This window comes from Molossus molossus, unplaced genomic scaffold (assembly GCF_014108415.1).
Source record: "Molossus molossus isolate mMolMol1 unplaced genomic scaffold, mMolMol1.p scaffold_m16_p_8, whole genome shotgun sequence".
In the NCBI taxonomy this organism is placed as follows: Eukaryota; Metazoa; Chordata; class Mammalia; order Chiroptera; family Molossidae; genus Molossus; species Molossus molossus.
This window is the reverse complement of record NW_023425402.1, coordinates 7,851,418-7,902,457: the sequence shown is the minus strand read 5'-3', so window position 1 is coordinate 7,902,457 and position 51,040 is coordinate 7,851,418. Positions and strand designations below refer to the sequence as shown.

Genomic DNA, 51,040 nt, shown 5'->3' with positions numbered 1-51,040 from the left:
CTTAAGGGCTCTTAATACACCAAGGTACAAGTCATTGCTTACTCTGCCTCATCTCTGTATCACCCTGTCCACTTCCCTGATGACAATAAGCAGTTGAGCTGACTGGGGTACCTCCTCCCCTTGTACTTATGGATCCAAAACGAGTATTCATCTTTCACAATTTGGTTCATGGTTCACCTCTAGAATTCTCTTGTGACCTCTAACCCTCACAGTAAAAACTAGCTACTCCACCCTTTTGGGGTTCCTCTGTGACCTGGACTGTTTATAGATGTCTTCTCCATGTGATCATAAAAGCCCCTCAATGGGAGGAACTATGCCCTAGTCAGTGAGGGCTAGTGTTCCTGTGGCCAAGCAGTACTTGGCACAGAACAGACCCAAAGGCCATGTCTTCAGAGCATGCACTTAACCTCTGAGCTGACCGAGGCAGGCCTGCTTCAGCACCCCTTGAAGTTGCTTCACCAGTACGCTCCCAGGCTCAGTGAGCTGAGGGGGCTCAGACACCAGCCCAGAGTAGGGCCAGTCAGATACCGAAGGAAGAAGGCTCTAAGCAGTGTCTCAAAGGGACCCCTGCCCTCCGCTCCACCCTCACCTGCCTTTCACTGCTGCATGGTTCCCCGCTTGGTATAAACCCAAACCGGGACATTGGAGTTTGAGTCCTAGTATCTTTCAAACTTACATTTGACTTTGTCGGGTCCTACCTAGTTGGATTTGAGGGTTCAAGGGGTCTTGAATGCAAGTTAACCAGAAGTAGAGAAGGGAGACCATTAGGGCTCTGGAACCTAAAGGTAAAAGGAACAGCAGGGTGGGAGACACCAGCTTGAGGCAAGCCCGCGGCTGCTATGGGAAAGGAGACTGGGCAGGTCAGTGCTGCTCTTCAGTCCCTTTTCAAGTCGTGACTTACTTTGTGCCAAAAGAACAACACAGACACAAACAATAATATTTTATTATTTAAAAAAAGCATCCCAAATATAGAATTTCGTAAACACTGGTAGGTAAACATGTGCAACTTTAAATACAAAGTAAAGAGGCAAAACTAAAGGCATTTTGCCTTTAAGATAAAACGTTCTGCAGCGGTGGTCCCACCCAGAGCACGAGTGTGGCTCCATCTCCCATGAAGGCATTGGGTTTGCATTCTGAACTCACTATGCCCACTTTAACAATTTTTAAATGATGGCAAGAAGTGGCATTGAATAGATTACTCAAACCCCTTCTTAACTTTCTATTTTCACTTGATAAAAGAGGCTCCATATCACACTTTGACAGTTTGAATTAAAGCCTGTGTTCTGATTGTTTTTACTTACACAAGGACCTGTGGACCACTATTTGCAAATATAGCTACCCTTCCTGGGCTTATTCCACAGTCTTTTCAGAGACCTGTCTACATTAAATATCACATCATGCTCTTGGATTTTAGTTGAAATATTGGTTATGCATATTGTGTGCAGTAAATCCAGCTACTTTCTAGCTGCTTTAGCTTTTACTGTCATTCTTTCAGTACTTTTCTTCCTCTTTAGAGAAATCCTTAACATTACCAGACATATTTTAACACTGTCTCCTTGCCCACTACTCTCCAAGTCCTCAATGGCAAATGTTTCCTACTCAGCTATACATAGGATATAGACCCGGATTCTAAACCTCAAATTCAGGTTCACCTTGGCTTGTTGATATCTCTGAGTAAGAGAGTCTGGGTAAAACCATTTCCTTATGAAAATGTTTATGCATAAATCACCTGGCTTACTTATTTAGGCACTTAGAAAAAACACCAAACCTGAGTCCCACCTTTGTATTAGAAACACCTCTTGCCCAGGTGGTCAACTGATTCTGAAGGGAATGACCACAACCCAGCCCTGTCAAGGCTGAGAGGTCCTGCCATGGCAGGATGTCCTGGTCCTGGGAACAGGGCAGATATGACTGAGGGGAGCCACCAAATTATAGTGATGCTAAGCTCCAGGCTGGGAGGGCATGGGGTGCAGGAGAAACCTCCCTCTCCAGCAGGAGCCTGAGGGCCCAGCTTTTTCCTGTCACCACCATCTGGTGACACTGGCAGATTTACCTCCACAGTTTTCCATGGGGCCAAAAGCACATTAACCCAATTTGGGGAAAAGAAATCTAGTTCTTGAAAGCCAGAGTAAATAATCATTTACATAGAAAAAAGTATTAAGTACATGCCATACCTTCACACCTGGCTTTCCACCTAAGCAAGGACTAATGAGTATTAGCTGCAGCGTGTCAACACTTACTAAACGTTAACAACACATCAGCTGTATAACAGAAGTTCTACGTACATCACAGACTACACAGTCAATGCAAATTTCCCTTGTGATGACATGGAATTCAATGGAAAAGTGTAAACGAAGCACCATTAAATGACCATTAAATGACGACTGGGCTGACTACGAGTAGGCATGGATGTACACTAGTAAGGTCACCGCCAAACCTGACCTCAAATGTGAGCCAAGTTTCACAGAAATAAAACTACCCACTGGCTACAAAAGAACCCTAACCCTAACCCTTAACCCTGACCATCAGCCTTACAAATGGATGCCAATGGTAACTCTATAGGTGGGGGTGGTTCAGTGTAACCCCTACTACTTTTTCAGAGTAAGGAACAGCATTGATTTCCACTGCGATGCTGACCACACACACAGAGAACACAATTCTTTAGACACTTGTTCTTCAAGCCTGGAAAGAGCAGCTTTCTACATCCATCTGTCTTCAACTTTGGAGGACTGTGACTAGCGCAGTCAAAACAATCAAGCAGTTTGCCTTAGAGCATTTTATGGGAACAGAATTTAAGAAAACAGGTCATGCTCTTAACTTCAAGAAAACTATGTGCCTCTTTATAATTTGTGATGAGTAAATGCTCCGGGTAGGTGATTGGAAGGCCAGCCTGTACCACAGTGGGAGCTAACCCCATGACACATCTGGCTCCAGCCATGGGGACATCGGGGAAGGTGGTCCAGTGCTGGGGAGAGGGACCTGGCTGTCACACACTGTGCATTAACATGTAGCTAACAGAGCAAACACAATTACTAGGTCTAATTTCAACTCATCCTTCCTTTGGGGATGACATTAGTATGGTTTCTTACTTAGTGTGAGCAGCTGGTAGGCTATTTCAAAATTAAAATATCTACTATCCAAAAAAATTCCCTAAGTATGAAAAGAATATACAAAGAAAAATCCTGTACTGGGACAAAGTCTGGGCAGGTGATGTGTCCCCACCCAGCTTCACCCCAAATGTGCCCTCACTGGAGCTCTATACGTCTTCCTATTGAGAAACTGAGCCTTTGTAAGAAATTTTTGTCCACATCTTGAAAGCCATTAAGTCATATCTAAGGTCTCCCAGCCACGCCCACAGCAACATGTTATTCCTGGGCGAAGACCTCCGGCTGCTCCTCACCAGATTCTAAGCCAGGACCACCCAGGTGGCTTGATCTGGAGAGGTTCTACTTGAGTTGTGCGTTTCCTTCTAAATGAATAATCTATTTAGGCTCAAACACCATGATGCTAAGGTTTCATAAACACCATTATGCCATTTTCCTTCCTGTAATGGAATCTGTGTGATTCTGGTATGTTCATTGCATTAATGACAAAACTATATTTAAGTGCCTAAGAATTTCCTTTTAGACATTTTGAGTGAGAGCCTAGTTCTTCCCTGATGCAATCTGAGCACAGATGCCACCAGGAAGGGCATCTTTACTGATTTCTAATGAGTATGCCATTAGTGCCTATTTTTAGAAGATAGAGATTGTCTCCTTTTAAGTTTGGTCCCTTTGCTGCTAAGTAATGTGCCTGGTATAAAACAAAACACACACAAGTCAAGACACAGCATAAAGGATGAGAAGGGTTTTGCTGAATATGAGGCAACAGGAGTCCGACTTCCTTTCCTGCTTTTGCAGTTGTGCAAAGGCTCAGTGAACAGCACCAGACCTAAAATTTCAAGTTACCAGGGCTGCAAATAGCTGGTAGCCTAATCACCAAGAAGTGCTTTTACATCTCCACGGAGGTGCAGATATACTGAAAAGGACGAACATTAGTTATGGGAGAAAGAGAAAGGATGGGGAGAAGCATGTCCGTACTCATGGGGAGGACTGGCTTTGGCAGCCCAGACAGAGACAAGCTTCGCAGAGGGGTGGACCATAGCTGGCCTTAATCCTGAAAGTCGTTAGAAGCCATCTGAGAAAGTGGGGCATTTAGCCGGTCAAGTTCATCCACTTGGGGCGGGTGATGCATTAATATCTCCTGGTCCTCCAAGACGTCTTCTCCAGCAGCTACTAGATTAGTGAGGGATTTGCTCCGAACACACTGGAAATCCACATGGCGACTCTTTCCTTCTTCCTTTTCCCATGACATCTGGATAAACGGGCGCTGCACATAATTATAGATTACTTCAGATCGGCCACCAGGTCTTCTCTTAATTTTTTCTTTACAGGTAGGGTAACCTGAAACAGAAAAAGACCATTCTCATTACTTCAGCAAATGCTCACTCTGGCTTCCATACTTCCTCACCACATCAATTTCCTCCCAAATCCAAAGACTATGCATGAAAATTATGGGGGAAGCAAACAGCCTCTGACCATGTCTTCCCAGCCCCAATCAGCTACATGTTCAATTAGTTGGTCTTATCTCTAGAAGGGAAGTAACAAAAATTCTATTCCTTCTAATGGAAGGGGAAGAGAAGCCTCTTACTAATTTCAGAAGCCTTTCGTTACTGGCAACAATACTATAGAACAGTCCTGCTAGGGCATGGCCACGCCAGTCTTCTAATTGTGTTGCTCACAGGGCACACTGTATAAGGACTAGTTAAGGGAATGTGGAATGTTTAGCCTAAAGAAAAAACGTGGATGCTGCCTAAAATATCTGAAAGGCTGTCACATGGAAACGGGAAAAATTTAGAGTAGCTTTAGAGTCTAGACCAGCGGTTCTCAACCTATGGGTCACGACCCCTTTGGGGATTGAATAACCCTCAGAGGTCGCCTAAGACAACAGTAGAAAAATTACAGTTATGAAGTAGCAATGAAAATAATTTTATGGTTGGGGGTCACCACAACATGAGGAACTAACTATATTAAAGGGTCGCAGCATTAGGAAGGTTGAGAACCACTGATTTAAAGCAATTCTGTCAATACGTCCAGGCATTTCTCAAAGGTATGTAACTGAATAAACTTAAATTTTGTGTCTCCAAGCTAGTTTTCAGAAGGACCCTTCCAGATCCCAGAAAGATCCTCACCAAGACTGTTGGCAGAACAGCCCTCCCGCTTGGTGAGCCCACGAGACCTGCTCCATTTACCCACCAGAGCCTTAGCCCTCACCGCTCTCTCTCTATCCCAAGGCAGGAAATTGGAACTTATTCCTGCAGCTGCTTTAAAACATTTTCAACTGGAAATAAAATGAAAAGGAAATGTAAGGGAAAACAAAAACAAAAATAAAGGTCCTTAAAACTTGGGTAGAAATGTAGTTTTCATGTGTGTCCATTGTTTAGGTGCTCTGGAAACTAAGTTTTAAGGACAGTTCCAACCTACTCCATAAGCAATGCAAGCTGAATACTGACTGGGATGTTTTTACCTTCAATTCCAATGCGAATGTTTTTCAGGCCACGTTCCTTTAACACTGTTTTAGCAACATCCCGATTCTCGATGTATTTGAAGAATCTGTAGAGCTTGGAGCTATAAAGAACTGGGATTAAAAAAAAAAAAAGTCTGGGGTTACTTATGGAGCAGTCTTCTCCATAAACGGAAGATGAGTTAACAGAATCAGACTAATGAAAGTAGTATTTCTTTTGGCCCCAATGCCAATAAAATCCAGATGAATCACAGATTAAATGTTAAATAATAAATTAACCATAAGAAATCATACAATCCCTGGCCAGCTTTCTCAGTGGTTAGAGCATCGGCTCTTGGACCAGAGGGGTCGAGGGTTCAATTCCCAGTCAAGGGCGGCAGGTACCTGGATTACAGGTTCGATCCCTAGCCCCAGTTGGGGTTGTTTGGGAGGCAATTAATTGATGTGTCTCACATCACTGTTTCTCTCCCTAAATCAATGGGAAAAAGTATCCTTGCGTGAGGATTAACAAACAAAATTAAAGATGTTCAATCTCCTTCAGAAATGAAGGATACACTAACTGAAATAAAGAATAATTTACAAAGAATTAGTAGCAGAGTAAGTGAAGCTGAGAAGCAAACCATTGATTTGTTATATAAAGAAGCAGAAACCACCCAATCAGAACAGAAAAAAGAAAAAAAAAAACAAATAAAGACAGTGTAAGGAGCATCTGGGACAATTCCATGCGCACCAACATTCGCATCATGGGGGTGCTGGAAAGAAGAGAGAGAACAAAAAATTGAAAACCTATTTGAAAAACTAATGACAGCCCTGGCAGGTTTAGCTCAGTGGTTAACAGCACTGGCCCGTGGAACAATGAGTAGTGGGCACGTGCCTTGGTTGCAGTTGATCAATGGCCCTGGTTGGGGTCATGCAGGAGGCAATCAGTCGATGTGTCTCTCTCAGAGCATCAGTGTTTCTCTCTCTCTCCCGGTCCCACCCTCCCTCACACTATATCTGATGATAAATGGAAAAAATATCCTCGGGTGAGGATTAAAAAAAAAACTTTCCTAACTTGGTGAAGGAAACAGACATATAAGTCCAGGAAGCACAGAGAGTCCCAAACAAGATGAACCCCAAGAGGCCCACACCAAGACACATCATCATCAAAATGCAAAAGGTTCAAGACAGAATCGTAAAAGCAGCAAGAGAAAAACAGTTAGTTACTTACAAGGGAGCTTCCCATAAGTCTGTCAGGTGATTTCTTAAAAGAGAGTGGCAAGAAACATTCAAAGTGATGAAAAGCAAGGACCTACAACCAAGATTACTCTATCCTGCAAAGCTATCATTTAGAATCAACGGACATATAAGGAGCTTCCCAGACAAGAAAAAGCTAAAGGAGTTCATCACCACCAAAACAGTATTATATGATAATGTTAAAGGGTCTTCTTGAAGAAGATAAAATATATGAACAATAAAGTGGAAATAAATACATTTCTATCAATAATTGAATCTACAAATAAAATGAGCAAATAGAACAGAAACAGACATAAATACAGAGAACTTTTTGTTGATTGCCACATGGGAAGGAGATGGAAGAGATGGGGGAAAAAGGTGAAGGGATTAATAAGTATGAACTGGCCCTGGCCTGTTTGGCTCAGCGGTTAGAGTGTCGGCCTGCAGACCAGAGAGACCTAGGTTCAGTTCCTGCTAAGGGCACGTACCTCGGTTGCAGTTTGTCCCCGACCCCGGTTGGGGTCGTGTGGGTGGCAACCAGTCAATGTGTCTCTCTCTCACATCAATGTTTCTCTCTCTCTCCCTCCTGCTCTGTCTGAAGATAAATACAAAAATTTCCTCGGGTGAGGATAAACAAAAAAAAGAAGTACAAATTGGAGAGAAAAATGGCGGCAGAGTGAATGGACGCTACACAAATTGTCTCCCAGTACCAAACTGGAATTAACAGCTAAAATAAAGACAAATCATTAGGAAAAAACAACTGAAAAGCAGCTGGAGAGAACCCTTAAAACCAAGGACATAAAGAGGACCCCAAATTGAGACTGGTAGGAGCTGCGGAGGCGTGAGAAGACTGGCTGGCTGTCCACAGGCAGCAGCTGAGGATGTTTTATATCTGTAAGCACTTCTCTCTGAGAAGTCATGGGTTAAAACCGGCTCCCCAGCAGAGTGGAAGAACAGAGAAAAGCGCCCACATAACATCTGGTTGAGAAAATCACCAAGAGTAGAGGTTTTTTCTAGCAGGGAGAGGCACAGGGAACAGCAGCACTTCCCTGAAGGGCCAGTGCACTAAATTACAGCTACACCCACTCACCATGGACTCCAGCAGAGGGAGAGCAGACTGAATTGGAATTGTATGAGGAGAGTCGGGGGTTTGTGGCACTAGGGAGAGAGCTGAGAAGGAGGCCATCAGGAACTCTATGCTGAATCACTCCCCCACAGAACACAGTGCCATTTCCCACAAAGAGCCTCACCCCAGACTGTAGCCTGGGAAAAAAGCAACTGCCCCTCCCTTGGAAATTTAACACCACCTGGCCTGGAAAAGTGCAACCTGAGGCTCATTAACAGACCACCTGCCAGCCAGTAGGCAGAGAAAAGCCTCTTAAAGCTTTGAGATTTGAACCTGGCTCTCAGTGTTGGGTCATGGCTCTGAGGACTGAGCTGTGAAGGCTGAGGCCTGCACCTCTGTGCTGAGCCAATAACCCATAGTGCAGAAACAACTTTCTTATCAAAGCAACTTTAACCCAGTGGAAAGCAATTGACCCACCTGCTGGAAATCCTGTTACCCTGTCCACCTGAGGCTCATTAAGTAACTGAAACTAATAGCTGCAGGCAAAAGCTCTAGGATAATTAAATCTTTGCTTGGTCTGCAACTCTATCCAGGAGAGTAAGAGCAGACATTGGTGTTTAGTGTGGTCCCTTAATACTCATCCAAACCCAGTAGAGGGAGCCACAATCAGCAGAACACAGACACCCACAGGGAAAATTTGGCAGGCTCCAAAACCCACTGAGAGTCAAAATGGCAAAACAAAGAAACAAATCCCAAATGAAAGAACAAGAAAATTCTACAGAAGGGATAAATGAACTGGAATTAAACATGTTATTAGAGGTAGAGTTCAGAGTAATGATTATTAGGAAGTTCAACAGCATGAGTACAGATATAGAAACAATGAAAATTAACCAATTGGAAATGAAAAACCACCAAGCGAAAATGAAAATGACACAGTAGAAATAACACACTGGAAGGAATAGAGGAAAACCAAGGACAGGATCAGTGAATTAGAAGACATGGTAGGGAAAAAAAAAAAATCACCCAATCAGAGAACCAAAAAGGAAAAACAAAGAAAAGGAGGACAGTTTAAGAGAGCCGTGGGACAATATGAAACGTAACAACATCTGCATCATAGGAGTTCCAGAAGAAGAAGAAAATGAGCAAGGGTTAGAGAATATATTTGAAGAAATAGTGGCAGAAAACTTCCCTAACTTGGTGAAGGAACAAGGCATATAAGTTCAGGAAGCACAGAAAGGCCCAAGTAAGGAGAACACAAAGAGGCCCACACCAAGACAAATCATAATTAAAATGCCAAAAGTTAAAAACAAAGAGAGAATCTTAAAGGCAGCAAGAGAAAAGCAACAGGTTACTTACAAAGGAGCCTCCATAAGACTATCAGCTGATTTCTCAAAAGATACACTACAGGCCAAAAGGGAATGGCCTTGTGTGGCAAGGTAATGAAACACAAAGATCTGAATCCAAGACTACTCTATCCAGCAAGGCTATCATTCAAAATAGAAGGTGAAGTAAAAGTTTCCCAAACAAAAATAAATACTAAGGGACTATATTAGTGCCAAACCAGCCCTGTTAGAAATGTTAAAAGGACTGCTGTAATAAGCAAAAGAAAAAGAGATAGAAACATAGCCATAATAAATTAAAATGGCAATAAATAAGTATAAATCAATAATAAACTTAAATGTAAATGGATTAAATGCTCCCAGCAAAAGACAAAGAGTAGCTGAATGGATAAGAAAGTATGACTCATTTATATATTGTTTACAAGATCCACCTCACAACAAAAGACTCACATAGGTTGAAAGCGAAGGGATGGAAAAAATTTTTCCAAGCAAATGGAAAGGAAAATAAAGCTGAGGTAACAATACTCATATCTGATGAAATAGACTTCAAAACAAATGCCATAACCAGAGACAAAGAAGGCCACTATATAACATTGAAAGTCTCTATCAAACAGGAGGATATAACCTCAGTAAACATATATGCACCCAATATAGGAACACCAAAATATAATTAAAAACTTCTGGAGAACTTAAAAGAAATCAACAACAATATAATCATAGCAGGGGAATTCAACATCCTGCTAACATCACTAAATAGATCCTCTAAACAAAAAATTAACAAGGAAACAGAGATGCTAAATGATGCACTAGTTCAAATGGATTTAACAGATATTTACAGAGAATTAAACCCCAAAACTGCAGAATTCACACTCTTCTCAATGTGCACATGGGACATTCTCAAAGACAGACCACATGTTAGGACACAAACTAAGTATGCACAAGTTTAAGAAGACTGAAATCATATCAAGCATCTTCTCAGATCACCATGGCATGAAACTAGAAATTAATTACAATAAAAACACTCAAAAACATTCAACACATGGAGACTAAATACATGTCATTAAACAATGAATGTGTTCCCAATGAGATCAAGGAAGAAATAAAAACCTTCCTGGAAATCAATGAAAATGAACACACAACACAAAATCTGTGGAGCACAGAGAAAGCAGTCCTGAGAGGGAAGTTCATAGCACTACAGGTCTACCTCAAGAAAAATTTGTATTAGACTATATATCCCTACAAGTTAAAGAACTAAAAAGAGCCCTGGCTGGTTTGGCTCAGCGGTTAGAGTGTTGGCCTGCGGTCCTGAGACCCGGGTTCGGTTCCCGCTAAGGGCGCGTACCTCGGTTGCAGTTTGTCCCCGGCCCTGGTCGGTTGTGCGGGTGGCAGCCACTCGATGTGATCCTTTCACATCGATGTTTCTCTCTCTCTCTCTGTTCCTCTCTCTCCCTCCCACTCTACCTGAACAAAAAATGGAAAAATGTCCTCAGGTGAGGATTAAAAAAAAAAACAAAAAACTAAAAAGAAAACAAAAATAAAAACCCAAAGCAAGTAAGTAGAAGGAAAGAAATAGTAAAGGTCAGAGCAGAAATAAATGACAGAGACTAAAAAAACAATTCAAAAGATCAATGAAGCAAAGAGCTGGTTCTCTAAAAAGATAAACAAGATTGATGAAACTTTAGCCAGACTCACCAAGAAACAAAGAGAGAGGACCCAAATAAACAAAATCAGAAATGAAAGAGGAGAAGTAACAACTGACACCACAGAAATACAAAGGAATGTTAACAAATACTATGAACAATTATACGCCAACAAATTGGACAATCTAGCCAAAACGGACAAATTTCTTAAATCACACAGACTCCCAGAACTGAACTGTGAAGAGACAGAAAACTTGAACAGACCAATAACAACTTAGGAAATTGAAGATGTAATAAAAAAAACTCCCAACAAACAAAAGCCCGGGCCTGGAGAACTTCACAGGGGAGTTTTACCGAACATTCAAAGAAGAACTAACACTCATTCTCCTCAAACTATTCCCAAAAATTCAAGAAGGAAAACTTCCAAACTCTTTTTATGAGGTCAGCATAATCATAATTCCAAAACAAGATAAAGACACTATAAAAAAAGAAAACTACAATATCCCTGATGAACATAGATGCCAAAATCCTTAACAAAATATTAGCAAATTTGATCCAGCAATACTTAAAAAAAATCATTCACCATGACCAAGTGGATTTCATCCCAGGGAGGCAAGGCTAGTACAATATTCACAAATCAATAATTGTGATACGCCACATAAATAAAACGAAAGATAAAAAACCATATGAATCATATCAATAGATGCTGAAAAAGCATTTGACAAAATACGACACCCATTTCTGATAAAAATGCTCAGCAAAGTGGGAATAGAGAGATCATATCTCAACATAATAAAGGCCATATATGAAAAACCTACAGCCAACATCATACTTAACGGACAAAAACTAAAAGCATTTCCCTTAAGAACTGGAACAAGACAGGGATGTCCACTTTACCACTCTTATTTAACATAGTACTGGAAGTCTTGGTCAAAGCAATTAGACAAGAAAAAATAAAAGGGATCCAAATCAAAGAGAAGGAAGTGAAACTGTCATTATAAGCAGATGACATGATACTGTACAGACAACCATAAAGACTCCATCAAAAATCTACTAGATTTAATAAACAAATTTGGCAAAGCAGCAGGATACAAAATTAACATCCAGAAATCAATGGCATTCTTATACACCAATAATTAACACTCAGAAAGGTAAACTAAAAAAACAATCCCATTTACCATGGCCACAACAAAAAAATACCTAGGAATAAACGTAATCAAGGAGGTAAAAGGCCTGTTCTCAGAAAAGTACAAGACATTGAAAATAGAAATAGAGGAAGATATAAAAAAGTGGAAACATGTACCATATTCATGGATTGGAAAAGTCATCATTAAAATGTCCACACTACTCAAAACAATCTAGAATCAATGTAATCCCTATTAAAGTACCAGCAGCATCTATTAGGTATTGTGAATACCTATTAAAGTATTAACAGATCTAAAACAAATACTCCAAAAGTTTATATGGAACTATCATACAAGACCCTGAATAGCCACAGCAATCTTGAAAAAGAACAACAGCCCTGGCCGGTTTGGCTCAGCGGTTAGAGCGTTGGCCTGTGGTCCTGAGAGACCCGGGTTCGGTTCCCGCTAGGGGCATGTACCTTGGTTGCAGTTTGTCCCCGGCTCTGGTCAGTCGTGCGGGTGGCAGCCACTCGATGTGTCCCTTTCACATCGATGTTTCTCTCTCTCTCTGTTCCTCTCTCCCCCTCCTACTCTACCTGAACAAAAAAGGGAAAAATGTCCTCGGGTGAGGATAATAAAAAAAAAGAAAAAGAAAAAGAACAACAAAGTGGGAGGGATCACAATACGAGATACCAAGTTATACTACAAAGCCATCATAATCAAAACAGCCTGGCACTGGCACAAGAACAGACATATAGATCAATGGAACAGACAGAGAACCCAAGACAGTCTCTTCAACAAATGGTGTTGGGAATATTGGACAGCTATATGCCAAAAAATGAAACTAGACTACCAACTTACAGTATACACAAGAACAAACTCAAAAGGGATAAGACTAAAATGTAACCCATGCAACCATAAAAATCTGAGAAGAAAATATAAGCAGAAAAATCTCAGACATCATACATAGTGGAATTTTCCCTGATACATCAGCCATCAGTAGATGAGTGGATAAAAAAGTTGTAGTACATTTTCACAATGGAATATTATGCAGCTATAAGAAAGAGAGATCTCTTACCCTTTGAGGTGAGATGGAGGGACCTGGAGAGTATTTTGCTAAGCGAAATAAGCCAGTCAGAGAAAGGCAGGTATCACATGATCTCACTTATTTGTGGAACATAATGAACAAAATAAGATGCTGACCAAAACAGATCCAGAATCATGGAAGTAGGGAACAGACTGACAAACGTCAGAGGGATGGAGGGGTGGGAAGAGATAAACCAAAGAACTTACAGGCATATACGCACAACCAATCAACACAGACATTAGGCTAAGGAAGGCAGGAGGGAGATAGGAGCAGGAAGGAGGTGGATCAATGGGGAATAAAGGGGGACATCTGTAATACTTTCAATAAAAAAATAATATTAATAAAGAATTGAGGGGAAAAAAGTACAAATTGGCTGTTAGACTGATGAACCTCCAAGGGAAGGGGGGAGGAGGGGTGGGAAGAGTTAAACCAAAGAACTTATATGCTTATATGCATAACAAACTAGCACAGATAATAGTGTGGGGAAGGCAGGACAGGGATGGGAGTGGGAAGAGGGGGTCAAAGGATAGAAGGGGTGACATATAATACTTTCAACAATAAAAATAAAATAAAATAAATGGTATAGAATAGTCTATAATATGGTATCATTTGAAAGAAAGGAAAACATGTAAGTGCTTTTGTATGTGCATTAAATACATCTAGAAGAAACTGAGGAGGAAAACTGGATAGATGAGGCGGGGTGGGAATAAGACTTTTCAATGTATATCCTTTTGTACTTTTTGAATTCTGAATTATTATCAATTTAGAAGGATTTAAAAATGAAAATTGTCACCACCATCTAAGGTGCTACCTTAGAATTGACATAGTATCAGACACCAGTTGTAGCATGAAGGTGTAACATTCACTATGCATAAAAGTTAGACCTGCATCACTAGACTGAACTGATCATCCAGGTCAGTGTGTTCATCACTAGCTCAACAGTGATATTCACATTGGTTCTAGGATTTAGTGCTACTCTTGGGTATCAAGTGTTCTGCTAAAAACATCTACACCATGCAGGTGGCTCCTACTTTGGGAATATTCCTCCCCCATGGGTGGGGGATGGTCTTCATCCCAGTCCACAGAATCCTCATCTGTCAGCACAACGATGTGGCACTCTCGCTCCCCTTTCTTGGCACAGCCCACCATAATGGGCAGGATCAGTTCTTCGAGGTAGTGATCAAACTGCTTGTGAGCACCGTCATTAGACAGTTCATGTAGTAAAGCACCTGGGGAGAGAAAATACAGATGAACGTCCTTTCTGCCCAAGTGCATATTTTACTGGAGTGAAAACGACTATCAACTGGGTAACAGCTGTTATCATTGATAAGGTCCAGAGAAGTGACTCATTTGAAGGCAGAGATTGTTTCCTGCTCCAAGGCGATAATTAAGCTGATTTTGTTAGATACTTCACATTCTACCATGCCTCTATTTGCTCATGTTTAATAATCCCTGAGCATTCTGATCAATGGAGGTTTTGTTGACCATATAGTGACATACCATAAACATTAATTCTACGAGAGAGAACCATCATTTGGGAATGTGTCTCTTTGTAGTACCTCTTCTAAAGATGCTCTGTACCCCAATTTAATGGAGTTAGAATACCACAGAAGAGGAATAATCTGAAGTTTGGAGACACCAAGGGACTTGCTCTAAGTATATACTAGACCCAGTAGACAAATCACAAGTCCAGAGAACTACATGGAATCTGCAGGGAATTGTATCATTAACTTCAAAGAACATAATTCCAGCAAGCCTAATAGGTAATGATAAAAGCATGGAGTTTGGAGTCAATCAATTCTAATGTTTTTAATTCTTAGGGTTCTGAACAAGCTAACTTCTCAGTCTCATTTGTTAAATGAGTTTATCACCCATCTTTCAGGGTTGTTTATAAGACTTAACACCACCCAGCCGGTGTGGCTCAGAGGTTGATCCATGCACCAAGAGGTTTGATTCCTGGTTAGGGCACATGCCCAGGTTGTGGGCCTGATCCCCAGTGGGGGGGCATGCAGGAGGTGGCCAATTGATGTTCTCTCTCACTGATGTTTCTTTCTCTCCCTCCTTTCCTCTCTCCCCCTTTTTTTTTGGATCCTCACCCAAGGATATTTTTACATTAATCTTCAGATAGAGCTAGAGGGAGAGAGAAACATCGATGTGGAGACACATCGACTGGTTACCACCTGCACAACCCCAACCAGGGCCAGGGATGAACCGCAACCGAGGTAGGTACCCTTGGTTGGAATTGAATCCCGGACTCTGGTCCGAGGACGATGCTCTTACTGCCAGGGACCCCCCTGCCCCTCTCTCTCAAATCAATAAAGAAAAAAAACCCCAAAACTCTGCATTAAAAAAAAACAAAAACACCAAGTTTACATCTATAAAGCCCTTAGCAAACACTAAGTTAATAATAATGATAAAAATAATTATAAAAACCCAGCCAATTTATGTTGTTTGACTTCACTAGTAAGACTTGCCACATATCTAAGAATCAGTACCCTTATTTGTTAAAAAATACCCTTATTTGTCAAGGTCCCAAGAGGGGAAGAAATTAGCTTGGTGACTAATGGGCCAAACTAGATTTAGAACCCACTACACGTTTTCTTTTGTTTACTGAACTTCCTCAAAATACTTTGAAGCAAGAGAGGGAACAGCATAGTAGCACATCTCTGCCTCTACAGATGATTTTCAACCTATACTTGAAACTCTTTCTGTTTAGTAATAAAAAATGCCAATCAATTCCAGGAAAACTAAGTTCAATTTCTCCTGTACTTACTCAGATCTTGACAACGGATAGTGTTGAAGTCAAAGTTAATGCAGAGATAATCACACGTATCTCTAAGGTCTGGGATAGAGATGCCATCAGGACAATTGATGATACCAGTTTTGTAATAATCCTATAAATAGATTAGGAAGAAATACAGGCAAAGAACAAGATGAAAAATTACCTCTTCAATACCTATTCATTGCCAGTTCTGTTAAAGTGACGGGTTACTAGCACTATCACCAAGTTAGTTGATTCATTAAATGGCAAAGTGGCTTCTGTCTATCCTGACAACTTGATACCTGATTGAGCTTATACAGCAAGGAGACTTAAGTAACAGGAATAAAAAATAAAGCGAGAAAGTCAGTAAATGGAAACTAAAGACCCTAAAGTCAGTAACACAGCCTGGTGGAACTCTCAGAGCTTCTGACCATGCGGGCCTGTGAACAGGATATAACAAAAAGACTACTACGCACCAGCACCGTTCGAAAGACGGTTGCACTGATTCCTTCAGCAATCTCATACTCTCCCTTCTCGTTGGGCCGTGTGAAGTTGTACTCTCTTCCTGGTCCAAACATCCTGAAAGACACCAGGCACCAATGTGACTTTCTCCAGCAGGATTCTCACTCCTTCCTAGTATAAATTAACACAGCACTGGGATCCAGCTCCCATGACATACTCAAATCTTAGGAAGTACCTTTCAGACTGAAAAAGAAGGCAGCAATTGCTTTTAGTGTTGGAGTATAAGGGGACATAAAGTTGCAAGTCCTCTAGGTTCACCTGTGGTGAGCTTGTGATAGCAGTAAAGCAGCATCTGCGGAGCTGGCCCTTGGAAAATGCCTGGAGTGTCACGGCTGCCTCCCCTGTGCTCCCCACTGCCCAGGAATCTGCCTGTATATACACCAGGCAGCTCAGGGAGACAGTGTCTTATGCTTCTGGCCCCTCCTATTCCTTTCCCTCTCTATCAATATTTACCTATTCAGTTTGCCAATTCTCAATATTCCTGAGTTCTGCTTTTCAACATCTTATCTGAAAGATGAATCTGTATTAGTAGGTACAGATATTTAATGCTTTCCCTTTCCTGGTCCATTTTAATGGTGGAGCTCTGGGGGTGGGGGGGGGGATGCTCTTCTTCAATCCACGGAGTAACTCTAACTGGAAATTTCTGGTCAAGTAGAAAAGGAGGGTAGGTATTAGGTGTATCAGCAGTCTGACATATTTCAGAGGGGAAGACCTGCTCTGGGCATAAGCTCAGAGGTCATGAGAGTGCAAGGATGAAGACTTGCTTTTGTTATTCATCTTTTCCCGTCCTTCCTCCTCCACTCAGATCCCCTCCAGTAAAAGTGGCCCCATGACTTCTATGGCATTGTGGAACAGGAAGCCAGCATGAAGGACAAGGCAGACAGCTACTATCTACAACCAGCCTAATTTGAGGTCCCAGTGGAGACTCACTGCCATTTCCTTCCTTAACCAGCTCAACTGTTCAAAGCTGTTCGCCTCCACTCTGAATTGGCTGCTTTTCAAAGATCTGAAAGACTCCATATCACATGCTTTCCAAATCACTAGACCATACATAAGAAATTCATCCTGATAAAAGCTGTTTTCAAAGAACGCTGACATTTTTCTGGAACATCGTGAGTCTAGCTGAGATGGCTATGAATCAAAATAGTGAACATGCCATAAATATGATCCCCCTTATTATCAGCAGGACTTCAACTCAGAGATAGTTCTCCAGAAGTAGCATGGATGTACATTAATCCATTCTCAATCTCTCAGCTTCTCCCCTGTGACTAGTGGGCCACATTTGTAAGCTCACTGGCTGGGCTTACAAATACTGTATGTAGCCACAGGACAGAACAAACCTAAGTAACTCTCAGAATTCATGATCTCAGCCAACTCAGCTGACAAACCATTTAAAGAAATCAGACCCTTTTCCTCTTGGGACAACCCATTTCTAGATTCAAAGAACCACTGTCACCCAAGAATCTATTACCCAGAAAATGGTTGCTGCCTTCTCTTTATCATTTTCAGAGGAAATCTACCTTAGCCAGTCTATCCTGAGGAACCCTTTGTGGGGAAGGGGTGCTGGAGGCAGGGCATTAGTAGTAGTGATACCAAGACTTAAAAAAAGGAGTCAAGTCTGATAAAATATAGGGTCAATTTAGAAAATGTTTTAATGGTCTAGTTTAATCTTAATTCAGATGTTTGAAATATATACAGGTTTGGTTTTGATTAAAAATGGTTCATCATGAGTTTGTATGCATACGTTCAAGCACATATTTGAATAGCTGGATCCCATTTAGCCTAAAATTCAGGAAATTCAAATTTAGCGCAATGTTTTGAGTAAAGTTAGATCTTTAAATAACACCTACTTCTAAGTAGTTAAAAACCCTCAAAAGCCAAATGTGTGTGTATATACACACATTATTATTATTTCACTCTTACTCCATTTGCTTTTCCTCATGTTAAAGTCTATAATTGGCACCCTGGCCGGTTTGGCTCAGCGGTTAGAGCGTCCGCCTGCGGTCCGGAGAGACCCGGGTTCGGTTCCCGCTAAGGGCATGTACCTCGGTTGCAGTTTGTCCCCGGCCCTGGTTGGTCGTGTGGGTGGCAGCCACTCGATGTGTCCCTTTCACATCGATGTTTCCCTCTCTCTCTGTCTTCCTCTCTCTCCCTCCCACTCTGTCTGTACAAAAAATGGAAAAATGTCCTCAGATGAGGATAAAAAAAAAAATTAAAAAAAAAAAACTAATAAAGGGGAAAAAAAAAATTTAAAAAAAAAAAGTCTATAATTGGCTAGAAAGAGGATCTCCTAACTTCCAGTCCAGACTCCAAGAGTACTTGTGGACAGTGCTCCTTCTGAGCAAGCTCTTCCCATTTCTTAAATTCTAACCTTAAAAAGCTAGGGCAGGGGGTGATGAGATGAAGATAAGACTATAGTCTGAATGAAACATGAAGAATAAAGAGAGCAATCATGAAACAACAGAACAGTCAGCTATAAGGATTCAGTTTCAGAGAACAAAAAGTCATGATGGATAGAGGCATTAGAAAATGACACTACATCTATTTCCAAGCACACCTGGCAATAGGTGGCAGGCAAAATAACGCTTTTCAGTGAAATGGCTTTGTTGTGTCTTGTGAAACATTTGTCTAATTCTGCTTTTTTAAATTAAAAGACAAAAGGCCAAAAAAGAAAGAAAGAAAACGAACACAATTTACAGCTCTCACCTTATCCCAATATCTTTGACTTGTGGAACTCAGAAAACATTGCTTTTATAAGGTTATGCATATTGGGAATAAAATAAATTAAGTATCTGACTTCTGTTTTACAGTGAGTTTATAGAGGAATAGGGTTATGAGATTTAGCAGATTATTTCCCACTGTTCTGGCTGCACTCCTTTCTTGTTCATTATACTGGCTTTGTAAATAAAAGAAATAACCAGCCCCCCAAACCATCAACACATATAGGTTCTGTATCAGCTTGCTCTCCATCTCACCAAAGTAGGAAGGTAGAAAAATCAGCAACGCAATGCTTTTTATTCTCACATCTAAAGCAAGATAAACAGCAGGTATTCTATTCATAGAGAACAGAGTGCATCTGGAAGGAAATTATCATCAATTACCTTCCCAACATGGTATCCGGGTGAGCAGTGAAAATTTGTGGATTCACCACAAAACGTGTGCCATCTACAAGAAGTGTCACTTTCTCTGTCGCCTGGGAATGAACGTTACTGCCAAAGCCCACAGTGCTGCTTCCAAATCGTTCAGGAGCAATAAAGGGTTCATGGTTCCGTTTACTCCCACTTTGGAAGCAAGAGCCCTTGCCGTCTTCGGGAAGTGGCATTGTGTGAGGGAACTGGAGACTTGCTGGCTGAGAGGCATAGTCAAGTGAAAGGTCTAAAAGATCATACAAACAAACCAAAATAACTCGACAGCAAAAGCTTAGGGGGAAAAATAAAACCCATCTTCTCTAAAAGAAAAAACAAAAAACAAAAAACAGTAAAAGAATTAAACAAAACCCACAGATTTTTAGAGGTATACAGGCAAAAACTCTTGCCTAGAGCAAGAAAAAAATACAACTAGGGACTTATATTGAGCTTTGTTCCGTTGTGTGTGTGTGTGTGTGTATAGAGGGGAATAAAGGCAGTAATACTCACATTTTAAAATAAAACGATCAAAAACTTTAAAAGTAAACTTCTTCATGGTTTTAAAAAATTAAAACATTAGAGAATACTTTCTGTGGCAAACCAGCAATCCCCTGCCACATCCCATTACCGTGCCAGTCTTATTCCACAGAGGCAATAATTTTTTACTTCTCTCTCTAAACACTATATACTTCCTGTTTTATTTAAGGAAACTGCTACCTCTGTATACCAAACTATATATTTTCCATATTCTTTAAACATGTTTCCAAATTTTATTTTCTGGAAAGATAGACCCTAATTACCCAATGCATCATTTTCCTAAAAAAATCACAGAAAAATATATTTTCACTATGCAAAGGAGCACCCTATTATCACCAACACCACTTCTGAACAGGCAGGTCTTGCTATCAGAAGTACAATTCCAGTGCAAATGGCCGTGGATTAGCACTGATGCTTGGAATCTCAGTGTTTGTATCACCAAAGAGCCACTTTCTTTAAATGATTTATTTTATTTTCCTAAACCTGATTCTCATCTATAAAATGAGAATAATGTTCATTCCACCTACCTCACAGGACTATCAACTGAAAGTATGTGAGAGCACTTTTAAAAATATACAATACTATACCATGCAAGAGACTTAAAACTAAATTAATGAAATCTGGATGTACACAGGAGATAAGCAGGAGCAAGTATTTACAAAAGGAGTCCCAGAGGATGCTCTTAAATAAACAGTTCTCCTAATATATTTCATTTTAATGTAAATAATTTTTAATGAAAATTTTCAAATATATCAAAGCATAGAGGTAATACAACATGCATGTATATGTCATTAGATTTGGCTCTGTTAACATTTTTCAGTATCTTCTTCAAAACTTTTTTGGAAAGAAAGAAATATTATAGATACAACTGAATATCTCACTCCCACCCTCCCTGTATTTTAAATCTGTATCCAATATTTCATGAACATGATTACTGCCCATGACCTCTGGGAAATTAGTCTGATTTCAGTTAGATAACCAAATAAACTATTATTAGCTAGAGTAAACTCCCCGCCCCCAGGTTGTTTCTAGAGAAAAGAAACCAAAATCTAGACCAAAAATCAATTTAGGGTTCACATCCTACAGTTTCTGCAGGACTTAAATTTTCAATGTGGCCCTGATTTTGCATACCAAGAGCTAGGTTTCCACACGATCCACAGGCAAATGTGTGGCAAGAAACACCTAATCACCAGACAGGCTTTCACACCAGCAGTACTGTTCTTAAAAATGAAAGTAGGTATCTAAATCACTAATTCAGTTCTCTAGAAAGCTTCATTTGCACCCCAGCAATGAAGCAACTAAATTAGGTTGATTCCTGAAGGGTGCCTCAGGTTTCACCCTTAAACGGATGAGCAGGAAGAGACTCATTGCACAAATTCTCCCTAATGGTGCACTCTAGGGTGGCAGTCACTCTGCTTTTCTGTCAGTAGACATATATATAACAACACAGCCTGATCAGAAAGATGCAGGTTCAAATTCTAGTCCCCTACGTCTTAGCAGTGTGAACCCAAGAAAGTTACCTAAGCTTTTTAAGCCCACGTTTACTCATTTTTAAAAGGAGGACTAATCTAAACAGGCAAACTTTCTGTAAAGGGCCAAAAAGTAAATAATTTGGGCTTTGTGGGCCAGTCTCTGCCATTGTAGCAGGAAAGCAGCCATAGACAATATGTAAACAAATGGGCATGATGGCTGTATTTCAAAATTCTGACAAAAAAAGGCAGCAGTCCAGATTTGACCTGTCTGCCACCCCTGATCTAAACAAATGTTTGTAAAATTTTTATCACAGTGAATGTTCAATAAGTGGTAACCGCTATTATTGTTGCTACTGTTTTTATTAAAAGTTAAAAAGAACAGTTTATCAAGAGCCTTCACATCCATTAACTCAATAATCTTCTAGCCTTATGAGGTAAGAAGTATATTATACTTGTTTTCCAGAAGAAAGTGGGCCTCAGAAAGATTAAGGATTTTACCCATGGTTACAGCTGACAGGAAGCAGAGGTAGTATCTGTCTTCTGTTTGCAAACCCTTGACTATTTTTCTTATACCATTATCGCCAAATTAGATGTGCTAGACTGATTAAGTAAGTGGAGAGTTTCAATGATGGTTAGCTTTATATAATTGTGGTATGTAAATTAAGCCAATGAACTGGATAGCTTATTTAGATTAAGAACATTTATGTCTTCTGAGCCAGTAGTGGATGCTCAGGTGTCAGAAAGCCCTCCAACTTAAGTCAAGATCTAATCACTGTACCATCATTCCTGGGACCTAGAGGATAAGTAAGATTTTGAAGACCAGAAGAAGTCAGGTTATTGGTTTCTTTTTCTTGGGCTGCAGCTGAGGTTTCATCCATCAGACAGCTGGCCTCCTGCCGCAATAACCTGTCGCTCTCACTGCCACGGTGAACATTCATCCTTGGACTCTATGCTGAACTGTCTGCTTGATCAGAAAAAAATCCTGCAAGACAGGAATATGCATGATTTAGAACTCTCTCAAAACAAGTTTCCAAAGACTTCCATGTCATGAAAGCCAAACTAGAGAACTGACAGACAGCTCTCATTCTTGTTCTAAGAAGAAATGATACCTTAAACATCTCTGTAATTTTATGTTGAGAGGAACTGGTTGATTTAAATGGTCTGTTGATAAATCTGTTACTAGGGCATGATTTCAAGCTTCATCCATAAACAGACACTGAATGCACTGACTATGGCCACATTCAGTCAATTCTACTAATATTAAATGGTGTTGCAATAATATGGTGGTGTTTAGACTACAAAAACACAGGAGGGGAAGAGTCTAATTGATCACTTACAGAAAACCTACCATATATTTTAAAAAATCACGACACACACACTCCTACAACAACGAAGCACTAGGACATGCGAAATAATCACTATGATAATGCTAGTATGAGAGCTGAAACCAGAAGTCACCTGCACTAAAAAACAGTTCTCTCTTTCACTTTCTGCAGCTTATACTCAACCTATACTCAACTTCCAACACCCACCTCAAAATTACACCAAGATGTCGGTAGCCATAAGCCTAACTCTCCCCACAGCACTGTGCTATCATCATCACAAGTAACACCTACTGGTGAATGCCACGTGCAAGGTATTCGTTGAATAGGCAGAATGGAGAGGTCAGACAGGTTTCATACCTTTACTACTGAAAACATTCCTGAAGTTCACACTACTTAGTACTTTCAGTTTATACTGTACTGATTTCCACTTGATGTTTTGGTGGAAGAATCATCTTACATCACCAGCAATTTTTATGCATATGGACTGCAGGCTAACACCAATTTAGGAAGAAGTTAGGTCACTAAGGGTACTAACATGTTTTAAAATTCCAAATGTCCCTGACATGCAAGAGTATAGAGGTGCCGATAAATATCTGTAATGTGAATTAAATTCTGAATCCCTTCATAACCTGAATTAATATTTTGTTTTTCATTTTTTTATTGATTTTGTGAGAGAGGAAAGGTGAGGGAAGGAGAAATAGAAACATCGATGAGAGAGAACATCGACTGGCCACCTCTTGCATGCCCCCCACTGGGAATCAGGCCCACAACCTGGGCACGTGCCCTGACTGGGAATCAAACCGGTGATCTCTTGGTGCATGGGTCGACAGTCAAATACTAAGCCACTGGACTATTAATATATTTAGCATAAATTCGATTGATTAGTCCCTGTTTTAACTTGGATGAAATATAAAAATGACCACTTTGGAAAGATGAGTTAGTACATGTGCCTGAAAACAAACTATTTTAAAGAAGAGATACTTTCAGTTGATGAAATCTTTTATTTTCAGACAATGGCTCTTATAACATTAGGCAAATTGAGGCAATAGATGTATGTTCTGACAGAAAACCTGATATGTGGGTACAGTTTTTTCAGGATTACCCTTTCTTCTTCTTTTTTTTTAATCCTCACCCGAGGACATTTTTCCATTCTTTATTCAGACAGAGCAAGAGGGAGAGAGAGGGAGAAAAAGGGAGAGAGAAAGAGAGAAACATCGACGTGAAACGGACACATCGAGTGGCTGCCATCCGCACAACCGAACCAGGGCCAGGGACAAACTGCAACTGAAGTACATGCCCTTAGTGGGAACTGAACCCAGGTCTCTCTGGACTGCTGGCCGTCGCTCTAACCGCTGAGCCAAACCAGCCAGGGCAGGATTACCCTTTCTTAAAGAAAAAACATATCTACATACAAAAAAATGCAGCTACCTAAAATTTGTCCTGGAGACTGGTAATGTCAAACAGAACCACCACTGCCCTCAAGTTCACTTCAGAAGATGTCAAAATCAGGTCTACAGAACAGGATAAAAAATATCCATGGAACTGGAAAGGGCATTCTTACCAATACTGGAAAGTCCAAAAGAGGGTTTGCTTCTTTAAGCTTAACTGGTTTGAACTATAATGTTTCACTCAACCTATAGCTGCTGCTTCTCAATTCTTCACTAACTGTTCAAGAACCAAGTTCTCTTTGTTGCTCTCCAAAAGATCTCTTGGACCAAAATATAGTAAGCTTGAATAAGCCTATCTCTTGAAAATTTGCACAGTCTAGACTGTTTGAATACATGACTGTCTGAATACATTACTTCATTTATTTCTTATAATGTGAAAAAGTTTCATTATAATGGACTGGAATGAAAATGCATTCTTCCTATTCTATAGTACCAAAGCTCAAAACTCAGTTTAACTTGTATACAATCAATTAATAAATATAAAGATATATACATATAAAGATATATTTGGAAGTAGCAGGGTAGATATCGCCAATGAGAGAAAAGAAAGTAACTTGTTGAGTATTAATAAGCATTTTATTTGTATTTATTCCCTTTTTATTACACATAATACATGAAGGTTTCCTTTCTTTCTTTTTTTAATCCTCACCCGAGGATATTTTTCCATTTATTTTCAGATTGAGCGGGAGGGAGAGAGGGAGGAAGAGAAACATCCATGTGAGAAACACACATCGATTGGTTGCCTCCCGCACAACCCCAACCAGAGCCAAGGACAAACCGCAACCGAGGTACGTGCCCTTAGCCAGAATCGAACCTGGTACTCTTTGGTCCATGGGCTGATGCTCATACCGCTGAGCCAAATTGGCCAGGGTGAAGATTTCCTTTCTTAAAAAGGACCTTTTGATTATCATCCCAATCCCAGTCACTTCTCCAAGTGACTATCACTACTTGCTTGATATGAACCCTTTAAACTTTATAAAAATGCATTTATATTACACAGATATAATGTTAAAAGCATATTGTTTTAAAAACAAACTATATTCTATATGCATCTCACTTTCTGTAATATTTCTCTAAATTAATGTTCTTGAGATCCACCCATGTTGGAAGGTCAAGATCTAGTTTATCCCTTTTAACTGTTATATAATATCCTATGAGTCTATTCTATCTACCAATATTGAAGCTGACCTTGCTTAACTATTACAAACAAGCTTTCAATGAATAAGATCAGAGTGTACTATGAAACCAAGACAGGACCCAGTCTGCAGTTTTCCCAAACAGATTTGGTTTCAGTACTCCCTTTTTCAAGAAACTGTCTGAGGATTTATGCTTATCAGCACACACTTTAAGGAATCACCTAATCTGCCCGGCAGGTGTGGTTCACTATCAACCCATGCACCAAGAGGTCGCTGGTTTGATTCCCGGTCAGGGCACATGCCCAGGTTGCGGGCCTGATCCCCAGTGGGAAGCATGCAGGAGGCGGCCCTTTGATGTTCTCTCTCTCTATCTCTCTCTCTCCCCCCCCCTCTTTTCTCTAAGAATTAATAAAGAAAAAAAAATTACCTAATCCAACATTTCCCAAAGTCCCCTATGAATGAATTCCTCTATAATCCTAGAATAACCGAACAAAACTCTCTTGACCAAAGAAACCTAAAAAGTAAACAGTCTGACACCAAATTCTTCAACATACACCAGAGCAGCCAGTTTCAACTTAATATTAAGGGTTTACTTCCCTTCCAGGAAGGATATTTCATTCAACTTTGAATTTATATTTTCAGGTCCTACCACAGTTCAAGATCCCCCAAATGAATCTTGGTCCTCAGAACAGATCTAAGGAAAAACCAAACCAAAACAAACAAAAAAGAAAAGAAAAGAAATAAGCAAAGAACTTCCAACAATATAGTTCTCTACTGCTACAAAACTATTTTTGGCCAACAGTCCTAAAAGTCACAGTAATGCTCAATTAAAAGAAGCAAAGGATCATGACATCCTTGGCACACCTCACAGTAACTAGAGAGACTGCATCGGAAAACAAGGAGTTAGAAATATATTAATGAAACACACTGTATATCTGTGAAGCAAAGAAACTTAACATCCAACAAGCTAGCTCAAGCTTCACTTCCACATCTCACATAAAAGCATTTTACACACTCTGAAGAGCTACACAAACAGTTTTTACTATTTATTTCACAGGCCTTCTATGAAGGCCCACATTTTGTTAAGTTTTGATTTTGCTGACCTGGAACAGCAAAACATTTAGCATCCTAATCTCTCCATCTTGGAAAATTTACATACAATCTTTTAAAAAAAATTTTGTTTTATCCTCACATTTTTACATTTATCTTCAGATAGAGCTGGAGGGAGAAAGGTGGGAAGAGAGAGAGAAACATCATGTGAGACAGACACATCAAGTGGTTGCCACCCATACGACCCCAACCAGGGCCAGAGACAAACTGTAACCGACGTACATGCCCTTAGCGGGAACCGAACCCAGGACTCTCTGGTCTGCGGGCCAATGCTCTAACAGCTGAGTCAAACCGGCCAGGGCAACATACAATCTTTGATAGTGGAATTATCTCCACATATCCCTTGAACCTAAAAAGGGGACACACTGGTAGATTCTCTCTAGAACACTGTCATCTTGAGTATTAATCCAAAACGTCTCTAGATAACAAGTGTATTTTCTTTTTACTTGTAATTTCATCTAATTATTTCTAAAGAAAATAAGATAATTAAACAGGTCACTGTTCCATTAAGTTTAACAGCTTGTCACTAAACTATTCAGCTTTTAAAAATCCAGATGGGGACATACAAATGGCCAAGAGACATATGAAGAAATGCTCAACATCACTAATCATCAGAGAGATGCAAATTAAAACAACTATGAGGTATCACCTCACACCTGTCAGAATGGCCGCCACCAACAAATCATTAAACAAGTGTTGGCGAGGGTGTGGAGAAAAGGGGACTCTAGTACCCTGCTGGTGGGAATACAGACTGGTGCAGCCACTATGGAAAACAATATGGTGTTACCTCAAAAAATTAAAAATCGAAATGCCTTTTGATCCGGTGATCCCACTTCTAGGAATATACCCTAAGAAGCCTGAAACACCAATCAGAAAGAATATATATACCCTCATGTTCATAGCAGCACTATTTACAATAGCTAAGATCTGGAAACAGTCCAAGTGTCCATCAGTAGACGAATAGATAAAAAAGCTGTGGTACATATACACAATGGAGTACTATGCAGCTGTAAGAAAGAAAGATCTGTTATCCTTTGAGACGACATGGAGGGACCTGGAAAGTATTCTCCTAAGTGAAACAAGCCAAGCAGAAAAAGACAAATACCACATGATCTCACTTATTTATGGAATATAATGAACATAACAGTCTGAGGAATAGGGTAGACCCAGAAACATGGAAGTAGGGTACAGACTGACAACCTTCAGAAGAGGGGGTGGTGGGGGGAGGGAAGAGATAAACCACAGAACTTATATGCATGTATACGTAACCAATGGACAAGGACAAGGCCGGGGACGGGGCGGGGGAGGGGATGGGGTAAAAAAGGAGAAACATCTATAACAAAAATAAAATTAAAATTAAAAAATAAATAAATAAATAAAAATAAAATCCAGATGGAATGAGGTTGGGGACAATCAAAGTGAATATGGATGTATTTCAAAAGCATTATGCTTTCAGACTGTTAATGGTATAAGGGTATGATGTTTTACTTTAGAGCCATGTATCCTCCCTGTAAGAACTGGATGATAAAGATGTGGTAGAATGCCACAGAATTCGGTAAATGAACAATCTACCCTTCATCTATAATGCATAATTAAATTAAAAAAATAATTACATCTTTGCCAAACCTTCATTTCAGACACATATCCTAGTCCTTTCAGTCTGTTCTTATGTGAAAACAACTACATTTCTTCTCTAATTGCCTATTATTGGCTTTGGTCTAGTTCCATTAAGCATAGTAATGAGAACCCTGCTAACATTTTCTATTAGAGGTGAATGGATTAAGCTTTGTTTCACATATGCTCCCTGGTGACACCCAGGATTTCAGGTTAAGAGGGTTCATGAAGGTTGAGGGAGAGACAACAGAGGTGACAGAATGCAATCTAAAATGTCTACGTGATCACCTTCTAGGATATTACTGACTGATAGCTAAGAGGCTGCCATCTTCAAAATGTACTCTGAGTATGTGTGTTTATATATATGTATGTATATCTAGCTCTCCATGTATCTATCTACATCTATATCTTTTAAACCAAGTCCACTGATGCTTTTCTGTCGTGTTTCTTTTTTTTTTTTTTTGGTATGTGCCCCTAGCGGGAACCAAACCCGGAACTCTCTAGTCCACAGGCCAACACTCCAACCGCTGAGCCAAACCAGCCAGGGCTGTCGTGTTTCTGTTCAATCCCTTCACATGTGCAACCTTAATGCTCCAATCTCAGAAGAAATTCTGTCTTCTGATTGAAGCTTTCTGGTTCTCCTTTTTCCAGATTATGTCTAAAAATATTGAGTAAGACCACTCCAGTATTAAGCCCATATAAACTTTATTCTTAACATTTCTAAATATTGGCGTTTTCCTACCTTATATCCCCAAACCCATAATAATTTAGCTGTTTGAATGTGTAAAGAGGAAGATCCTTGTAAGTAAGTTATTTCCACTGGGTCCTCCCTTCCTGAGTACTTGCTGTTTTCCTCAGAACTCTGGCAGACTGGTAAGATATAACTACTTAGATATTTCTTGCTACGTTTCTCCCCAAGTATAATTTTCCATCATGGCTCTACCTTTTATATTTGTGACCCTCGGCAGGTTCCTAAATCTCTTTGTGTCTTAACTTACTCATAATAGAGGATAATAACCTTTAACCACTCAGGTTGATACAAGGATTAAATGAGGTAATACATTTCAAGTGCTTAGTATGATCCTGGCACATGGCATTCAATAAATGTTGATTATTGTTATTAGTTCTGAGCCACAGAGTCTATAAAAATCTTTTACAAACCTAATCGTATTTGATACTGAAATAACTCCAGCAGAGATATTTTAATTATCCTCACTTTACTGCTGGGAAAAAAAAAAAAAAAATCAAGCTTTAGAGAGGTTAGCAACTTGACCCAATCACATTCTAGCTAAGAGGCAAAGATAGGTTCCAAACTTAGGTCCTTCCATGGGCATATTCTTTCCAACCAATCACACTGCTTCCCCAAAACCATCTTGCCTTTCATCCATTACTGATTGTAGGAGTTATTCCATTATTTGTCAGAAATGAAAGAAAAAAAACAGTAGTTTCCAGGGTCATTGTTGTTGAAGTTCTTATCAAGTAGGAGTTATAGTAGTAACGCAAGAATCCTGTCATAGATGGTTTTACTTTTCCACAAATAAAAATAGCATTATTGGTGTTTTACTGCTTATAAAAGCATGTATGCTCAATGAAAAAATTCAGTCAATATAGAAAGATATAAATACTTTAAAAATCAACAAAGCTGTGGTAAAATCTTTGCATATGTATCTTTGGGCATCTACTCTATTATATCCTTGGAATAAATCAGAAGTAAAATTGCTTTGGAAAAAGGTAACTACTTTTTAAGTTTTGATATATACTACCAGATTATCCTTTATAAATATACCAATTCACACTCCTTCCAGCAGTATGGAGTCTCCATTCTCCAGAACTCTTGCTAACAGTGTTTCAGTCTTCCTTAGTTTTGCTAATCTGGTAAGTGAAATACGATCTCATTCTAATGTGGTAATTTAAAGTCATTCATTTTCAGCAGTACTTCTAAAATTTCACCTTTAAGAGCCTTAAAAGTTGTGGGTGGGTAGAGAAAAAAACCCCTTCTCAGGTGGATACTAGGTAATAGCAGTGATTTATTCATATCAGGTTTGTCAGGCTTGACTAGAATCACTGGATGTTTCCCATGACTTGCTCACATCTCCCTGAAAGTCTGTGAGATGACAAGATATGATAACCACCCACTAGACCAGTGGTTCTCAACCTTCTTAATGCCGCTAGTTCCTCATGTTGTGGTGACCCCCAACCATAAAATTATTATTATTATTATTATTTTTTATCCTCACCCAAGGACATTTTTCCATTTTTTTGTTCAGATAGAGTGGGAGGGGGAGAGAGAGAGAAACACTGACGTGAAAGGGACACATTGAGTGGCTGCTACCCACAAGACCAAACAAGGCCGGGGACAAACTGCAACCGAGGAACACACCCTTAGAGGGAACCGAACCCGGGTCTCTCTGGACTACAGACCGACGCTCTAATCACTGAGACAAACTGGCCAGGGCCATAAAATTATTTTTGTTGCTACTTCCTAACTGTAATTTTGCTACTATTATGAATCACCATCGGAAATATGTGTTTTCTGATGGTCTTAGGCGACCCGTGAAAGGGGCTGAGAACCGCTGCACTAGACTAAAGCAAAGCAGGTTCTGGCTTTGGCTTTGTTATTAACTAGCTATGTCACCAAGAAAACGTCCTTTAAGCTTCAGTGTTTTAAGAATAAAAATGGGATGATATCTACCACTATAAAGTTAGACAATCCTTTCGCAAATAGGATTTATAGGAAAGCCCTCAAAAAAGCAAAAAACGCTTTATAAAGACATGAGATGCATTTGGGTATGTGAATCTCCCTTCTACAACTAGTTAGCATTTACTTAACTCTTTAAATTCATCAAGCTCCTCCTCCACTTTTGAATATATTTTTTATGTTCTGACTATTGTATGGTTTTCCTGATCTCAGCTACCTTTCTCTTTTGATTCAGTGAAATTACACACTGTACTACTTTTGGAGTTCTCTGAATTATTTTTTGCCTCCGTTGCCTAATTTTTCATTTGCACTTGACCTGTGTCTTTCCATTCTTCCCTCAGGAAAATGTCATATTCTTTCTCTTCTCCTGCCAAGCTGACTTTTCTTTAGTTTTTTTTTTTTTTAACTGTTGTAGAATTAAAAACAAAACAACTATCTTATACTTGGGTGGTACGTGTTCATTGTTTCTGACAGAATACTGAAAAGACAAAAATCCAATAATTCCTCTTCCTGACTTTCCTAAGTATAAATACATAAATGTTTCTTTTATTTTCTATTTTTACAATTTGAAATTCTGCTGTAAATACTTTGTATTCTCAGCATACAATGAACACAGTTATATGTCAATAATCATAGTCTAGCATGGTTTTCAGTGGTACATAATACTCCATTTAAGTGGTTGTACCAAATTTTACTCAACCCCTTTCAGTTACTTTTTAAATATTGAACCTTTAACCAATATAGAGTTTATTTTGCCATTCAGCATGAGGTACAGATCTAACAAAATTCAAATGGTTAACCAACTAATTACTTTAACAATATACTCTGAAGAGTATTTTTTCCCACACTGATTGAGTTGTCAGTTTTCTCAAATACTAACATATTATATCTATGCTTGATCTAGTTTTTAAACTCTGTTCCACTGATTCATCTATTTCTGCACCAATGTCATATATAATTGTAATTTGACATCTTCCCATCATTTTTCTATGTCATTTATCTAGAAGTTCTAAAATATTTTAAGTTGTCAACAGGGAAATTTTTTTCTTCTTATCTTTAAAATTATGTCTTAACTACTCATTTATACTTTTTTTATGCAATGAGTAACACCAGCTTTATCAGTTTTAGAATTCTTGTAATAAGTTTCATAGACCATTAAATTTAATGGAGACAGCAATTGCACACATTCAGACTCCCAGTTTATGACCCAGAATGAAGCTCTGTGTGTTCTAACTCTTCTTATATGGCAGTAAAAATTTGCTTTACTTAAAAATACTACTGCTGTAACTCATGCCAATGCAATTTTAACAAATATAATTGAAACTATTAATACTAGAGCAATTTTGATGTTTACTATTAAAAGACCAAAGCACAACCAAGGTATATCCCCTTGACCAGAACTGAACCCGAGGCTCTTTGGTCCGTGGGTAGGCCAATGCTCTAGCCACTGAGCCAAACTGGCCAGGGCTATATTATACTTAGAAGATCAATTATATTTTTAGATTAATATTGCAGCTATCCAGAAGACTTCTTTCTGTGTAGAAAAAGAACTCATGGTACTGTATTTTTTGAAAACTGGTGAAGGTTTCTACACGTCTTCCTTACATACTCTCCTAGTGAGCCTAAGCAATTGTATAATTAGTCCCTAATAAAGATTAATCCCCTTCCTCAACCCCTTTCTCTTGTTTCTTTTTCTTTTCAAAGAACTGATGTTATAAAATGTTTTTCCATTTGCATTACTACTTCCTCATAAAGTCTCAAATGAAGAGAAGCTATATTTAACCATAAACTACCCTGCCTCCCATATTTACCAGCAACTGCTCTGGGACCAGATCACCAAGGTTGGTTCTTTTTTTTAATTTTTTTTATTTTGTATTCCTCACCCGAGGATATTTTTCCATTTATCATTAGATAGAGTGGGAGGGAGAGGGTGGGAGAGGAGGGGAGTGGGGGGAGGGAGGGGAAGGGAGAGGGAGAAAGGTGGAGGGAGAGGGAGAAAGGTGGGGGGGGAGGAAGAGAGGGGGACGTGGGAGGGAGGGAGGGAGGGAGAGAGGGAGAGAGAGAGAGAGAGAAACATCGATGTGATAGAACCACATCAACTGGTTGCCCCCTGCACTACCTGACCAGGGCGGGGAGGAACTGCAACCAAGATACATGCCCTTGATCAGAATCAAACCCTCAACTCATTGGTTTGCAGGCCTACGTTCTAATTGCTGAGCCAAACTGGCCAGGGCAGGTTGGTTCTTAATTTCACCACTTTCTTAGCTGTGTGAATCTGGGTACATGACTAACTTCTTTGAGCCTCAAAGTTCTCACCAGTAAATTAAATAATAATAGTATCTATTTGGAAGAACTCTTTTAGAAATTACAAACATTTCTTACAAAGCACAGTCTCTGGCATACAGTAAACACTGACAAAGTGTTAGCTGTTATTCTTACTATTTATATATTCAAAACTAGTTTCAAGCTTACAAAAATAATATTTGAAAACCTTATTTTTTAAACTCTCTCCTTGTTTCTCCTTTCTTGCATTAATACTTAGCCACCACATCATCCCTCACCTCAATTCCAATACCAACAACCTTCTATTTATATCTCTGGGTATCTGTTTTTTTTTTTTATAGAGAGTAAGTACTGGATTCTGAATACATCTACTTGCAGAAGTTATAAAACAATTATGATACCACTATTAACTCTTAATTCCAAACATTTACGAATAAAAAACATGTTATTTCTGTAAACCAAACCTGTAGTTTTAGAACTAAAAACTAGATAGCTTTCCAATGAATTTTTTGTATGTCCAAGTACTTCTTTTTTTTATCGGCTAGGTTTCTTTTTTAATCCCTCAAAACTATAGAGAAGTTTTTGGCAATCTTTTCAGATTATCAGCAAACTGGTCAACATATAGATACAGTCAGCATACATTTACCAAATATCTACTGTGTGACGGCACCAGCACGGAGGAGAACAAAGGACTGAACAAAACCTTTCAGGGTTCATCCTAAGCTCCCACGCTGGTTAGGTAGAGATATATGAAAAAAATTTTAAGTAAATTTTTTTTCTTTTTTTTTTTAAATCCTCGCCCAAGGATATGCTCATTGATATTTTTAGAAAGAGAGGAAGAGGGTAGGGAGAGAGAGACTGAGAGAAACATCGATGTGAGAGGGCAAATTGATCAGTTGCCTCCCACATTCACCCTAATGGGGAATCAAACCCACAACCTTTTGGTGTATGAGATGACGCTCCAACCAACTACGCCACCCAGCCAGGGCAAAAAAGATAAATAAATTTAAGTAAGAATATGAAATAAGTGGTTTAAACCAGTGGTTCCAGACTCTCAGGCCTCTCCTCTGAGAGTCTGTCTCTGCTGGCTTACTGTGAGGCTGGTAATTTATTTTCACTTTCCTCTATAATTTTAGCAACAGTATTTTACATTTGTATAGCATACAATTCAAATTTCGTTCACATTTGTTACCTTATCTGATCCTTACAACCTTCTCTATGAAACAAATAGGAATATAGTGACAGAGACATCTGAAACTAAATCCTCTGGCCCCAGTCACAGACCTTTCCACTGCACCTTGAGGCTTTCCAATCTTGTAGTAAGGCACTCTCTGTTTTAGTAAGAACAGAGGTAGTTTACTTTATTCTTAACATAAAGCCTTAAAATGTCAACAGTGGGATGGACAATCTGGATCAAAAGAAAACAGTATCTTGAAATAAATTATAATATTTTAAAACACAATGAACAACATTACTTCTCGGCCTTTTGGCTAAGATCAAGTGTAGTGTCTGTTCTTATCAGTTTAAAATACAATGAACATAGAGCATCTCCTGAGAACTCGCACTGTCTCAGACACAGCTGTAAGCACTTCATGTAAATTACATGAACTAACTCAATCCTAATAACCCTCTGAGGTAGGTACTATTACCAGCACTATTTCAGAGACATAGAAATTGATGAGTACTTTATCCAAGCTAGTAAATGAAGGCACTAGGATTTGAACCCAGGAAAGACTGGCTCTAAAGCAACATTTTTAACCACTACCCAATAAGTACAGCTGACCCTTAAACAATATGGGTTAGGGGTGTCAACCTCCCACACTATCCAAAATCTGCATAAGCCCTTCACATACTGGGTATACTCAGATTCTCAACAGTGGAGGTGACCTTTGGATAACACAGGTTTAAACTATGAGGGTCAACTGAGCTGCAGTCATTAAAAAAAAATTCGATATACATGAAACTGTACAGTTCAAGCCCATGTTGTTCAAGGGTCAACTGCATAACGAGGGCACTACTGAGCATAAATCTTAACAGCTTTGGAGTCAGCCAGATTTAAGTTTGAACACCGACCACTTACTAGGTTTATGACTTTGGGCAAGCTTAAACTCTGTCTTAGATTCCTCAGTTATAAGATAAAGATAATGAAATGAGACAACAGACGTAAAAGTATTTAGTATGGTATCCAGTATATAATAATGTCTATGAACTATAAGTCCTTACTATAATATTTCTAATTCTACTTTTCATGAATATACAAGAACAATCCAACAATGTCTAATTTGGGGACTCCAAGCATAAATATCAAAAAGTTCTCTTCTTTCATCCATACTTCTTTCCTTTCCACTATTCCAGAAATGCATATACTACTCCAATAACCTCATTTCCCACAGGAACATCAGAATATACTAAATCATGTTAGTAGTTGTATCAGTTTTATATTCTGTCTCACACAGAGATACCTAACAACTCTGGTAAGGATAACAGTATAGTTATGTGACAACTTCAAGATTCTGGACATTGCTCAAACATCTAACATATAATAAAATTTCACCACTGTACCCATCTTAACCTTTACTGAATCTTTAAAAAAATAAGATCTCTTGGGATTACAAGATAACTATTTGCTCTTATTTTTCCTTTTACTACTTATTTCAAGCTTCAGACTTCCTTATTTTAGTACTCACACTCTTCATGATTTACATGGCTTGATCACATACATTCTCCTTCAAGCTCCATTTTCCCCAAATAATACAGCTTTTGTAGTCATGTGAAAGTCTCTCCATTTTTTTTTTTTATCTCCTTATAACTTCATTTCTCTGGACCTTTTCCATTTTTGAAGCATTTTTCTTGAGATGACTTATAGTGAGAAGAACACTGGGCTAGAAGCCAGAAGTCCTCACTCTACCATCTCCTTTGTCAGATTCCTTACCTGAAAGACTAGAGCACTGCACTAGATAAATTTGTAATAGGTTTCCTTGTATCGCTAAGCCTCATAGTTCCATGACTCTGGGTATTCCAACTAAAAATCATTCATTTTCCAACAACTTCCCTAAACTTTCTACTCCAGTTAGCCAAGAAGGGGCAGGCATGTTCAGACTTGGGGGCAGAGGAAGATGTGATAATTAGGAAACCCAGGACTATAGAAGGAAAGACATAACATTTTGTGAACCAATAGAAAAAGATGGATTAATGAGAGAAATCAGACACCAAACACAGAAAAGGTCAGAAACACATAGCTAAACTCTAACCTCGTGCCTACAAATCTATTTGAAGAGAGACTAAGAAACAGAAAAAGCTTTTGGCAGCAGAGGAGGTGATCCAGCCCTGCCTCAAGGGAGCAATGTAACTGTGCCATCTTTGCAATGTTGCTGCTGAAATGGCTCACTCAAGTGCTTTGCATAAAATTGGCATTACTGGGGTATTTGATGACTGGACTGAAAGCCCTGATAAGTGCTACTGGTACTGCTACATACCAGGAAATCTGAGAGCTCAAGGCCATGGGACTTAATTACATGGCACTGGCTGCCCTGGTTCTAAGGAGACTGAGCTAGTTGAGGGGGGGAATCGGTATAAAAGCTTTGTTGATGTGATAATACTGAAAGTAGCCCCCAGAACGAAAAAGGTCAGATTCATAGGCACCGGCTATCTCAAAGCCACCAAAGGCAGTATTAGAAATATGGATGAAAGTCATTTCCTACCCTGGTGTCAGAGTCCAAGAAAACGCACTATCTTTTCTTAAGTTTCCTTCTGGAGTCAGAGCTTCTTGGCTTATGACAGGTTGAGGGGCAGAAACAACAAAGGGATGAGGGAGCCAGGCGGTTGTAAAAATTCTCAGGCCAGCCCTATGGTGGTGTTTCTCCAAGTGTGGTCCCTGGGTGACGAGCAACAGACCCAGTGTTTGCCTAAAATGCATACTCAGGGGTCAATCCACATCTCTAGACTCGGATTTCTGGGAGTGGTACTGGCATTTTTAAGGAGCACACTTATGTTTGAGAACTGCGCCAGAATTTGGGGGACGGGAGGGTTGAGAGCGAAGTTCTTTGACTCTGGCTGGATTCATCAGTAATTCCACTGATATTACTACACTTTGTTTTGAGAACCATTAAAAAAACCCCTCAAGCCCTGGCCGGTTGGCTCAGCGGTTGGAGCATCAGCCTGCGGACCCGAGTCCGGGTTCGATTCCCGCTAGGGGCACGTACCAACAAACAAACAAACAAACAAACAAACAAAAAACCCTCAATTGCTCAGGTCACAGCTGCAGCTAGTCGCTTAGCAGCTAACACAAGCACAATTAAAGGGCCTGGAAAATGCCTTTTCACAAACTGGTTACACGGCCTGGTTTATCCTGTTCGTTGGCTGGCTGGTTTGTTTATAAATAAATTGCTTCAGCCCAGGAATTTTCAGAAAGAATCAAAACAGAAGAGGTCTTTGGAGAGCGCAGAGCTGGGCTGGTGACCCCGAAGACGCTGCCTGCTATAAAAAGTAAGGTTTTGTTTAAAAGAAAAGGCCGGGTTAAGGCTCTCCCGGCTCTTCCGCAGACAGCCGCCGAGCCCGGCGACCGGCAGGAAGGAAGCGGCGGCGAGCGAGCCGCACGCGCTCCGCTCGAGTTGGGAGGACGCCGACCAACTCCACAATTCTTAATGAGTTCAGTTAATTGCCAGAAGGAGAAAAAAAAATCGTATCTGCAAATATTTTATCAGCAAACACCCGAAGGTCTCGTCATTTCTGGCGGGATAAGGACACCAAAGGCCTGCAGGAAACAGATAAGTTCGACTTCACCTGTCCCCACGACTGAGTTTACGATTTCCATCAGGTGACCCCCTCCCCGATCGTCACACCTCACCCTCGACACGAAAGCGGGCGCCGGAAACCCATCTGCGGGCTTTTCTCCTCACGAGGATTTTGGTCCCGCGAGGGGAGGGGGGTCGGACCCGGCGGACTTCCGCCGAAGCGGCGTCCTGGAGACATCTCCGGGACACAAAGGCAGACCTCGGGACCAGGCCCGCCAACACTTACCTACCGCTCCCCGCCCCGCTGCGGTGCCCGAGACCCGAATCCGCCCGGGAGCCGGGAGGCGCGCGCACACCGCCCGCGAGAAGCCGCCGCGGGGACCGGCTGTGCCGCAGCGGCGCGCGCCCTCCGCCCTGGCCGGCGCGGCCACGCGGCTGGCTCACCGGGCGCTTCACATTAAGAGTCCCCGTGGCGCGCGGGGCACGCCGGGAAAGTTGGGTTGGGGTGGTGGCCGGGCGCCCCCGCGGGGGTGTCCTCCTTCCTACCCGACATGCCCCGCCCGCGCGAAGCTGGACTCTCTCAGGCCGGCACAGCCACGGATTTCTGAGCTTCGGGTAGCTGCTTTCAATTGCTAAAGATACAAAACGGAAACGTCAGTAGTTGAGTTGTGAAGTGAGCTCACGCAGCCCCAGGACAGCTACTGCTCATAGAAGACTGTGGCGCCCGGACCCCTCCCTACGTTTGAGGGAAGGAGGTAGTAAGAACAAAGGAATTGTTTAAGCACGTTCCGCCCGGAAGCCCCTACCCTGGGTGTGCATTCTCACCAAAAGAAGGGGGGAAACATTTTTCTCAAACCTTGAGTATAATGAAACTAACATGCTATAGCAAAGTTGAATTACAAGTTTTAAATCAACTGGAAGCAAATTATTGGAAAACCGTGTTACAAGAAAAACATTTCAACATTCAAAAACATCTAGGTATGGCCCTATAAAACTAATGCTAGAAAATATAAAATGAAAGAAATAGCATCAATTCTTAATGTCATGATTTCTAATGACTTCTGTTCTTTTAAAAGTTATCATACCGGCCTGGCTAGTTTGCTCCGTGGTTAGAGCGTTGGCCCTTGGATCAAAGGGTCAAGGGTTTGGTGTCCCATCAAGGGCACATACCTGGATTGCAGGTTCAATACCTGCCTCCGTCATGTGGGAAGCAACCAATAGATCACATCCATATTTCTCTCTCTCCCTCCCTCCATTTGACTCTATCTGAAAATCAGTGGAAAAAATATCGTCAGGTTATTAATAAAAATAAATAAAAGTTATATTAATGAAATAAAACATTTGGTGCTTATGCAAACTATTCTATTTTTTAAATATTGAAAACCATATAAGTTAATAATTTCTTCAATTCTGAGTCAATTTTTTTTTTTTATCCTTACCCGAGGACATTTTTACATATTTTGTCAGATAGAGTGGGAGGGAGAGAGAGAGAAAGAGAGAGAAACATCGATGTGAAAGGGACACATCAAGTGGTTGCCACCAGTAAGACCCAACCAGGGCCGGGGACAAACTGCAACCGAGGTACATGCCCTTAGCGGGAACCGAACCCCCGTCTCTCTGGACCGCAGGCCGACACTCTAACCACTGAGACAAACTGGCCAGGGCTGAAAATATTTTTAAATAGCTGTTATCAATTATCATATAAGAAACTAATTATTCTTTCTACATACTATAGCATATGTACAGTAGTAAATATAAAGACAAACCAAAAACCCAAGATTTTTGAACTCTCAAAGTAACTACGTTTGCAATTTTTTTACTAAATGTATGGTTTAGTTGTATGATCTCTAGATTACTGCAGACATATCAAATGAGACTATTTGAAAGAAGAATCACTTTCATTTGAAGTCCAAATTGTGCTCAGATACAAATGGAAATAATGATTTAATTTCTGACTTTCAGAACCCTGCATACTGACCCAAAATAGATTCATAAGAATCTTTTTTACTTCACTTCCATCGATTCACCTTTGTTAACAATCTCTTCATGAAAGTCACAAAGGCTTTCCACCAGCAGGAAACAGACTGGACCTTGAATACAGAATCAACCAGAGAATCAACAATTTTGTTTCTTAGTGGCTGGAATTTACTACTAAATCTTCATTAATATACATCTGCTTTACATACAACTTCACTGTGCCTCTTAGTCTCACTTACAGGGAATGTCTCATGCAGATCCAACAAGTAGCCACAGTCCAAAGGTATAGGACCCCAAGAAAACTACGTAGATGATGATGACAGGAGCTCTCCTCCAAAGGAACTTTAAAAAGTTAAGTTTGGTTACTTGGGTAACTAAATAAGAGATAAAGGGAAGTGAATCTACATAAAAGTATTCCACTATTACGTAAAAGAGAAATGACAGAATATCCCAAGTTTGCAATCTCCTGTGAATCAGTAGATAATAGGCATTGTGCATCAACATTTTCAAAGGTCATAAAGAGAACTAGACATTATATGCCTCTTGAAGGAAAAGCCACACTACCACCTAAAATGCAGCTAATGGGATGGAACCTAAATCTGATCTATACTTGAGAAGCAGCAACCAGTTTGTAGGAAACACAGGGAACAGAACAGAGGAACACATTGAACTGCACTATGATCATGCAATTTGCAAAGTCCTGTCTATGGAAGACTCTGCAGGTCAAAAGGCCCCTGCTTTTTAAAAGATAAATGGTAAAGTTTTTTAAAAAACTTAAAATATATTTTTAAAAAATTAAAGTGTGTGAATGTGTGTGGCAGTGAGACTCTATGGTCTGGGGGCAAATATTTGGGTGGTAAAACCATTAAAGAAAAAGGGACTTCCCCTGGCCAGTTTGGCTCAGCGGTTAGAGTATCCACCTGCAGTTCAGAAAGACCTGGGTTCGGTTCCCGCTAAGGGCGCCTACCACAGTTGCAGTTTCTCCCCGGCCCTGGTTGGGTTGTGCAGGTGGCAGCCACTCGATGTGTCCCTTTTACGTCGATGTTTCTCTCTCTTTCTCTTCCTCTCTCTCCCTCCCACTCTATCTGAACAAAAAATGGAAAAATGTCCTCAGGTAAGGATAAAAAAAAAAAGAAAAAAAGAAAGAAAAAGGGACGTGAAAGGGACCACTATAAAAATTAGGATAATAGTTACTTATTAGGTTGTAGTAATTGAGAAGGGACATGGAAGGGGCTTCCAAGGGCAGGTAGTCAAGTTATGTTCTTTGACCTGGTGGTGGTTACAAGGGTCTTTGCCTTAAGGCAAACATTTCCTTTGGGTCGTCTTCTGTTTCTGTGTTTTATTTTATGATAAAAAGATTATTTTTCCTATTTTCTTTTTTTTTATCCTCACCTGAGGACATTTTTGCATTTATCTTCAGACAGCGGGAGGGAGAGAGGGGGGAAGGGAGAGAGAGAAACATTGATGTGAGAGAGACCCATTGACTGGTTGCCACCCACACAGCCCCAACCGGGGCAGAGGACAAACTGTAACCGAGGTACCTGCCCTTAGTGGGAACTGAACCTGGACTCTCTGGTCCGCGGGCTGACACTCTAACCGCTGAGCCAAACCAGCCAGGGCTATGATAAAAAGATTTTAAAAGAAAGTTTGGAGAGAGAGGCCAGTCCTATCTAAGAGCTGAAATGCATTTTCTTCACACAGAGCTATTTGCAAAAATATCCATTTGGTTTTTCTGGGACAATGTTAAGGTTAAATTATTTTAAAAAGAAAAACAAATGCGCCCTGGCCAGTTTGGCTCAGCGGTTAGAGCATCGGCCTGCGGTCCGGAGAGATCCGGGTTCGGTTCCCGCTAAGGGCACGTACTTTGGTTGCAGTTTGTCCCCGGCCCTGGTTGGTCGTGCGGGTGGCAGCCACTTGATGTGTCCCTTCATGTCGATGTTTCTCTCTCTCTCCCTTCCTCTCTCTCCCTCCCACTCTATCTGTACAAAAAATGGAAAAATATCCTCAGGTGAGGATAAAAAAAAAAAGAAAAACAAATGCTTTAAAAAGAACAGGTCCTTTGAAAGATATTCTACATTGTAATATAATTTTGGAATTTTATTTAGATATCCTGTCTTTTTTTTAGAAGGTAATGGGCCAATAGGTAGTAGAGTGTATTTTGAGTTAGAGGAATGGTAAAATGGAATGATGAAAGATAAGGAGACTAGAACAATTTTTTTTTTTACAATTTTTATTAATTTATTTTTGTTACAGATGTTTCTCCTTTCTCCCCACCACACCCCTGACACCCTAGAACAATTTCTTAAAGCTTCATGGTTAAATTTCAATAGTGATCAGGACAAAAATCTATAAACATTTCCCATTGAGATTTTGATGAGGGCGTGAGCTCCTCCATTCTCCCACCTACATGCCAGGACAGTGTTTCAGGACTATATGACTTTTTTTTCAAGTACATAGAATGTTCAACTTGAAATTCAAGAATCAAATAAACCTCTGTAAGTAGAAGTCCTGTGGGGAGTCAGAATGGGGCAATCAGAAAATGTGGAAGGCCTGGCCGGTGTGGCTCAGTGGTTGAGCATCGACCCATGCTCCCAGAGGTCACCAGTTCGATTCCCAGTCAGGGCACATGCCCAGGTTGTGGGCCCGATCCCCAGTGAGGGCATGCAGGAGGTGGCCAATCGATGTTCTCTCTCAATGATGTTTCTATCTCTCTTTCCCTCTCCCTTCCTCTCTCTCTAAAATCAATAAAAATAATTTTTTTTTAAAGAAAATGTGGAACGCCCTGGCCTGTTTGGCTCAGCTATTAGAGCATTGGCCCACGGACCAGAGAGTCTGGGTTTGGTTCCTGCTAAGGGCATATGCCTTGGTTGCAGTTTGTCCCAGGCCTCTGGTTGAGGTTGTGTGGGTGGCAACCACTCGATGTGTCTCTTTCACATCAATGTTTCTCTCTCTCTCTTCTTCCCTCTCTTCCTCCCACTCTATCTGAAGATAAATAACAAAAAATGTCCTCGAGTGAGGATTAAAAAAAATTAAAAAAAAAAGAAAATGTGGAAGTATGTTGCATTGGGCTTCACCCAGCAGTCTGGGTGGAAACTGATAATATGTTTATCTCTCATTCCTCCTGTTACCAGTTTGTAAACAGACTCTGACCTTCCAACTCATACCCCAGCTCTGCCTGCTCACATTGCCTCTGTTTCTGAATACACAAGTCTCATTCTTGACCCCAATACTGAGAATACTGGGAATTTCTTTTTAACCTTATATGAGTTTTAAATAAATTGCATTTGAAAAAGAAAACAAATAGACCATCCCCAAAATATATATTCTTCACACTAGGATTTCAACCAGTGAACTTTGGACTTACAAGGAAATAGATGCTAGTCACCCACTGAGCCACTGCAGAAAACATGAGATTCTTTTACCTTGCTCAAATCGTACCTCCTCCTGTCCCCAAACTTTCAATAACTGAGAAAAGGCAAAATCTGTTTATCAAAGCATGTATCTTGGCCCCTTACCTCTACTCTTTGAGACATTTTATAATGAAAAACAAATAATGGAAACTAGGCAAAATCAGATTTCTTCTGATTAACCAAGTGTTCTTGCTTATTTGGAGTTGTGATGCCTACTTGGAAATAAGTCAGTGTCTGTGAATATACAAGGTACATGAAAAGGAAATATAAAAACATGAAGTGGGCCCGGCCGGTGTGGCTCAGTGGTTGAGTGTTGACTCATGCACCAAGAGGTCACTGGTTCGATTTCCAGTCAAGGCACATGCCCAGGTTGTGGGCCCGATTCCCGGTGTGGGCATGCAGGAGGCGGCCAATTGATGTTTCTATCTCTCTCTCTCCCTCTTCCTTCCTATCTGAAATCAATACAGAAAAAAAAAATAAAAAACAACAACAAAAACATGAAGTGGTATCATATTTATAAGGCAGTGTGATGTAGTGAGGGAAAAAAAATCACATTAGAAAAAGAGCCAGTGACCTCGGTGTGAGGTCATTCCACTACTTATTAACAGAGCAAGTCACGTGTAAGCTTTGGTTTCTTAATCTGTAAGATAATAACTGACCTATCTTTGCTATGAGGTTGTTATGAGGAAGAAAACATAATCAGAATGATGTAAAAGTATTTTATAATCTCAGAGCACTAGAGAAATTTAAGGTACTGTTGGTATTAATGTTATGAACACACTCCATCCAAACCAATATTATCTTTAACAGGAATACCCAAAGACTTTTTTATGAGATAAAATTGTCCTACTTAATGTCAACTGTAAGTTGTTTGTATATTAAAATATACTGGTTTTCTTAACATTTGTTATGCAGTTTGAATGAATATAAAAATACAGTGACAAAATATTTTCAATATTTCCTCCTTTCATCCATAATCACTGATAACAATAGTTATTATTTTAAAAAGAATTTGACATCTTTTCTTAAAAGACATTTGGTTGTTTATCAAATATGTTTTTATTGATTTTTTTTTTTTTTTTTGAGAGAGAGAGAGAGAGAGAAAACATCGATGTGAGAGAGATACATCAATCTGTTGCCTCCTGCACGTCCGCTACTGGGGATCAAGCCCACAACCCGGGCATGTGCCCTGACTGGGAATTGAACTGGGACCTCCCAGTCCATGGGACAACACTCAATCCACTGAGCCACACCAGCCAGGCAAATGTGTTCTTTTTAGTGCATTTTGTAATGGCACAGTAAGTAATTGCTCTCATACACTCTTATTCTTAAAATGTTGCCAAACACACACACACACACACACACACACACACACACACACACACATTCCTTTGCTGGATCTGGAAAGAATTGCTAATTCAGTCCTTCCTTAGCAGCTCTTTGATTTTTAATCATAGATAGCAACATCTGAACAAGGCTGAAGAGAGCAATTTCAGAAAGTTCCTCTTGCTCTGGATCTCTAAAGCACTTAACACAAGTTTAGCTAGTAATTTGGGTTGTTTTTCTTTGCTTTTTATTTATTATAAATTGAGGTAGACTCCTAAGATGCTGAAAATGAGCAGATATTCAGCCTTGGGGTAGAAATCATATACTTGGAAATTACCTTTGAGGAGTCAGGTGAGAGAAGGCTGAACAAGGATTAAGGAAATCTGACATCAGGTACCAGCCTGATCGCCTTTGGGTTAGTCATTAATTACCTCTCTGTCTCATTTCTTTTTATCTAAATATTGGGAAGCTTGGACCAAATGATAGCTGTCATTTGTCAACTGCCTTCCATATGGTAGTGTTGAAACAGAAACTGAGGCATATTAAACATTTTAATAATTTTTTTGAGCAAAAATTCACTTGAATAGAGCAGCATCCAATCAATAGAAGGAAAGGTCTGAGGAGCTGTATAGAATGAAAGACTTTTATTGGCAGAAGGGAAGGGGAACAGGGAGGTTATACTGGAAAAAAAAAAAAGCTGGTTCGTTATTGCAAAGTTAGTTTCCTTTAGGGCAGGGGTGGGAACCTTTTTTCTGCCAAGGGCCATTTGGGTATGTGTAACATCATTCAAGGGCCATATAAAATTATCAACTTAAAAATCAGCCTGCTGTATTTGGTCAAACATTTAATGAACTCATCCCTAATGCGATGGCTGGAACCGCTTCTCTGTGGCAAGGCTGTGATGTGAGCTGGTACTGATGATGTGGCTGCTAGCAACTTCTCCAGGTTTGCGTCGGTCAGTCTGGAGTGCAGTCAACTCTTTGCAATGGTCAGTTTTGAAAAGAACTATTCACAGCAGTAAGTTGTTCCAAACACAGACGCATATTTCAATGCATGTTTCCCCAAAGTGGGAAATTCATCATTGCTTATGTAGTGTTTATCAAGCAGAGGGAGGTTGTACCTAGCTTTCAGCTTATCATCGCAGCTGAATGATTTTGTGTTGGAGGTTATCGGGCACATCAGCTGGTTCCACATTGAACGATGTAGCAAAGATGTTCAGTTCCATTTATTTACTTTTCACATCCTTGAATTTTTCATTAAATGCCTCAATTAGTTTTGTACATTCACCAGCATATTTAATTGTCGTAGAAGGCTTTTGTCCTTCCAGAGTGGGGAAATACAGCCTTAATTTAGCTTCAAGTGATTTCATGTTTAAAAGCAGGGAGCTGGTTGGGGCCCCGCAGCTTGACGTTCAGCTCTGAGAGGAACTTGGTAATGTCCACTGTGAAGGCTAAATCACACAGCCACTTGCTATCATTGAGTTCTCTGACAGGTTTTCCCTTTATCTCAGGGAACTACTTGACTTCATCCCGAAGTTCGTAAAACCTCATGAACATGTTCTGCCACTCAGCCACTGCACCTCACAGTGATAAACAATATCACTGTACTCAGAGTCAAATCATTCAGTAACACCTCAAACTGGCAGCTGGTAAACCCTCTGCTTTTGACAAAATTTATGCATGACACTACTGTTGACTTCACATTGTTGAACTGCAACAACAGTGCACAGAGACTTTCTTGCTGTCTTATGCAGTGGCATATAATTAAATCACGGGGATCAAAACTGAGATGATTCAGTTCTTTCTTGACAAATGCAACTAACCCTTTTCCCAAGCCAACCATGGCTGGAGCGCCATCTCTAATATTAGCTCAAGTTTTTCATTGATAAAACAAGTTTCTCAAATAAGTCCTCACCTCTTGTAGTGCCATGCATGGCTTCCAATGACAGCAGTTCCTCTCACGTGTCACACTAGTTATCCCATGATCGAAAACTGCCAGTTGGGCAGTATTTGTTATGTTTGTTGTCTCGTCACAAGCCAGAGAGAAAAAGTGGAAATCTCCTACAGAATCCTTCAGTGTTTTTTCAGTAATCTGTGCTAAATCAGTAATCTGATCTGAGACAGTTCTCCGAGACAAACTAACACTGAAACAATTTTACTGTCTGCTGCTCACAACTCTGCAGCAGCCACCATGCACTCTTCACAAACTCCCCCTCTACCTGAGGCCTCAACATTTTTGCCATTAGCTCACTTACTCCATAATTCATCTGAATACAGATGTCTCTATCACAATGAGGCCCAGTGAAAGCGGCTTGTGATTCCAAACTTTGCTGAAGGGCATTGATTTTATGCAGACACACCTGGCCTCCCAATGCATCGAGTTTAGCATGTTTTGAGCTGTAATGAGGCTCCAGGTTGGGTTTTTTCATTACTGCTCATGCATCACCACAAACTAGGCACACAGGTTTGCCTTTGACTTCAACAGAGAAATAATCATTTGTCCATTTCTCTTGGAAATATCGACACACTGCATCAATTTTCCTTTTCTTTGTAATCGCCACTTGTAGGATGTCACACCATTTAAGTTTTAATAACTATCCAGTGTGCGTGTCGCCAGCAACACGATTATTTTGCTTTTTTTTTTTTTATCCTCACCCGAGGACATTTTTCCATTTTTTGTTCAGGTAGAGTGGGAGGGAGAGAGAGGAACAGAGAGAGAGAGAGAAACATCGATGTGAAAGGGACACATCGAGTGGCTGCCACCCGCACAACCGACCAGGGCTGGGGACAAACTGCAACCAAGGTGCGCCCTTAGCGGGAACCGAACCCGGGTCTCTCAGGACCGCAGGTCGATGCTCTAACCGCTGAGCCAAACCGGCCAGCGCCGATTATTTTGCTTTGATCGTTGTTCTAATCCTGCATCTTGGATTTGGAACATATCCAACATTTGTATCATCGACTCTTGAGGTCTTTTCTGTGTATTGTAATTTCCTTAATCTTTATCTGAGATTCAGTTTTTTCGAGGATTGTTGATTGTGGAAATGTGGATAAACGGAATGGAGTTATTGTCTATGTCGATAAAGAAGTAGACAGTATCGTCATCAATAATCGGAGGCAAGGTCATCAGTGTCACAAGGAATCACCTCATCACATCTCGTCTCATCATCACTGGATCGCCATAGTTTCTCCACAGTGTGTTAACACTTTTACAACATATACACTCCCAGCCTGCCTGGCACTGACTGTCCTCTGAGTCACTGCAATACAGGCAGACGGGCCCAGGGCAGCCGATGAGAAGCATCCGTGTCTGTCCTGCCTTGCACTCATATGTGTCCTGTCTATCCTAATGGATGTTCCTTGCTTGTCCCTCAAAATTTACCTTATTATTATGACTCAATGTAAATGTATGTTGCTATGAAAAAAGCTCCTAGATTTATTGAATTTCAAGTCCCACCTGCGGTTGCCTTGGCAAGGCCAGACCAAATGATTTTTCAGGCCTTATATGGCCCGTGGACTGGTTGGTCCCCACCCCTGCTTTAGGGGAGGGCAGGGGTCTCTATCAGATTATGTAACCAGTGCTGATTAGGTGATTCCTGATTGGTTTAAGATTTATTCTCCGGGAAAGTCCAAACTAGTTAAGTCTTGGTTTGCTGATATGGGCCTATTGTGTTGTTTTTAACAGTAGGCAGGTGCTAGCTCTAATTCTCCTAGAAGCCTGGCAAGACAGGCCTTGTCAGTCCCGTATTACAGACATAGAAATCAGCTCAGAGGTAAAATGATCACTTCAGGTCACATTAGGTGAACTCCATGGCACCATTTCAGCTTTGCAATTCTAGGATTCCACAGAGAGAAAACCCAGCCTTTGGGCTTATGTTTCCCCTATAGGATTTGCTTTAGGATTTGTTTATAAAAGGCCAAATGCGGACAGAGCCTTCAAGATCACTAGTGCCAGGTTTTTCACTCGTTAAGAAGGAATCTAAGGTCCAAAGAGGATCAGTGACCAGCCCACGGTTGTGACTTATTTTCTCTTTCAGTTTTGCCTATAATACTCATTGTCACCTGAGTCTACCTGAATAGAGAAGAGACATATATAGGAAGGTGGGTCAGGAAGTGGTATTTGGCCTGGCTCCAAAAGCTTCCTAAAGATGACCTCAGTTCTGTGTGCAAATAATGTCCATCCAAATAAATAGAATTTCCAAAAGTTGAAGGTTACTGGAGGACATTCCTTTTCTTTGGGAAGGTATAAAATAAGGGTGGTGAAACTTTTCCACCCAGAACCACTAAACCACTGAAAAGTCAAAGAAGATTCACACGTAATTAAAAAAGCGACTTAATTTAGCTCTTAATGTGTTATTAAAATAGTTCTTTCTTTTATTTTTTTAATTTTAATTTTTTAAATCTTTATTGTTGAAAGTATTACAGATGTCCTTCCTTATTCCCCCATTGAAAAATAGTTCTTTAGCCCTGGCCGGTTGCTCAGTGGTTAGAGCATCGGCCTGCAGACCAAAAAGTCCCCGGTTCGGTTCCCGCTAAGGGCATGTACCTCGGTTGCAGTTTGTCCCTGCCCCGGTTGGGGTCGTGTGGGTGGCAACCAGTCCATGTGTCTCTCTCACATCGATGTTTCTCTCTCTCTCTTTCCTCCTCTCTCCCTCCTGCTCTATCTGAAGATAAATGCAAAAATGTCCTCAGGTGAGGGTTAAAAAAAAGAAGAAAGAAAAATAGTTCTTTAAAATTAAGCACAAGTATAGATGTATTTTTACATTTTAAAATTATTTAAACACTGAAAACAGAATAACTTTCTATAAACAAACTGTCAATGGACATGATGCAAACTTATTTATTATGGCTAGCAAAGAAGAAGTCCCATGGAAGGAGGAGGAGACAGGAGAGAAGAAAGGGGGAGGTAACACCAAGACAAAAGGAGAGAAACACAGAAAGAAAAAAGTTAGAATTGGGGAGAAGGAAAAGAAAAGACAATCACAAGGAAGAGTTAGGGAAAGAGAAGGAGGGATCAGAGGGAGAGAAACTGGGAGTGGGTGAGAAAAGTTGGAAACTGGTCTTAGAAGGGAGAGACTGAGAACAAAGGAGAATCGCAGTGGAAGCCTGGAGAGATGAGTTAAGGGAGTTTCTTTTTTCATTCAACAAATATTTACTGCCTGCCCACTGCGTACAAGGCACTGTGATAAATTCATGTCCTGGGAGACACAAACATGCTGCAAAAGGAGTTAATGATTTCATTTCTTTAGTAACCCTCCCTTTTTTAAAATGAGAATTAAAAGTAATTTATGTTTATTTAGAAACTTTGGAAAATAGTGGAGTAAAGACTCTCTAATTCTCTTTCTTTGGGTCAAAGGTGGGGGGACCTCTAATTCTAGCCTACTGACACTTCACTGCTCTGTCTGGTGTTCAGTTGAAAGACCTGTGGCTACCCAGGGAAACCTGTTCTCATGGAGATGGCAGGGTGCAGAGGGACAGACAGAAACCCACCACCTAGGCTTGGAACTCGCACACTGTCACTGTGCCCCAGGCTCATGAAGCCACTGCACAGGTGTGGATGCAGGGTCAAAAACAGCCAAGAGTCATATCCCTAATTTTATATCATATAAAAAAGGATAACTGTCTAAGTATAACATAAATTTAAATTTGTACTTTTGCCTCTTCTGGGATGATGCAAGGACCTTAGAACAATTTGAAAGTCTCTTTTTAAAACAAATATGTTGTCACACCTTCTCTTCTATCCTGGAATGACGTGTATGGATAATACAAATTCAGTTTAAAAATCTGTATAATGCCCTCCTTATAGAGGAGAATAAAAAGGAAGGTAGTTTATAATAGTAGTTACCATAAAACCGTGTGTATTTCAGTATGTTCAAACTCAGGCATAATACCAGCAAAGACTCCAGCAGGCATTTGCTTGCACCTCTACAGAGACTCACTGCAAATGTGTCAGCCACAAATACAGTATAGCAAGGAGTGTTAGATTAGTAACTCAGTTACCATGTGTGACATTGCAGTCATCTGGTTTTCTGATATAATAAACAGATCTTGGTAAAGTTTGGAAAAACAAAATAAAAACCAATAAAAGTATAAGTTTCTCTTGATTTCTCAATTTGTACTGTAGAGGAAATCCTAGAAAACCCAGTGTGTATAAAACCCCCACAAAAAAATCTTTGTGTTTGTATATGTGAAACAGACTTAAATTCTAAACTCAAACAATTATACAGGGATTTAAAAAAAACAAAACACAACTTATTTCTTGATTTGAGAGAGAGAGAGAGAGAGAAAGAGAAACATCAACTTGTTGTTTCACTTATTTATGCACTCATTGGTTGATTTTTGTATGTGCCCTGACCAGGGATCAAACCACAACCTTGGCGTAGGGGATGATATTCTAACCAACTGAGCTACCTGACCAGGGTGGGTTTTTTTGTTTTGTTTTGTTTTTAACTTACATGAATATCCAGAGGAACACTATGAAGTTATATAGGATGTAGGAGATTTTTTTTTAATCCTCACCTGAGGACATTTTT

General features: G+C 40.2%; 1 protein-coding gene and 1 pseudogene across 3 annotated transcripts; one reads left to right on the top strand and one right to left on the bottom strand.

Moving 5' to 3' along the window:
* Positions 1 to 940: 940 nt before the first annotated feature.
* Positions 941 to 38,150, bottom strand: KCTD20 (potassium channel tetramerization domain containing 20). Of its 3 annotated transcripts, none has more exons than XM_036248442.1 (8): positions 38,085 to 38,150; positions 22,230 to 22,433; positions 19,419 to 19,692; positions 16,272 to 16,374; positions 15,808 to 15,928; positions 14,066 to 14,263; positions 5,566 to 5,676; positions 947 to 4,442 (listed from the first exon to the last, which is right to left on the bottom strand). In XM_036248442.1, exons 2-8 carry the CDS (start codon positions 22,387 to 22,389, stop codon positions 4,150 to 4,152), a joined length of 1,260 nt encoding a protein of 419 aa, XP_036104335.1. In that variant the 5' UTR covers positions 22,390 to 22,433; positions 38,085 to 38,150; the 3' UTR covers positions 947 to 4,149. The 3 variants fall into 3 exon arrangements, with proteins under 3 accessions (XP_036104337.1, XP_036104335.1, XP_036104336.1); XM_036248443.1 differs by lacking the exon at positions 38,085 to 38,150 and adding an exon at positions 34,350 to 34,373; XM_036248444.1 differs by lacking the exons at positions 19,419 to 19,692; positions 38,085 to 38,150 and having other exon boundaries at positions 941 to 4,442.
* LOC118622175 lies at positions 34,536 to 34,697 on the top strand (annotated as a pseudogene).
* Positions 38,151 to 51,040: the final 12,890 nt, after the last annotated feature.

Bases quoted from the DNA above. Each gene is read 5' to 3' on its own strand.
- KCTD20 (XM_036248442.1), bottom strand. From the start codon at position 22,389: ATGAATGTTCACCGTGGCAGTGAGAGCGACAGGTTATTGCGGCAGGAG. The intron at 15,929-16,271 runs GTGCGTAGTAGT...ATCTATTTATAG, and splicing joins CCGTCTTTCGAACGGTGCTG to GATTATTACAAAACTGGTAT. The intron at 14,264-15,807 runs GTAAGTACAGGA...TTCTCTCCCCAG, and splicing joins TATCCGTTGTCAAGATCTGA to GTGCTTTACTACATGAACTG.